General features: G+C 37.5%; 7 protein-coding genes across 13 annotated transcripts in view; 5 read left to right on the top strand and 2 right to left on the bottom strand.

The window, feature by feature from the left end:
• Positions 1-56, top strand: part of LOC112185483 (protein FAR1-RELATED SEQUENCE 5) — a 3,633-nt gene extending 3,577 nt beyond the window's left edge. Inside the window, exon 3 of the mRNA XM_024323736.2 lies at positions 1-56. This exon is cut by the window's left edge and continues 325 nt beyond it. The gene's annotated coding sequence lies outside the window, so the exon portion shown is untranslated.
• A 62-nt stretch (positions 57-118) lies between these two features.
• LOC112185484 lies at positions 119-3,541 on the bottom strand. The gene is made up of 7 exons (XM_024323737.2): positions 2,876-3,541; positions 2,604-2,746; positions 2,029-2,306; positions 1,588-1,742; positions 1,051-1,313; positions 740-802; positions 119-643 (listed from the first exon to the last, which is right to left on the bottom strand). Exons 1-7 carry the CDS (start codon positions 3,126-3,128, stop codon positions 386-388), a joined length of 1,413 nt encoding a protein of 470 aa, XP_024179505.1. The 5' UTR covers positions 3,129-3,541; the 3' UTR covers positions 119-385.
• A 20,136-nt stretch (positions 3,542-23,677) lies between these two features.
• On the top strand, positions 23,678-27,481 carry LOC112186953. The gene is made up of 10 exons (XM_024325531.2): positions 23,678-23,942; positions 24,210-25,309; positions 25,421-25,460; positions 25,604-25,665; positions 25,787-25,826; positions 25,941-25,999; positions 26,102-26,141; positions 26,266-26,318; positions 26,411-26,492; positions 26,603-27,481. Exons 2-10 carry the CDS (start codon positions 24,228-24,230, stop codon positions 26,792-26,794), a joined length of 1,650 nt encoding a protein of 549 aa, XP_024181299.2. The 5' UTR covers positions 23,678-23,942; positions 24,210-24,227; the 3' UTR covers positions 26,795-27,481.
• Positions 27,482-30,216: 2,735 nt separating this feature from the next.
• On the top strand, positions 30,217-48,093 carry LOC112186951. 4 transcript variants are annotated; one of them, XM_024325529.2, is made up of 11 exons: positions 30,217-30,757; positions 45,120-45,133; positions 45,323-46,423; positions 46,565-46,604; positions 46,748-46,809; positions 46,928-46,967; positions 47,082-47,146; positions 47,249-47,288; positions 47,395-47,447; positions 47,539-47,620; positions 47,716-48,093. In XM_024325529.2, the coding sequence occupies exons 3-11, from the start codon at positions 45,342-45,344 to the stop codon at positions 47,908-47,910; spliced, it is 1,659 nt and encodes a 552-aa protein (XP_024181297.1). In that variant the 5' UTR covers positions 30,217-30,757; positions 45,120-45,133; positions 45,323-45,341; the 3' UTR covers positions 47,911-48,093. The 4 variants fall into 4 exon arrangements, with proteins under 4 accessions (XP_024181297.1, XP_040370236.1, XP_040370233.1 ...); XM_040514300.1 differs by lacking the exon at positions 30,217-30,757 and adding an exon at positions 44,613-44,771 and having other exon boundaries at positions 44,861-45,133; XM_040514302.1 differs by lacking the exon at positions 30,217-30,757 and having other exon boundaries at positions 44,611-45,133; positions 45,323-46,195.
• On the top strand, positions 30,631-33,864 carry LOC112186952. 3 transcript variants are annotated; one of them, XM_040514304.1, is made up of 10 exons: positions 30,631-30,771; positions 31,133-32,236; positions 32,341-32,380; positions 32,523-32,584; positions 32,686-32,725; positions 32,837-32,901; positions 33,007-33,046; positions 33,153-33,205; positions 33,313-33,379; positions 33,474-33,864. In XM_040514304.1, exons 2-10 carry the CDS (start codon positions 31,152-31,154, stop codon positions 33,663-33,665), a joined length of 1,644 nt encoding a protein of 547 aa, XP_040370238.1. In that variant the 5' UTR covers positions 30,631-30,771; positions 31,133-31,151; the 3' UTR covers positions 33,666-33,864. The 3 variants fall into 3 exon arrangements, with proteins under 3 accessions (XP_040370238.1, XP_040370237.1, XP_024181298.1); XM_040514303.1 differs by having other exon boundaries at positions 33,298-33,379; XM_024325530.2 differs by having other exon boundaries at positions 33,331-33,379; positions 33,474-33,863.
• A 2,029-nt stretch (positions 48,094-50,122) lies between the features above and the next one.
• On the top strand, positions 50,123-55,344 carry LOC112190960. 2 transcript variants are annotated; one of them, XM_024330479.2, is made up of 17 exons: positions 50,123-50,268; positions 50,358-50,449; positions 50,553-50,591; positions 50,709-50,762; positions 51,040-51,114; positions 51,218-51,283; positions 51,438-51,480; positions 52,172-52,217; positions 52,855-52,948; positions 53,039-53,091; positions 53,188-53,272; positions 53,365-53,467; positions 53,545-53,637; positions 54,133-54,199; positions 54,384-54,450; positions 54,551-54,604; positions 54,959-55,344. In XM_024330479.2, exons 1-17 carry the CDS (start codon positions 50,193-50,195, stop codon positions 55,097-55,099), a joined length of 1,248 nt encoding a protein of 415 aa, XP_024186247.1. In that variant the 5' UTR covers positions 50,123-50,192; the 3' UTR covers positions 55,100-55,344. The 2 variants fall into 2 exon arrangements, with proteins under 2 accessions (XP_024186247.1, XP_024186248.1); XM_024330480.2 differs by lacking the exon at positions 54,551-54,604.
• Positions 55,345-56,113: 769 nt separating this feature from the next.
• Positions 56,114-57,861, bottom strand: LOC112183707 (exopolygalacturonase). Its single transcript, XM_040513259.1, has 4 exons — positions 57,724-57,861; positions 57,312-57,626; positions 56,165-56,474; positions 56,114-56,121 (listed from the first exon to the last, which is right to left on the bottom strand). The coding sequence occupies exons 1-4, from the start codon at positions 57,859-57,861 to the stop codon at positions 56,114-56,116; spliced, it is 771 nt and encodes a 256-aa protein (XP_040369193.1).
• Positions 57,862-70,071: the final 12,210 nt, after the last annotated feature.

Below are 70,071 nucleotides of genomic sequence, written 5' to 3'. Positions count from 1 at the left end.
TAGTTACCGCTATAGTGACTGCTAAGAATGGTGGTGTTCAATGAGATTTAATCCCATGGTTTAGATCGTTTGCTGGAAAAAAAAAAAAAACAATTAATAGAGAAAATTAACAACAAAATTGGAGCCAATCATTTCAATAAGATGTTTACCTTGATATATCAAAATCCATAATGTTAACCTTGACAACAAAAGCTATTAGCGATGATTTAACATGTACATAAAAATCAACAGCAGGAAAATTGTCCTAATAATCTAGTGTAATTCATCTTCTTTTTGATAAGCACTGAAATCCCTAGGAGAAGAGAGCATGTTACAGATGTATATTTCGCCCCAAATAGTTTGAATTATGTGGCATTCTAGTTGACACTAAAGTGCCTCTTAAGTATTAGGCATCTGAGTGGCTCTTTGATTTCTGCAACACTACCTTCAGAACCCCAGCAATTCTGTTTGCCATGTGATGTTCTAAAAACCTTTCTTTGACCCTTTCATAGCCTCTCTTTCCCATCGTAAGTCTCCTCTCAACATGAGTAGCAAGTTTGACAATGTTTTTCGCAAGAGGGGTAACCCCTTCTTTCCCAACAGGATGCAAGAGCCCTGTTGTTCCATTCACTACAATCTCTGTGGTTCCACCTGCAGCTGTTCCCTGGCAAATTTTTCATTTCAAAACAAGATTAGCAGCAGCAATACAAAAGAGTACTTGCAAGATCACTAGGCATATATCAAAAGAAAGATTCATTACCAGTACAGGAAGCTGAAATGCCATGGCTTCAATAGTTATCCTACCAAAGCATTCTCCCCGTGCCTATATGGAAGGGTTACGAAACAGGTTACAAGATGAAGAAAGATAATATAATTAAGATCTATGTAATTCCAACATTAGGGTCAGAAAGGCAATAATTTTGATGCCTTTTATGCATCTCGTGCTTTATCTGTTATGCTAACTGGGAACTGCTTTATATAACAAACTAGTTTAACATTCTACATGTACATGCAGATGCAGTTCTTGAAAACAAAATATGAACTCATTAATAAACGAATAATATGCCATACCTGAGAATTTTGCACAAGGACATCAATGGCAGCTAGATATGGAGCTACAGTCAGCGTTTTGTTTACGAAATGAACACGATCTTGAATTTTCTTCATCTTTACAAAGTTACGTAATTCAGACTCAAACTTGGTGTGAGAAGTCATGTCACTTCCCACAACAACTGCATGCATCTTTGGCAGTTGCAGCTTCTTCTCTTGGACCAATCGCAAGCTTTCATAGAATGAACGCAGAAATAGATCTTGGCCTTTTCCACGTGAAACACCTGTAATCATCAATTGTAATCTATTCAAAAGACCTATGGATAAACTAACCAAAGACTTTTCTTTTCCTAATGGAAATGACCACGAGTTTTAGATGCATACTAGAAATGCCAGAATAAAGACGAAAAAAGTAAGTAGAACAGGCTAATTCACAGTGTTGCAGTATAACCCAATAAGCAATAGTGAAGTTACTGCACTGGCCAATTGTAACTGGTCATTGGACAAGACTCAACCATTTAAAGAAGAGACATGATCAAATCAGTTCAGAGCACATACTGTTTATGATGGCAAATAGTAGATCTTCACTTCGTACTCCAAGAGACTCCCTAACATGCTCACGCAAAACCCTTTTGGCTACAGTGTCTTCAGCAACTTCCATAAGCTCTTTGCTGTTCCCAAGGTGAACAACAAAGGTCTCAGGCATTTTGATCCTGTAGGGAGCAAATGAATGCAAGTAAGAAACCACAATTTGATTCCAAGAAGAGATTGGAAACAAAAAATTCCAAAGTAACGAAATAAGAGTGTTATTTGGCCTATGGAGCACTAGTTCAGAGTTTCAGCTCTAGTTCTTCATAATGTTGTAGTCTTTCTTTCATGCTAATGTATTGGATAAAAAGTACAATCAAACTCTACTTGAAAAGATGTGTACAGAGCAATTATAAAATGCATTTAGAGTTACTAAGCACAGACAGTTCAATGGCAAAATTTGAAGCATACCCCAAACGTTCTCGAGTTCTATTCTTCCAATATTCTGCTGTTACGTGTGAATCAATCATAGAACCTGCAACAGCGGGGAGGTGCTTGACATAATCCAACTTAAAGTAATGACCACGCATTTCATGGATCCACCACAACACCTTTGGGAGAAGATGGGGAACATTTTCCTTGAGAGTGGCATCCAATTCCATCCATTTCCCAGCAACCGCCGTGTTCAAGACAATTAAATCAGCCTTGAGAGCTATATTTGTAGCTTCTTGGCCCTTTTCCGACAAGACCTAGCAGACATATAAAAGCAGACTTAGAATCTTGCAGATAAGTTACACAGAAACCAAAGGAACTGTATCAGAAACGGGAAATACCATGTAGCAGAAAAAGCCATAATTCCATAATGGTCATAATTTATATAAACTAGGAACACTGCTTTACATCTCATAATCTCCCTAATCAAGTGGCCAAATATACATACAATGTAGAACAATACTGCTTCCATATCACTAAAATTCAAGAGACAACAGACCGCAAAAGAAAACATCCAAAAGAATCACTGAAAACAAAAACGTCGATTTCGCTACCTGCACTCCCCGGTCCAACATCTTATTCTCCAAGCTGTAAGTCACTTCGTCAGTATGCACCGGCCTCTGAATGGTCACCCAACAAACTTCTGTACCAACACTTCTTAACAAAAAAGCTAGCTCCATCAACAGCAAAGGCCCACCTGGAAATAACCAGTCCGAAAACCATTCATTACTATTCACTGTGGTATTTGCATAATTACATCCATCCAAAGTTACCAACTTGAATCCAAAGCAGTAACTTAAAAACGAAAAGAACGCATTGAATTTACCAGAGAGAGAGAGCTCGTGCGAGACTAGGAGAACGAGTTTGGACTTCATGAAGCGCAACGGGCTAGGACTGGTGCCAATCGGCGAGCCCAAAGGCACCCTCTTTCCGACGACGTCGAGGTTCCGATCGCAGGAGTCGAACGCCGCTCTGATGAAGAAGGCGATCAAGGTCGAGACGGAGAGCATGACCAGGAAAGCCAACAGCCACCGCTTCTGGGACGCCACCCACCCCGCCGAGTGCTGCTGCTTCGCCATTAGGGTTTCCCGAGTAGCGGTGCTCTAATGGGAGCAGAGGAGGAGGAGGACGCATTTTAGGGTTTCGAATTGGGGCTTGTGATGGTTTTGGTACATTTGGCTGGGTGTGATTGCAGACACCTGTAGCGAAGGCGAAGCGTTTGGGTGTGTTGGTTCCAAAAGGTTGAAGCTTTGATTAGGATTGAGGTCAATGGCTCTTGGATTTGGTTTCAGAGAATCAAAAGCAGCTAGCACAGAGCTCGAGTATGGTCTTCTTCTTCTTCTCCTATTGGTGCTGTGTGTGTGTATTTTTGAGACTTTTGGGGACGAATGGCTCTTTTGCTTTTTAAGAGGAACAATGCGAAAGAAATGCCATTTTGGGACCGTTTTTGTGTGGCTTTTGCTTTTGGATTCTTCGTATTCCTTTTCCTTTTGCCTCCTTTCTTCGAAATTCTTGACATTTTTGAAGGGGCTTTATTTGCTGTAATGAAATTTCTTTGTTCTATTTTGGTGAATTATAAACATCTCTTGTGGTCATCAAGCTTTTTGGGGGAAATGGCCGAGCTGCCCTTTTTTTTTTTTTTTATGGGGGTAACATCTATTTTTCTTCTTTCATTCTATTTTGGTTGAACCATCTCTCACTCCCATCAATCATAAATTACTATGGGGCAATAATATGCATACTCCTCTTATTGTTTGGTCTCATCTTTGCCTTTCCAAAAATAAAGGAGCTCTTGGAATTTGATCAAGTTGTGTTTTTAATAAGGACACTCTTGAGTGTTAAACTGGGTTGGAAAGTATTAATTGAATCTCAAAACTAGTGGGGTAAAGTTGTTACAGTTAAGTATCTCCGAAAAACAATTTATTGTCATGCTAAAAAGACTCATTCTTCTTCTGTGGCTTGGAAATGAATTTTAGATTCACGGCAACTTTTATTGGATGGTATGAGATGGATTGTTGGAGATGACTTTTGTATAAATTTCTAGCTGTATAATTGGGCTTATCATCTTCCTTTGATTTTATTAATTGATGATAATGCTAAAAATACAAATAAACTAGCTCAAGACTATATTAAGATTAAGATTTCAGTTTGCAACTGATTGGAAATAATTTAAAAACTAAAGACTTTGTGTTGGACTTCTCATATTATTGATAGAAGATACTCTTATATTCTGTCATACTACCATTGAAACTACTGATCATCTATTTTATGTCTTGTTTTTTTTTTTTCTAGACAAATTTGGAGTTTATTTTCTAATTTCATGTTCATTTTCATAAGTGTCTTTCTAAATGTACCCAGCAAATTTCTAAGTATACCCAGCTATTCATTTATATTTAAAATGTTTATTAAACCCAGCAAATATTCCCAAAATACCCATCCAAATTAAATAAACTGATGCTCATACGATTTGTTCCCAAAATCAAGAAAACAAATCCCAACCTCTCCAATCAACGTTACATTCCACCAATTTGATGATCTTCTCCAAGCCATACCTAAGATTCGATCCACCAATTCTTCCTCAAATCGCTGTGAGAGGAAAGATGAGATTACGGCCATGTGCATATAACAAATTGCAATGAGAGTACATTTAGATATTCCCTGTTGTCTAGATGAGATTACAGCTGTGTTAATTTCCAAAATATTTCCTAAGATTTGTTCATCTTCTCCAATTTGATGTTCATATACCCAGCAAACTGAATATATATGTGAACAAATAGCAATGAGAGGAAAGATGAGATTATGGTTGTTAGAGAAGAAAAGGAAGAGTAGGGACTCGTGATGATGGGATAGGCACCCAGATCCAACCACTGCAGCAGCCAAAAGACTTCTGCTAGTTCTAGTTCATACCCATAATCATGATTATCCATGAGCTCCATTAAATTCTTATATATATATATATATATATATATATATATATATATATATATTCTGAAAAATCTTCTTCATTTCAAGAGATTAGAATTCAAAGTCTCTATCCTTGTTGAACAAGATCATACAATTTTAAAACAATACCAGTATCACCAATTGAGTAGAGGGAATAGGTAAACCTAAACAATTTTTCTTTTTTCCAGTCATGAAGAGTGCCATTGATGAAGAATACTGGAAATCATGAGATTGTTTTTGCTGGGTGCATGGTTTTGTTAAAGATGGAGGGTACTCTGGGAGATGAATGAAGAAAAGACAGATGAAGAAGTTTTCTTCATCCTACCTCCGGTGATCAAAAGACAGATGAAGAAAAGCAATGACCTTTTTCTCCCGTTGGTCTTAGCAAACTTATCCTAAGATATCCTTACAACTTATCGAAATTGTGATTTTGTAGGAAAATTCTAAAAGTGTTCATTCATGCTCACATCTTATTAGAATTTAGAAAGGGGTTCCCCTTGACTGCCTTAAGGTATCAGTACCTTAAAAATCCGTAATTGCATCTGGGCCGTCTATTTTACACGACTAAAATGGACAGACACGCATTTGCAGGTGCAAATGCGCGTCCACCGCATGTAATCGCATGGTGACCTGCTATAGCAAGTTTCAACAATGCGATTTCAAAATTTTGAAAACAAACCTTAAAACCATTCTAAGCTGGGTTTTTTGCGATGGTTCAGTTGTAAATTTACGTTCTTTGATGAGAAATAGTCTGATTTGATTGTGGGTTTCAGTATGTGAATTTGATGATGACATTTCTCAGTTCAACCCATTTACTGTGACCGATTCAAGTTCATCTATGGTTGGTTTCTATGCTAGCAGGCAAAATGGTTAGCTTAGCAACAACAATGCAATATTCAACAGCAATTCTGGTGGCTACAGGGGGAACAGATGTACTTACCCCCATACATTACGTAATTCTAGCTGTAGCAGTTGGAGATCAATTGGCTACTGTGGCCTTGGTAGAGGACATGATACCATTTTGACGTGCCATTTTCACACAAATCTTAAGAAGCAAAAATCAGATGATCTATTGAAGGATAAAAGCGTAATAATGACCTACCTGACACATGCTAGGTGGAACCGCAATAAAGAACGTCAACTCCAACTGACAATGGTCCACCTCCTCCATTTTCGTCAAGAGAATGTCAATCCCTAAGCCCCAAACCCCAAACCCTAAACCCCAAATCTCAAACCGTAGACTGTAGACATGATCTCTAAACTCCAAAGTGTAAACATATTGGAGGTACGATGTCTACATAAATGCCAAGGACATCAACCCCAACCTACAATGGTCCACCTCCTCCATTTTAGTCAAGAGAATGTCAATCCCTAAGCCCCAAACCCCAAACCCCAAACCCTAAACCCTAAAACCCAAACTCCAAAATCCTTCTTACTACTACTGCATCATGTCGGATCGTTAAGTATGCACCAACCAATTGCTAATTCAAACTCTTTTCATCCATGTGGAAAAATATACAGTAATTCATTGATCATTCCCAAAGCCATAGTAGTAAGCAGGTTTTCTTGAAATCGGACAATTCATTGATCATTCCCAAAGCCTCAGTCCATTTTCAATCACAAAATTTTGTCTAATGAGCCCATATTCATTATGAAATACTTTATCAAAAGTACTTGGAAATATTATCAACCTGTCATCTGCTTTTTCTTTATTTAACTTGCACAAAATTAAGTCTGTTGGAATTAAAGTTAACTTAGAATTATGGTGAGAATAATGGTGAGAGTTGGTGACTTCGTAGGTTGAGAGTTAGGAAGGTTTAAGGTTATTGTAACGGTCTAATACAAGTAGGCTAGTCTAGTTGAGTAATGTGTGTGGAGGGATATTTTGCATAAGTATCGTAAGAGTGAATTCCTTTATCAGGTATTTTGAGAGTCTCCCCGATCCATATCTCTCTCTAGGAGCCCTGTACATGCCCTTGGGCAATACATCTCCCATTTTCATCTCCCATATTGTGTGTCGTCTACATACAAGACCTTGCAATCGCAATGCCGAGAGGTAATTGATACGTACAGAGGACATGGCTATTGTGGAGATCAATTGGCTACTGTGGCCTTGGTAAAGGACATGATACCATTTTGACGTGCCATTTTCAAGTAAACATATTGGAGGTATGATAGCTAAATTTATAAGCTATTGATTTTCCTTATTCTCCTGCAAATATGTCAATTGTAATATAGGGAAATAAGGGTCTCCCGCAGAGAATTAAGTTAAACTAAAAGCTTCAACAAAAGTCACAAAACGTGACTGCAGTTCCTACTGAACAGCAGTCGAAAAACAAACTAAAAACCTAACCAAAACAACCCAGAAAAATATGAAAATTTACAGAGACGTACTAGACACACAAGGCGTCTAGCACACAAAATTTGGGAATTTTTGGAGTTCTTTTACTATGAGAATAAAATACGTAAAAACAGAGGACAGATAGAGAAACGAAACTGAGACAGATTTGAGATTGGTTGATATCAAGATGATGAAACTAGCTAGGAAGGAAGTATCCACCCCCAACAATCACACACAATACATTTTGTCCAATTTACTACCAATTAACTTAGTTGAAGACACTCAGATTGGCTCGGTACGCTTGAACACAACCTATTACTCTTTCTTACTTTGTACTCTAGGCAGGAAATGCTCTACACCTAGACTATTCCCAAGAAATGCAACCTAAAGGTACGCTTATTAGATTAAACATGCAGAGATCATTAAGTTTGAAAAGAGTTTGAGCAATCACTAGGCGTCGCAAATAACTTAGAGACTTGCTAAACCTAGGGTTTTGTTTACTTGCTAGTGAAAACTACCAATTACTTCTCTAGACAATTTGAGGAATCCAACTATTGATCCAGGCATCAAACAATCAAAGTATTAGAACCCTAGCATGCATACTAAGTAGGCCTCCAAAGCACACAAACATAGAATTCATCAATGAGAAATCGGTAAACAAAACCTCAACTTTATTAATTGGAAAACAAATTGAATATCAAAGCATGTTATGGATCATGTCTAGGGGCTTCAACTGCCCCCTAACTATTGGAAATTTAGTTACACATAATTGGAATCAAAAACACAAAATAATGAAAAAGGGAGGAAGAAGAAGGAGCGAGCGAGCTGCTGCAGATTGATCTCCTTTTATATGCTTAGAGATTAGGAAATCCAAAACCTAAAAGAATTTAGGGTTCACGTGCTTAGGTGGAGTTTTCCTCTTGGCTCTTGAACTTGATGACTTATTCTAACCATTCACATCGTGCCATTTGTCCATCATGAGTCGGAATATGAAGCACAAACTCGTCCTCGGGCTTCTTGGTGTGATTTGGGCCTCGAAACATAAATTCCTGTCCAACCTCAGATTCACGCGCAGCCTAACCTTCTTGTACTAAATCGGCCATAACTTCTTCTAGAAAAATGATATTGATGAGCCGTAAAAAGATTCGGAAACTAGATATCCGAGGCTATCCATCAATATAAAGATCATTCTCTGGATCGTTCTGAGCTGGTCTCAGTGCTCTGTCGAAGTTAACTGCTCTGCACAGGCAGATTTCCCGATTTTTCTTTTCAATCCCTCTTTTACTTCTTTTCTTCTTCTTTACTCCAAGATATCTATAAAACAAATAAACAAAGTAAATAACCAGAAAATACACTAAACTAACAAAGAAAGTATGGAGATTAACGCTATTAACATCGCATAAATATGCTCTTATCAAGGTACGATGTCTACATAAATCCAAGGACGTCAACCCCAACTGACAATGGTCCACCTCCTCCATTTTCGTCAAGAGAATGTTAATCCCTAAGCCCCAAACCCCAAACCCTAAAACCCAAACTCCAAAACCCTTCTTACTACTACTGCATCATGTCGGATCGTTAGGTATGCACCAACCAATTGCTAATTCAAACTCTTTTCATCCATGTGGAAAAATATACGATAATTCATTGATCGTTCCCAAAGGCATAGTAGTAAGAAGGTTTTCTTGAAATCGGACAATTCATTGATCATTCCCAAAGCCTCAGTCCATTTTCAATCACAAAATTTTGTCTAATGAGCCCATATTCATTATGAAATACTTTATCAAAAGTACTTGGAAATATTATCACCCAGTCATATGCTTTTTCTTTATTTAACTTGCACAAAATTAAGTCTGTTAGAATTAAAGTTAACTTAGAATTATGGTGAGAATAATGGTGAGAGTTGGTGACTTCATAGGTTGAGAGTTAGGAAGGTTTAAGGTTGCAAAGCCCACAATGGCCCAACGGGAAGACAGAGCCCAGAACCAACTTTGTTCTTTCTTGATCGAAGAAGAGTGAGAGTTGGGTTGCAAAGCTCCATCTTGAACCTCTGAGATGTTCTCTTGCATATTTCAACTGTAAAATAAAAATTCCTTTCTCGGTTGGCAATACCTCAACTGAGAAATCAAGGCCTCCCTGAATTTAGCTACCTCGTTTGAGTTGCTGCCGGTTATTATAAGATCATCCACGTACAGGCACACAATGACAACAACAGCTACCATTAAACTCGACCTCTCAACCAACCGGTCATGCAAGAGACCACACACATTTGACCTTATAACAATCTCAGTCACCAGTTCATCCCCTCTCTTCTGGTGCCACTAATCTAGAGCACTAGTCCATCCTCTCTCTTCTAGTGTCTCCAACAACATAAGTCATTCAATGAATTCACGAACAACAATCTCAACAAACGATCATCACATCGCACCAAAACAATTATTACAATCACAATATAATACTACTCGATCAATAATTAATACATCCACGATCATACAATAAACCCAAAAATCATAACAATTACTCAGATTCATAATATTCATCGGAAATTAAAGATCACTATTAACACATTAATTCAATTAATTACCAACAATCATAAATCACAAGTAATACAAACCGAATATTTATAAGAGATCGTAAACCACATGTGAAATTGCGTTTAGGAGGTCGCAAGTCATGATTAACACTCAAATTAACATCTGCTCCCTGCTGATCTAGCTTTCACTCCACATTAACATATCTACCTGCCTATTCCTAACCATACACTAGGCTTTATAGCGAAATCTCATGCCTGGGATAGGCTTCATAGCTAAATCTCTGGCAAACTCTACTTTCTAGCGTAACTAATGCTGGAATAAATGTTCCAATGCATTTCGCAAGAGAAAGAGATCAAATTCAAGTACCAGCTGACGTTACATCAAAGATGTTATTGCTTCGACTAGTACCAGACAATTCTTAAAACGACTACCTGGTGTTCCAAGGAGTATACATCCAATACGACCTGCTGTTGAAAGGCTTGGCATAGGGTTTAGGCCGTTGCTTCCGAGTTGGTAGAAAGTTCTATAACTTCCATATATTTCTTCCTCATATTTTTCCGATGGGCTACTCTATGCTTTACTCCTGGGGCTCTTTCAGCCCCTCGGTCTCTACAATCTGCCTCCAACGTCTCAGCCGCCAAGCAACCAAGATTGAATCCTGAGTCCACATGAAGCCCTTAGATCAAGAGATTGCAATTTATTCATTATGTAAAGCCACTATTGGCCTGTAAATCATTCGCAGCTTCTCAGCTTGGAACGGTTTCAAGGTTTGATTTCAAAATTTTGAAATCGCATTGTTGAAACTTGCTATAGCAGGTTACCATGAGATTACATGCGGGGGACGCGCATATGAAAAATGCTAGGTACAATTTCTTCTGAGTTTTATTTATGGATTAAATTCTGCTTACTACCTTGTACTTTTAAGGGTTCATCAGTTCAGTCCCTGCATTTTTAATTTAATCAGAAAAGTCCTTGCACTCTCCAATTTCATCAAATTAATCCAATCCGTCACTATTCCGTCAATTTTAGCTGTTAAAATACTGACGTGGGACCTTCTCACAGAGAAAATTCTCAAACTACCCATCGCTAGGCAGTCCGTTGATGCATTAGCGTTGTGAATGCATATGGGTAGTTTGGAAATTTTCTCCTAAAATTGACGAAGTGGTGACAGATTGGATCAATTTGATGAAATTGGAGAGTGTAAAGACTTTTCTGATTAAATTATAAGTGCAGGGACTGAACTGATGAACCCTTGAAAGTACAGGGTAGTAAGCAGAATTTAGTCCTTTATTTATTTTCTATAACTGTTCATGGGTGAACATGATTTTATTCTAAAGGCATTCAGTCATGCTCACACTGAAGGCATTGCCCACAGTGATTAGGTAATCTATCCAATTATGTGATCACATGGGACAAAGCTGATGCAAAGCTGAAGCTTCTAAACTTTAGCATTCTACGTAAGCCCCTGGGAGATGAAGATTGGAAAGCACTTGGGATAGCTGATTTCAGAGCATTTTTTACACAGCTAAAGTCAATGATCCCTAATTATCGTAAACTATTATAAATATTATATAAATGTGGTTGTCCACTGTAAATACTCATTAGTTATGTCTTTATGATGTAAACAATACTCCTATATAAAGGGGTATAATGAGAATGAAATACACACTTCTACCTCCTCCATACTCTGTTTCTCTCTTCTATCTCTATATTTTTCCTCTAGTTTATAACACGTTATCAGCACGAATTTGCTCTTATTTTTTTTCTTCTTCTTCTTTGAACTCCATGATGATCCGCAAGCCTTATGGTGCAACATAGTTGCTTATGACCAAGGCTAATGATCTATGATTTTTTCTCCTTTCTCTCCTAGATGAATATCAATTTTCTTTATGCGATCATTTACATATATTTGTATGTATCTTTTATATGATATAATTGTTGAACATTTATATTTCATATGCGACAATGATAACTACATGTTCCATTGCTCAAGACTCGAGTCCTCTGACCGAGTAGTCTTAGAACCTATGGTTCTATAGACATCACACGAATGTTTTTCTCGTGTGTTTCCTATGGGATCCATTGTTCATATTTATGAACTCTTCGAAACCTTTGTTTCGTATATGAATTTTTCATAGACCATACTGTTCTAATAATTATGGATCCTAATATATCTCATCTTTTCTCTTTGTAGAAAGATGACACATCTAACAAAATTGGATTTTGATCCTCTTAAAATTTATGGCAAGAACTATTTGATGCTGAAATTCACCTAGTGGCTAAAAACCTTGGAAATGCCATCAAAAGTTGACAATAAGTCATATATGCAAGATCCGCCAAGCCTATGATTTTCTTGCGTTATCATCTTGATAAGATCATAAAAAATGATTAGCTTACAGTGAATGATCCACTTGGGATTTGGCAAGCATTGGCTGACCGATTTGCTCACTAGAAAATCATTGTTCTATCTAGAGCACGATATGAATGGACGCATTTTGTGCCTTCAGAACTTTAAATCTGTCACTGATTTTCAATTCCGCTAAACATATGATTACCTCCCAACTAAAATTATGTGGAGAATCTGTCAGTGAAGATAATAAGTTCAAAGTCTCTGATTTTTTTGTGGACAATGGAAAACATATTGATTACATGATCAACGGCGGTTTTTCTTGACATTGATAAATTTTAAGCCTATGTTTAGGCGTTTTTTTTGTCTCTGTTTATTTTGTTTAGTCATTTTAAGCCTATGTTTTGGCACCGATTAAACGTAATTATGTTTCATTATCTTTATCTGTTTAATCACATTTATTACATTTAAATTAACTTTATTACAATGATTTCATAACTGAATTTGTCATGAGTATTTGTTGCAAGAGCTACAATTATCATGATAATGTTTTCAATTACCATGATCTGGTACTTATTGTTATTAATAACTCATTTTCTTACTATTCTCCAGTAATTATTGTTGTAAATAGCTCATTTTATTATCATTATTTGATACTTATCATAGTTATTTATTTTAATGTCTTATGATTATTTTTGTCATATCTACTTCATATGATTATGTCGTTTGTGAAAAAATAACAAAATTATTTTGCATCGCTGGGACTTGAACCCAGGTCTTTTTGGATGCGATCCAAATATCCTAACCAATTAGACTACAACAGTTTTATTGATTATTTTGTTATAATGTTATATTAATGCATGTTTCAATTATTGACTCTAAATGAATCTATCTCTATTTTGGAATATTCTGTTACTCACCAATTGATATCAACAATATTAATTATATTTTCAACAAAATTGAGGTATGTATTTTCATGAGTGTGACAACTTCAATTTAATTTCCTCTTATTATCTTATCTGATAATTTAATATAAAATTGTCACTTTATAATGAGATCGAAACTACATGTTTCTTGATCCAATTACATGTGGACTTAAAATTCCTCCACTGATTGTTATACAATCAAATAAATCGAAACATCTTGTTTCTTGATCTCCAATTATGTCAGGACCTTTGTCCCTTCTCTTTATGAGTACATGTGAACCTCTGTTCACTCCACTTTTAGAACATGCTTCTAATTGTGAAGACTCAAATCAAATGTTTTGAGTATGAGGGCTATGGTCCCTAAATCTATTATTTATTGGAGTATATGCTTATACCCATATGGACTAATGTCCTAGACTCAAATTGAGTATATAATTTTGACATTTGTTTTCAGTGTCAAACAATAAATGAACCACGTGTTCATTAATAAATTCAATTTGAACCATGAATGTTCATGATAAATATAATGACAAACATAGTTGTCTTGCATGCATATAATGCAACTATGGACATGATCCATTGCAATTGTTGATAGTTTTTCACAATTGATGCTTAAAAAAGCTAAGGTAACAATCATCTCAAGAGCTGCAGATCTTGATTGATGGCCGGCTCCAACTGAGCTCGTATTATGTTACCTATGTGGAATATCATTGCATATATTTTTTCACGTAAATTAAGTTGTATTAATCAACTATAAGTATACTACTGTATACTGTATCATGAACTAAAATTTCATTGAGCCAAATAAAAATTATTTTGGCGTGACCAATGTGTCTTTATTTTATCTACTATGTCATGTAGACTCATCTACATATATACTTTACATTGTTGTATAATACAACAACATTTGCATACCTTCCTAATAAGGGCATTATAATTTATCGCATAGTTGCGAGTTGTCACTATAATGAGACAATCCTCCCGCCATTAGGGGGAGAAATATCGTTCATAAAAAATGTGAATTGGTGTGAGATTTTATCTACCATATCTCATTTTAATTTTGAGAAAAAATCTTAATTCATTATCTTCTTGACCTAAAAATTGGTTTGGGCTCGCCACCCACCAATGGATTTCCAATCCAAATTTTTTGCACGCATATTTTGCGAATGGTCAAACTAGATGGTCTTCCTGCCGTTAGGAGGAGGAAACACTATTGTAACGGCGTGCATTATGTGAAATATAGCCACCAAGTCCAATGTTTCAAGCTCCCTATAAGGAAAGATTATACAAGTCCTATAACACTCGTTATGAGGTTATACAAAGATCCACATTCTTTAATTAATTTGTCCTTGAGAGACAACAAATGCCCTAAAAGAGGCATGGGTACCGGATATGAATTAGCTTATTATAGCTAATGCATGCATATATTTTGAATGTATGATAGATCTCTAATTGATGATCATTGATGATATCTCATCTGTAGTTGCAACTAAATATCATCAAGGGTTGCATACTACCACGTTTCATTGTGTTGACAAATTATACTATTGGCCAAACTGGAAAAAGGCAATTCCAATGAATTTAAATATTGTAAACGTGATGATATACTTGGACTTTATCTACCCTAAAAAATTACAAAGGGTGTACTAAAGTGAATTGAAATCACTATGACATAATTCTCTTTATAGAGACATGGGCTTATCATTCTTCTCCAAGCGACAACTTTTCTATAAGTACAGTGTTATATTGACGAGAGACTTATGACATGTTGTCTTGGCTAATATGAAGATCTTAAAGGAAAATTGCTAAAAGCAAATTCCCAAATCCTATGTGTCATTATAAGCATATTGCTTAATCAAATCCTTGACCGATTCATATTGCCAAAGGCAAGTCCATTAATGAATGAGCTTAAAGCTCACTCATGGAATCAAAAGTCTAAAGCTCATACATACTCATTCATACTCATTCAATTATGGTCAAAGTGACTTATTGCCTCAATGAGTACTATGACAAGACTAAGAAAATCGAATTCGAATCATACTCATAATGTTGCAACATATTCTAACTTTCGCGAAGTTATGAATTTATCTAGAGCTCATATTGAGCCTATATGAAATTATCAATTACACAAATTGATATTTATAGCTAAGTATGTCATACTTAAATTTCAATGCTCAGATAAAGGTAAATGTGTCAGTTGTTGTTCCTTTATATTGTTATTCTTTAACTAATATCTTTATCTATATTTTGAGCATATGAAATTGGTTCTACTCAGGTAAGATTCATTAAGAATATCATAGTTTTATTGGTAATGCCCTAACTTTTGCAGGAATTGCAATTCATGATGAGTCCCCTTTATGCAAAGCACACATGGTCTAATCTATATGATCGACACATCATATCCAATATACATGGTGCATGTATTTTATTGCATACATGATTGAAGCTTGCAAAAATCAGGGGGAGATTCTCATCAGGGGGAGCATTCAAAATTATGCTACCTAGGACATATGCGCGTTGCACTCTTTTTCTCCTTCGACCAGGGTTTTTTTTGTCCCACTGGGTTTTTGTTACCTGGCAAGGTTTTTGATGAGACAACATTAAGCGCGTCCAACACCATATCATTTAGTGGTGGACATCAAAGGGGGAGTGTTATAAATATTATATAAATGTGGTTGTCCACTGTAAATACTCATTAGTTATGTCTTTATGATGTAAACAATACTCCTATATAAAGGGGCATAATGAGAATGAAATACACACTTCTACCTCCTCCATACTCTGTTTCTCTCTTCTATCTTTATATTTTTCCTCTAGTTTATAACACATGATTGTCAATGCATTTTCGATTTTTTGGATGATCCGGCTATGCAGAGGAATATGAGGTAAGTTGCTTTAATGTAGTTTAAATGCAATTATTTATAATCGGTATTTATTCTAATCATGTCACTTTTTTTTCCTTTAGTTTTACGGATCTATGTAAGAGTCTCATTTTTTTTAGTAAAATGAGGTAAGCCCTTTATTGAAATTGAAAGATTACAACAATACCATGCCAATAGGCATAAAAAAGAAAATAAACAATGCGAAAGGAAAAAATGCAAAAATTGCATCTGAAATACAAAGAATTAAAAATGCAAGAGCAGCAGCGTCGAAACGCAGCGCTGATTTTACACTACGGATTGCAGCCGTGTAGTGAATTGAGTAGTCGGTGGTTTGACTACCCATCGAACTCCAACACACAATTTGACAAAAATCAACTTGGCACCGGAATGAAGGCACTCTCCCACCTAAAGATCGAAGCCGGCCAAGGGTGCAGAACATGGCCATGTTGGGAGACGATCTTTCACGAACAGGTACCATAAACTTGGGTCTCGAATCCAATACCAGTAAACAAGAGTCCCAAACCAATCTAGTAACTTATATGCAGCCCACCAAAAATAGTGGGCCATATACCAAGCCCAATCTCCACCCGGATCCCAGATCCAGACCCGTGTGCCAAAACCACCTGAATCCCAGATCCAGATCCGGAACCTTCTGTAGATCCGCCATCGTGATCCCTGATGGCCAGTCCACCACCACCGCCGACTCAATCCCTAATCCCCAGCCCACTATCGACTTGGAGAAGTCGAAGAGAGAGTATGAATCAACCTGCACAAACAAGACCAGAGGCCATAATCACCATGAACCCATAAACCCCCAACAATCGAACGTGAAGACCAGCCATTGTCACCATCAGCCAAAACACCACCGTGAGCGACCGTCGAAGACCATGATTGGCCTTGCACTCCTTCAAGGCCAGAACTCATAACCTTCGTCCCCGAGTCTCTGACCCTCAATTGGCCAAAATCCCGGCAAACCACTCCATAGCAGAAGGCAGGAAGAATGGCAAGAGATGGACCAAAGCCCGTGAATGACTCCATTGAAGTGGAGTAGATACAAGGAAGACCCATCTCAAAGGAGACGTCGCCACCCCAAACCCTAGCAGAGCTAGGTTGAGTATGTTTAAAGAAAAAAAACCCAAAGTTATGTAAGAGTCTCATTGCACAACCTTATCTAAAGACTTGTGTTAAAATATTCTTTTTTTTTTTTGAAAGGGTGTTCAAATATTCTTTGACGCCGCAAAAATGTTGGGATTGAAAACGTATTTTTTTCAACTCCAAACAATTATTCTACTACCATATAATGAAAGGCTGCGGCTATTGCCACCCTACTAAATGCTTAGTTCACCCTACCAAAAAAATTTAAACCAAATATTCCAATACTAACCCCAAAATTAAAATACTTTGAGAAACGATAAAATAAAATAAAGATCTATACAACCACAACTGCATGAATACTCTATATCTCTCAAATCAAATTTGAATTTCTTTCCACCTGATACTGAGAGAGCCTTGACTTAATCTCTTGTACATCTCAATTAAGTGTCCAACCAGTGTGTACAAGAAATAGAGAAAGAAAAGGACTAAGATAGTTGAGAATTGCTTCAATCTTCAATGAAGTGGTCATACAATGCAGTTGGATGGTTCTGCCTTTTTTTGTTTTGTTTTGTTTTTTTTTGTCTTTAGGATCTATAGCTTCTAACGTATAGTCTTGCATATATATATATATATATATTAATAAAGAAGGAATAGATCGAGGAAAGCATATGATCATTTGACAAGGATGGAGGTATGCGTGCAATATATCGATGATGGTTTGTTTTTATTTATTTTTGAATTTATCTCTTTAATTATTATTCTTTTTATATTTTTAGGTTAAAAGAAAGAAAGAAAAAGCAGTTTTTCTAACTTTTAAGGGCAGAATCGGAATTTTAAGTGTCAAAAGTAAAACGTATGGTGAACTGAGCATTTGGTAGGGTAGCAATAGCCGCACCCATAATGAAAATGCTATTAAAATGCCATGGAATTCAGACTTGACGAGAGATGTGGTGGGTGATAGTGAGGTCATGAAGGGATAGAAAAAGATTTACCATAGAAATTACCAAGGAGTACAATATAGAGGTGATAAGTATTTGGACTTCATTGAGTTTTTGTATGTTCGCACTATTAACAATGGGATATATGATGAGTATGATGAATATGTCACTAAGAGATACACTGTTGGTAGGTCTTGTTCATCTATATGGTCCAGCAGCTCTTGCATAAAAAGAGTGTACCCTTCACCCTATTTAAAGAAAACCAAATAAATATGAAATAGCATTACTTTTCTTTTTTTTGAACGCGTGGGGTGTCAGTCCATTAATAGTCAAGTAGGAAACATATGACTCACTCGGACTCCGGACAGCGACAGAAGAGAGCCATGAATGAGTAATCTAAAGATCCTAGACTACACAAACGTAATGTAATCATGAGATGAAGCTCAAATGCTGCAGAAAAATCCGACACTACTAAATAGTCTTGTACATTCATCCATATGCTCCACAACACGTTGCATAACCTCCTAAATAGTCTGATATACTAAACTGAAGTTTGCATCATATTGTACTATATTATATCAAAAGAAAATAGTGAACATTTTTATCTTTGTGGTATTTTTTTGATGTTGTTGGAATTCAACAAACAATTTATAATTAAGAAGAGATAGATGATTTTTTTTTTTATCTGAAGAAGAGATAGATGATGTGTACTTGTAAAATACAATCTTTTCTCTCTAGTTGAAAGTTTCTCTCTCATGATTGAGAACATTTGTGTCTCTATGACTATGACGTCGTTATTAGTCCAATCTCAACATTTTTCCTTTTGTTTTAGGGTTTAGAATATTATTGAAATTAATGTATACTTGACCATGGTTTATGGGTATAGTTTGTTACATGCAGTAGCTCCATATTGACATGTGATATTTTAATAAATGTATTATATTTTAAGAAATGCTTTGTTTAGAACTACAGTAGTAGATTTTTTTTTTTTCACCTAGCGATTTCAATAAGCATATCCCTAATTCCCTTGTAGTCATTTCAGTTTCAAGTATGTCAAATTGACCAACATTTTCCTAATCACTGAGGTAGCATTCAGTAACATTTTTATGCCTATATTTTCATTTTAGAAAATGAAAACATGATGAGAATCCGTTCGACGAACTATTTATCAAAAACGTTAAGAACAAAAATAGAAAATAGTTTCAGTTTTTACTCGAAGAAGCTGAAAACAATATTTTGATGTTTTTACTTTTACCTATTCTCAATTTAAAAAATATGGAGAATATTTTTTTTTCGCACTAACCTACTGAATGCACTTCTCATAGTGGGAACAATCTCGTATTCTTTTTTAAATCATTTTCATAAAATTATTTTAAGAAACGTTACCGTCCATGCCCTTCATTTGTTTTTTTCCACTCTAGGGTAAAGATTCAAGAAGCTGATTATTTCAATGATGATGCTCTAATGTGACCGTTACTCCTATGGCTCTCCCAACGAGATAAAACATTTAAGACATCGATCCTGTCATGTACGAATACACGTGCGTGGATGAAGGAAGCTAGTAACCAAATACACTATTTAACTGCCAAACCAAAACAAGCTGGCTGACCCCCTTCATAAGTCCGAGACCCCTCCAAGTGGTGGAGATGGGAAACAATGATCTAAAAGAGATGCGTGACAGTGTGGTAGTGACTGAAGTGAGACTGGTGGTTTACTCAAGCCTTTTTTTTAAAAAAAAAAATTTAATTAGACGGTATTAGTTACTTGGAGATAGGGGTCATCATGGGCTGGGTTAGGGCCGGCCCTACCCTAAATTTTAGGGCTTAGGGTCGGGCCGGGCCGGGCCTAGTCAAAGTCAACAAAATTTAGGGCCTGGTAGGGTCGGGCCGGGGCTTAAATATGCTAACCCTTACCCGCCCGAAAAGCCCGATCCGTTAGGGCCGAAAGGGCCGGGTCGGGCCGGCCCTCAAATAGGGCCAAATAGGGCCAAAAAGGGCCTTATTTTGTTTAACAAAAAAAAAATTTATTTTTTTCTTCTCAAAATATGGCTTAATGGTATATATTGGTGATAAAAGACTCATTGTTTTTTATTGAACATATTTTATATTCATATAATACTTGTAACTTATAACATTTATTAATATTACTTAAGGTGGTTATATTCAATTAACTATCTATATAAATCTCCCAATATTAATTGTTGTGTAACAAAGAAAATAGAAATTAAAGAAAACAAAACTTATGAAATCAATTACAAAGAAAGAGATAAATTGCATATTATAGAAAAAAGAGAAACGTAATTAAAAAATAGAAAAACTAAAAAAAAATTATGGCTTATTTAGGCGTGCCAAAAATTTCGAAATGGAAATTGATCAATCTGACAATGCTCATGGAGGGTAACAAGCCTAATACACTAGTTATACTACATTACAAGGCATATAAGGATTATGTGCGATCCAAAAATTTTGAAATGAAAATCGACCAATCTGAAAATTCTCATATGTTTATACAACATTGATAGGTATTGTGTAAAAAAATTAGGCCGATCTGCCGTGAATAAGGCGTCCAACGTAGCGGTCAACGCTTTGCACAAGCAAACTTCCCTAAGGGGAGCGGCACCATGCGCGGACAAACGTTGCGGAATTTTGACATCCATAAGTAGACCCTCTACCCATGAGAGTGTGGGAACTGAAAGATCGAAAAAAGTGAATTGCCAAGGACCGGTTAAGAGCATATTTGTTTTATGTTCTATTTAGGGTATTGAGTTGACCGGGTAGATCGAGGTCCAACCGAAGGCGGAAATTCCTGAAATTTCTACCACTAACATATATTCATATGAAACAACATCCAGCGGTTCATTTAAAAAAATTCCATTTCGTCCCCTATTTTGCTCATGGAGGGTAACAAGCCTAATAAACTAGTTATACTACATTATAAGGCATATAAGGATTATGTGCAATCCAAAAATTTTGAAATGAAAATCGACCAATCTGAAAATTCTCATATGTTTATACAACATTGATAAGTATTGTGTAAAAAAATTAGGCCGATCTGCCATGAATAAGGCGTCCAACGTAGCGGTCAACGCTTTGCACAAGCAAACTTCCCTAAGGGGAGCGGCACCATGCGCGGACAAACGTTGCGGAATTTTGACATCCGTAAGTAGACCCTCTACCCATGAGAGTGTGGGAGCTGAAAGATCGAAAAAAGTGAATTGCCAAGGACCGGTTAAGAGCATATTTGTTTTATGTTCTATTTAGAGTATTAAGTTGACCGGGTAGATCGAGGTCCAACCGAAGGCGGAAATTGCTGAAATTTCTACCACTAACATATATTCATATGAAAACAACATCCAGCGGTTCATTTAAAAAAATTCCATTTCGTCCCCCATTTTGCTCATGGAGGGTAACAAGCCTAATAAACTAGTTATACTACATTACAAGGCATATAAGGATTATGTGCGATCCAAAAATTTTGAAATGAAAATCGACCAATATGAAAATTCTCATATGTTTATACAACATTGATAGGTATTGTGTAAAGAAATTAGGCCGATCTGCCGTGAATAAGGCGTCCAACGTAGCGGTCAATGCTTTGCACAAGCAAACTTCCCTAAGGGGAGCGGCACCATGCGCGGACAAACGTTGCGGAATTTTGACATCCGTAAGTAGACCCCCTACCCATGAGAGTGTGGGAGCTGAAAGATCGAAAAAAGTGAATTGCCAAGGACCGGTTAAGAGCATATTTGTTTTATGTTCTATTTAGGGTATTAAGTTGACCGGGTAGATCGAGGTCCAACCGAAGGTGGAAATTGCTGAAATTTCTACCACTAACATATATTCATATGAAAACAACATCCAGCGGTTTATTTTAAAAAGTTCCATTTCGTCCCCCATTTTGCTTATGGAGGGTAACCTCAATCATTTAAATGCAATCTATAAGTTATACAACTTTAGGAGGCAAATTGGTATAAACCAACATATTTGTAATTAAATTTGAAATTTTTATCTTATATCTACACACATCCATTGATGAAATATTTAAAAATGTGATGTAAAAAAATTAGCACGTTTTGAGGTTGTCACGCCATCGGTCAACCAAGAAAACATACAAGTGAATATGGTTGACCAATCCGATCGGGTTCGAAACTATGGTGAAATTAACTAAATTTTTAACCACACGCATAATTTATTGTAATAATCACATCAAACGGTTGATTTTCTCATTTTCTTTGAATTGATAGAGGTTGTTCTTTGGAGTGTATGATATATAAATATAGATTTATAAAAAATTAGTGTCCATTCTCTTTGGAGTGTATGATATAAAAATTAGATTTACATAAATTAATTGGGTTCAAATGTTCAATCTAATACCCATTCTCTAAAATAACATATTTCTTATTTCTTTTTATGTAAATATGTAATATAGAAAAATAATAAAAATAAAATATAATTTTTAAGGCCGGGCCGGGCCGGGCTGGGCTTTTAGGGCCGGGCCGGGCTTGGCCATTTCGGGCTCAATCGGGCCGGGCCATAGGGTAGGGCCGGGTTTCATTTGCATGACCCTTACCCTACCCTATTTGAGAAAGGGTCGGGCCGGCCCGCCCTAATGGAAGGGCCGGGCCGGGCGGGCTTAGGGCCCAAGGGCCATATGATGAGGCCTACTTGGAGATTGACGATATAGGGAGCTAGTCCCTCCCTCAAGCCCGAGGGCAAGGAGTAGGCGTGGTTTAATCAAGTATTTGCTCTCCTCATAATTTTTTTTTTTTTGGACCAAATTTTGTTCAACAAATAGAATTGCATGTTACAGATATCTCAACGACATACTTATAATACTCTAATCACATTTTTTTTTGTGAAATTATCTAATGACACTTTTTTTTTTTTTAAGAAGCAAGTCGAGAGCTAACTTATTGAAATTATCTAATGGCACTCAAATAATAGGAAAAATGTCTATTTACCTAAATTTTAGCTACACTAATCCCATTTACCCAAACATCTTATAAGATTGCCTACTTACCCAACAAATTACATATTTTTTGCCCTAATACCCAATTAAGTTATTTATTTATTTATTTTTGGGACAATTTTGCTCGTTCTCCCTTTGTCACTTAGAGAGAGAGAGAGACTTTAAGGGACTTCAGTTGCCGAGCATAGGAATCCTATCTCAGGCGGCCGGAATTCGGAGACCGGTGTTCTGTTTTATTGACATTGCCTTCCAATAATAAACTTTTTATTGCCCCCCAATAAATTTTTATTGGGGGTTAATAAACGTCTCTGGAGACCTCTTTGCGAACTTCCGGCAACCTCTGGACCAATGACAGGAGTCCGGCATCCTATTTTATTGCCCTCCAATAAACTTTATTGCCCCCAATAATACCCAATAAATATTTTATTACCCCCCAATAAAAATTTATTGGGGGGTAATAAAAATCTCCGATGACCGGTGATAGGATTCCGGCACCCGGTCACCAGGTTCCGGTGACGGGAATCCGACGAGGTCTTCAATGACTTTTTAATTATTTAAAGGATAAATTTATCTTTTTACATTTAAATTAGATAAGTGGGCATTTGTTGGGTCCAAATTGGATAAATGGTCAAGAGCCCTAAATAATATAAGCTCTATTTCAGAGCTTTCGATTCTTCTCTTTTCAGTTCTTGTTAAACGTGCTTCCGACCGCCTTGAATTTGACGCCGATAGCCAATTGCTACGTCCTCGATAACTCTAGCCGTCTGGTCGATTTTGTATCCTTTCAGAAACGATTGGTTTAGCTTGCTCAATAATAATACTTAATAGTTAGTACAGCTTCAAGTTTGGGTTTTGATTCTGTTTCAAGTTGTTTTTCACTTGCGTATCAAATCAGACTAGCTGTGGTGACCGAATCAAGGTCAGTGACTTTTTAATTTATTTTTCCATGTAACTTCGATGCGAAAGTAATAAATCTCTCCTAGGGTTTCTGTTCATGTTGTCAGTTATTGCATTGAGTACCTCAAGATATGTATACTGATTTGTCTGGGTCAAAGAATTAGCATATTAATTTGCGAAGCATAGGAGATAAACTGTATTAATTCATTATTATTGTAAATTTCCTGTATCTGATGAACTAGATTGTATGGCTTTGACGTTTACTTGAAATTTTTTTTTTCCTGGCTAGGTACTGTTTTGAAGATCCATGGATGACCTGATTAAATCTGTATATTTGGTGCTGCATTATTCTGACACTAACGGCGTAGGAGGGTTATTACATAAAATACAAATCAGCAAAGATGGAAAAGTTATCACTAAATCCACAGAAGATAAGCCTGAACCCCCTGCAAGGAAGTTGTTTGATGAAACAGAAATATCATGGGTTCCTTTAGTGTTCTGTGAGAGAATTGCCTCCAAGTTATACATACTTGCAGGTGAACGATACAGAGCAGCAGAAGCTGGGGCAAAAGTAGCATATATTTTTGATCCAAAGGCATCTGGAGACTTAGTTAAATTCAATCGGCCTTATATATTCGCGACATTTCCAAATATTATTGCAGCGCATGGCAGGCTTTATCATCTGGCAACTTTGTTAGCCCACAAACCGTGTGTGCCCATGCCCTTTGAGCTATATGATCCCACCACCAACTCTTGGGATCCTTTAACTCCTGTACCTAATTTTGCATTCATCCCACAATCTTCACTAGCTCGCAGGGAGTTGATTGGTTATGCTGTTTGGGGCAACTGTATTTTGCTTTCATTATGGTACCCTTCCATGAAGTTCAAACCAGCACATTTCGTACCAGTAGTTTTCAATGCAGAATTGGAAACATGGCATGAAGTCAAATTCGATCAAGAACAATGGATACAACGTTTTCCTTTCTTTGGGAAGGCTGCTGTTGTAGGGGACACTATATATGCCTTTGGTGATAAAAAGGGAAAGTTTATATCATTCTCTATTAAGAAGTCTGGTTCAGAGGAGGGTGGTACTCTTATTTACTCTCTAACAACACCTTACGAGTTGGAAGGCTTGAAGATTACTCAAAGTGCAAAATATAGGTATTATTCTAGCATAACAGAGTGTTGGGCTCCTTTGGGTGACTTGGAGTTCTGTTTAGTCCAGACTATGAGCTATGGGGCTAATAGGTATCAACCTCTTTTTATCACCACGTTCAAAATCATCCATAAAGAAGGGCGGAAGAGCCATATTGAGACCATACATTCTACCCTCCAGTTTGTGAGCTCTAAAGGTTGTGGTCAATTCTGGATTAGATTTGGCTACTGTCCGTAAGTAGGTTTATTTTTATATTTTTCCCTGTATAATTGCAGTTCTATATGTTGGGATTATGATGTATGTTTTACGCACTTTAATCTGCTTCTGTCTGTGCAATGCCTCAGAGATTATGAACCCAAAGAAGCCATGTTAACTACGACAAAGGTAGAATTATTTGTCTGTCTATATGAAATAATTTTGTTTTTGTAGTGCCCCTGGTTCCGAAGAATCAGTTCTCCATGTATATGTCTGTTTACTCTTTTAAGTCTCAGTTATAGCATGTGTGCATATAAAGTTGGACTTCACAGGGCATCCAACAAGAGAGAAACAGGATAAAGGACAGCTCTCAGGAGGTTGACTGTGACATTCTGTAAGTTTATTCCCTATCATATGAATTTCAGTTTTTGTATGTTGGGGATCGATTATCATCTTCTTTGCAACTTTATTATGATTTCTGATTGTTTTATGATCATTAATGCTCCACATCTCAGACTTTTTGAACCAAAAGAAGAGAGTTTGACAAATGAGAAGGTAGAAATACGTACATGCGTATCAATGATCTTTCTATTTCGATTCTGTAGTGCCTTTTTATCAAACAATCAGTTGCCTGTGGCTGTTTTTATTTCTAAGTCTGAGGTTTCACAGGTTGACATCCAAAACGAGACGAGCACGGTAAAATGCAGCCCTTGCAAGGTCACTAAGCTGTAAGTTGTTTCTTTTGCTTTCCTAAAATCTCACGTTTTAGGTGTTGGGATTATTCTGTCTTTTACGCAGCTTGATATGATTTCTGATTTTTGTTGTCTCAGAGATTTTGAACTCGGAGGAGAGAGTGCGACTAAGATAAAGGTTCAATACTTGTGCCTTTGAGAAGTTTTATGTTCATAGTGCTTTCCAATCCACAGAATCGATTGGCTTTGTCGGTATTTTCTAATGACTGGGTATTTTCTAATTACTGAATTTGGGTTTTCAGGGGGAGACAAATGAGATAATAAACAGCCCCGGCAAGGTTGACTCAAACTTACGGTTAGTTGTTCTCTATAGTTTCAATTTCTACATGTTGGAATTTGCTATGTTCTGTATACTGATTTAAATGATTTCTGATTGTATGTTTTCAGGGATTTTGAACCCAAAGAGAGTGTGATTAACAGGAAAAAGGCGAGAAGCCTTAAGAGAAAGGTTAAACGGTCAGAGAAAAAGGTGAATCGCACATGTGTTTGATTTATTTGTTTCCTGCAATCAGTAGAATCTGTTTGTTTAATTTTGAGGTATATAGTTTCTGATGAATGATGATAAGATTGGTTTCACAGAGAACTAAAAGAGACTCCTACATTGTCTCTCTTGTCAAACATCAAGTCTCTACAGTTAAATTGTACGCAAGAGGAAGAGCATTTGTCCCCATTACTTGTCTCATCATCCTTTTCAGTGGTTTGCTCTATGGATTCTTCTCTCTTCCAGATACTGGTGATGCGCTATTCCTTGGGAAATGGATAGGAATATGAAGCAGACCTGCTAAAGTTTAGTTTGGAGTAGTGCTTGGGAGTTTTTGATCAGGAAGACTAATCTAAGCTTAATTATTTCAAGAACCTTGAAATTATTAATTTTGCATTCTTCAGTGTCTTAATTATGAATTAAACTCTACTGTGGAGAGTCTATATATATTTACATTAAAAGTCCCAATTTTAAGCCATTCTAGCACATTTATGTTTTCAACAAAGTTGCATTACTTCAGTTTCTTATTGTACCAGTAATTGTTAAGAGTCTGTTAAGACTAATATCATATGGAAGACAAGAATATGATCGTCCAGAATGACTCTTGACCCATGTCATCGCACATATATATTCTCACCTGTTTAGGGGTTGCATATAATAGAAAGTACATTTATAATAGCCTAATAATGCTTGCTGTGACAATTTTTTTTTCTTTTTCTTTTTTTGGTGACAATTCTAATGTATAGAAAACTGAGTCTGGAGGGAGGTTCAGCTACACATTTATGATGCATGTGTAAATAAACTATTACCGGACTAAAATTTTATACATACCAGTGGATAATATTTAACAATAAAATTGTTTTATGGGCTAATTACTGTTTAGTACCCTATGGTTTGGGTTGAACATCAATTCAGTCCCTCGACTTTCAATTTTATCAAAAACACCCCCACACTATCATTTTCTCGTCCAATAGCTCCATCCGTTATGATTCCGTTAATTTATGCCGTTAGTTGTTGACGTGGCGATCCAACTCAGCACAGGTGGGCCCCCACATGGAAGTGAAATTCCTAAAATGACCCTAGCCAATCTGAAATGAAAAAATTCAAGATAAATCAACACTTTGCTTTTGGGGAGACTCGAACCCATGCAAGTGGGGGTGAAAGTGAAAGCCCCAACCACCGGACCACATGCATGGTTCTAATATCTTCCCACAAAATTAATATATATTTCTATACCCAACCGGATATGGATTAAATCCAAAATAAATCAACACTTTGCGTTTGGGGAGACTCGAACCCACGCAAGTGGGTGTGAAAGTGAAAGCCCCAACTACCAAACCACATGCATGGTTCTAATATATTCCCACAAAATTAATATATATTTCTATACCCAACCGGATATGGATTAAATCCAAAATAAATCAACATTTTGCGTTTGAGGAGACTCGAACCCACGCAAGTGGGTGTGAAAGTGCAAGCTTCAACCACCGGACCACATGCATGGTTCTAATATATTTCCACAAAATTAATATATATTTCTATACCCAACCGGATATGGATTAAATCCAAAATAGAGATATATATATTAATTTTTGTTGGAGCATGTCAACAATATGCATGTGGTCCAGTGGTTGGGGCTTGCACTTTCACACCCACTTGCGTGGGTTCGAGTCTCCTCAAACACAAAATGTTGATTTATTTTGGATTTAATCCATATCTGGTTGGGTATCGAAATATATATTAATTTTGTGGGAATATATTAGAACTATGCATGTGGTCTGGTGGTTGGGGCTTTCACTTTCACACCCACTTGCATGGGTTCGAGTCTCCCCAAACGCAAAGTGTTGATTTATTTTGGATTTAATCCATATCCGGTTGGGTATAGAAATATATATTAATTTTGTGGGAATATATTAGAACCATGCATGTGGTCCGGTGGTTGGGGCTTTCACTCTCACCCCCACTTGCATGGGTTCGAGTCTCCCCAAAAGCAAAGTGTTGATTTATTTTGGATTTTTTCATTTCAGATTGGCCAGGGTCATTTTAGGAATTTCACTTCCATGTGGGGCCCACCTGTGCTGAGTTGGATCGCCACGTCAGCAACTAACGGCATAAATTAACGGAATCATAACGGATGGACCTATTGGACGAGAAAATGATAGTGTGGGGGTGTTTTTGATGAAATTGAAAGTTGAGGGACTGAATTGATGTTCGACCCAAACCATAGGGTACTAAACAGTAATTAGCCCTTGTTTTATTTTTGAAGTAATGGTAATTCCATTGATAATAGCGCATACCAAGAATGCCATTACATACCCATCCGCTGACACATAACAATGGCCAGACAAGATTTCGTGGAGGAGCCACAGTGGTACATAGGATAGACCTACTATATTAGAACTTATCGCTCGCAAAACAGCGAGCCTATAAACTATGGAAAAAACATAGCAAATAGACAAGCCGAAACAAAACACTCGTTAGGTTCCTAATACAAGGGAACATATGGTAATTAGACAAAAGCTAAAAACATAGATTTGGGCCAAAAGCCTAAACCCTAGCCCAAATAGAAGTTGATGGACTAAGGTAGAACCTCAACCCAAACAATTAAGCCCAATAGGGCATACCAAGGAGATCTCCAGGCCCAGCAGCCTGATTTGGGCCCAGTCCGCCGTCTTCTCCATCAATCCGTCGTACGGCCCCTGCCGGCAGAGTTCCGTCCGATCCATTCCGACGACAAACGTCGTCAAGATCCACGTCCCCATGGCAGCGAGCGAACCACTCGCTCCTAGCCACGCCACCGACCTGCATCGAACTGAACAAAACATCCCTGATCCCAGCCTTGCAAAAACCACACCGCCATCGATCGAGTTCCATGATGCCGGCAATCCAAGAACACCATCAAAGGGGACGAATGCCGGCCCAGACAGCACGACCCCCACCAGCTCTACCATCCCAGCCAAATCAAACTGACATAACACCAGAGAGAATCTCAAAGGTGTCCCATGGGCAGTAGTTCGCCCGTCCGGCAGCAAATCCCATGACAATCGGAGGCCCGAAGGCCAGCCCGACGTCCGGGCGCCGCCGGACTAGAAGAGATTTGCAACCGGGAGGCCTTAGGGTTTAGGTGAGAGAGAAAAACCCTCTTTGGTAGAAGAATGATCTCTCAATAAAATTGTTTTATTGATCATGCTATAGAAGATTATAGGATTTCTCATAGCTAAAGTATTTGCAATTTAAATTGGATTCTCAAATAAAAAATATCAAAAAAATTAATTTCGTATTGAAATTTTTTTTTTTAAAAAATAAAATTTAATGAAAATTGAAGGTGGGTCTAGATTCTACACTATCAAATAGTGTTTTTTATTTTTATTTTTTATGTCAATACAAAAAGTTTGAAGAGAGGAAGACTTTCCTACACCTCCGCATTAGGGCAGACATACAACCTTAATCCTAAAGGACAGCTGGCAGCGGATATCAAACTTGAATTGATACTCAACTACAAACACATCTATACCAACTGAACCAACCATGTTTGTACTATCAAATAGTATTTATCACCTTGAATTTGGAGGTTTTTATTTTTTTTTTCACCGGAGAAAAAGTATGAACTTTTCAACAAATAGAATTGTGGGCCGATGTGTTAACGACATAGGTCTAACTAACTAAACTAATAATCTTAATATGTGACGGGCGTGGGTCTCTTATTCTAATATGAAGCGGGTCACAGCCCCAGAAAATCTGAAGCGTCTTCTTCACCTCGTCGCCGGTCACTGAGTCACTACAATGCTGACCCTGCGACGTCGTTTCACCTCGCCTTCTTCGTCTTCCTCACATCGCATTCTATCCGCACTAGCTACAGGTTCCTTCTCGTTCCCTCATATTTCCGATAATCCATGGCGGCCTCGCCGTTCATTCCCTCACAGAGCCTTCCGATTCTTCTCTTTTCAGTTCTCGTGTTAAACGCTCTTCCGGCCGCCTCGGTTTTGGCGCCGAGATCCAATTGCTACGTGACTACGTCTTCGATAACTCTAGCCGCCTCGTCGAGTTTGTATCCTTTCGGAAACGAAAATGAAATTATCCCAAAACTGAGTTGATCCAATCAAAAATGAGTTGTTGACCCGAACTATATATAAGCCCTCCGAATCCGCTTCGATTATAAAAAACCTAATCTCATCTCCGCGTCTCCGTATCTCTCAGAGCAAATTTTCATCGGCAGCTACAGGGCCTCCACTCCAAAATCTACCCTATCGGTGGTGACCTAATCACGGTCAGTGACTTTTTTATTTATTTTTCTATGTAATTTTGATGCCTTCTCAAAAAAGAAGAAGGTAATTTTGATGCGAAAGTAATAAATCTCTCCTAGGGTTTGAGTCCATGTTGTTAGTTATTGCGTTGAGTACCTCAAGATTTATATACTGATTTGTCTGGGTTGAAGAATTAGTACGTCAATTTGCGAACCATAGGAGATAAAACTGTATTAATTCATTTTGGTCGTGAAGTAAGTTTCAGTAAATACTATTGTAAAGTTCCGGCCTGTATCTGATGAACTAGATTGTATGGCTTTTTTTTTTTTTGTTGAAATGGGATTGTATGGCTTTTATGTTTATTTGATTTTCTTTTCTGGCAAGGTACTGTTTTACAATATCCATGGATGACCAGATTAGATCTGTATATTTGACGCTGCATTATCATTACACTAAAGGCGTAGGTGGGTTATTACATGAAATAAAAATTCGCAAAGATGGAAAAGTTATCACTAAATCTACAGAAGATAAGCCTGAACCCCCTTCAAGGAAGTTGTTTGATGAAACAGAACTCCCACGGGTTCCTTTCATTCGCTGTGAGAGAATGGCCTCCATGTTATACATATATGCAGGTCAACACGTCAGAGTAACAGAAGCTGGGGCAAAAGTAGGATATATTTTTGATGCAAAGGCACCTGGAGACTTGGTTAAATTCGATCCGCCTTATATATACGCGTCAGATCCAAAGATTATGGCAGCGCATGGCAGGCTTTATCATCTGGCATCTTTGTTAGCCGAAAAACCGTGGATGCCCATGCCCTTTGAGCTATATGATCCCACCACCAACTCTTGGGATCCTTTAACTCCTGCACCTAATTTTGCATTCCTCCCACAATCTTCACTAGCTTGCAGCAGGGAGTTAACTGGTTATGCTGTTTGGGCCAGCTGTATTTTGCTTTCATTATGGTACCCTTCCATGAACTTCAAACAAAAACATTTCGTACCAGTAGTTTTCAATGCAGAATTGGGAACATGGCATGAAGTAAAATTCGATCAAGAACAATGGATACAACGTTTTCCTTTCTTTGGGAAGGCCGCTGTTGTAGGGGACACTATATATGCCTTTGGTGCTGATAAGGGAAAGTTTATATCATTCTCTATTAAGAAGTCTGGTTCAGAGGAGGATGGTACTCTTATTTACTCTCTAACAACACCTTACGAGTTGGAAGGCTTGAAGATTATTCAAAGTGCAAAATATAGGTATTATTCTAGCATAACAGAGTGTTGGGCTCCTTTGGGTGACTTGGAGTTTTGTTTAGTCCAGACTATGGACTACTGGACTAATAGGTATCAACCTCTTTTTATCACCACGTTCAAAATCATCCATAAAGAAGGGAAGAATAGCCGTATTGAGACCATACATTCTACTCTCCAGTTTGTGAGTACTAAAGGTTATGGTCAATTCTGGATTACATTTGGCTACTGTCCGTAAGTAGTTTTTTTTTTTTGCCGTATAATTGCAGTTTTGTATGTTGGGATTATGATGTATGTCTTACGCACTTTAATATGCTTCTGTCTGTGTAATGCCTCAGAGATTATGAACCCAAAGAAGCCATGTTAACTACGACAAAGGTAGAATTATTTGTCTCTGTCTATATGAAATCATTTTGTTTTTGTAGTGCCCCTGGTTCCGAAGAATCAGTTCTCCATGTATGTCTGTTTACTCTTTAAGTCTGAGTTATAGTATGTGATCATATAAAATTGGACTTCACAGGACATCAGAAAAGAGAGAAACAGGATAAAGGACAGCTCTCAGGAGGTTGACTCTGACATTCAGTAAGTTGTTTATTCCCTATCATATCAATTTAAGTTTTTGTATATTCTTTGCAACTTTATGTGATGTCTGATTGTTTTATGATCATTGCTCCACATCTCAGACTTTTTGAACCAAAAGAAGAGAGTTCGACAAATGAGAAGGTAGAAATACGTACATGCGTATCAATGACAACTTTCTATTTTTGTAGTGCCTTTTTATCATACAATCGGTTGCCTGTGGCTGTTTTTATTTCTAAGTCTGAGGTTTCACAGGTTGACATCCAAAACGAGACGAGCACGGTAAAATGCAGCCCTTGCAAGGTCGAGTGCTTGAAGCTGTAAGTTGTTTCTTGTGCTTCCCTATAATCTCACTTTTTACGTGCTGGGATTAATCTATATCTTTTACGCAGCTTGATATAATTTCTGATTGTTTGTTGTCTCAGAGATTTTGAACTCGGAGGAGAGAGTGCAACTAAGATAAAGGTTCAATACTTGTGCCTTTAAGTTGTTTTATGTTGATTGTGCTTTTCAATCCAAAGAATAGATTGGCTTTGTCGGTATTTTCTAATTACTCAATTTGGGTTTTCAGGGGGAGACAAATGAGATAAAAAACAGCTCCGGCAAGGTTGACTCAAGCTCACGGTCAGTTATTCTCTATAGTTTCAATTTCTACAAGTTGGGATTTGCTATGTTTTGTAGGCTGGTTTAAGTGATTTCTGATTGTATGTTTTGAGGGATTTTGAACCCAGAGTTTGTGTGATTGACAGGAAAAAAGCGAGAAGCCTTAAAAGAAAGGTTAAACGCTCAGAGAAAAAGGTGAAGCACGTGTTTGATTTATTTGTTTCCTGGAATCAGTAGAATCTGTTTGTTTTTGAGGTATAGTTTCTGATGATAAGAATGGTTTTGACAGAGAACTAAAAGAGACTCCTACATTGTCTCTCTTGTCAAGCGTCAAGTGTCTACAGTTAAATCGTACGGAAGAAGAGCATACGTCCCCATTGTCTGTCTCATCATCCTTTTCATTGGTTTGCTCTATGGATTATTTTCTCTTCCAGAAAACCGGGAAGCCCTATTCTTTCTTGGGAAAGGGACAGGAATTTGAAGGCAGGCCTGCTAAAGTTTAGGTTGTGTTGCTTGAGAGTTTTTTTATCGGGAAGACTAATCAAAGCTAGTTTCAAGAACCTTGAAATTATTTTGCGTTCTTCAGTGTCTCATGAATTAAACTTACTCAGTTGTGGAGTCTATATATATATATATACCTTAAAAGTCCCACTTTTAAGCCATTCTTGCACATTTACTTCAGTTTCTACAGTTAAGAGTCTATTAAGACTCATATCATATGGAGGACAAGAATATGATCGTCCTGAATGTCCCTTGACCCAAGTCTCCCGTTTAGGGGTTGGGGTTTAGCGATATAATAGCCCAATAATGCTTGCTGTGACAATTCCACTATATAGAAAACTGAGACTGGGGGGAGTGTCAGCTACACCTTTATGATGCATGTGTAAATAAACTATTAATTAACGGACTAAAATTTTGTACATACCAGTGGATAATTTTTATTGTTAAATTGTTTTATGATCATGCTATAGAAGATTATGGGATTTCTCATAACTAACGTATTTGCAATTTAAATTGGATTCTCAAACAAAAAATATCAAAACCGAAAAATTAATTTCGTATTGAAAATTTAAAAAAAAAAATTAAAAAATTAAAATTTAGAGAAAATTGAAGGTGGTCTAGATTCTTCACTATCAAATAGTGTTTTATTATTATTTTTTTATTACAAAAAGTTTGAAGAGAGGAAGATTTTCCTACACCTCCGCGTTAGCGCAGATATAAAACCTCAATCCTGAAAAACAGTTGGCAGCGGATATCAAACTTAGATTGGTGCTCAACTACAAACACGCCCATACCAACTAAACCAACCATGTTGGTACTATCAAATAGTATTTATCATCTTGATTGAATTTGGAGGTTTTTATTTTTATTTTTATTTTTTCACCGGAGAAAACGTATGTACTTTTCAACAACAAATAGAATTGTGGACTGATGCTTTAACGACATAGGTCTAACTATCACACTTAATTAAACTAAACTAATAATATATTATACTAATATGAACCGGGTCACAGCCCCAGAAAATCTGAAGAGCCTTCTTCACCTCGTCAACTGAGTCACTAAAATGTTGACCCTGCGACGTTGTTTCACCTCGCCTCCTTCATCTTACTCGCATCGCATTCTGTCTGCACTAGCTACAGGTTTGTTCTCATTCCCTCATATTTCCGATAATCCACGACGACCTCGCCGTTCCTTCACTCACAGAGCCTTCCGATTCTTCTCTTTTCAGTTCTTGTGTTAAACGCTCTTCCGACTGCCTCGGTTTTGGCGCCGAGATCCAATTGCTACGTCTTCGATAACTCTAGCCGCCTCGTCAATTTTGTATCCTTTCAGAAATGATTGGTTTAGCTTAATAGTTAGTAATGCTTCTAAGTTTGGGATTTGATTTTGTTTCAAGTTGTTTTTCTCTTAAGTTGATGATCAGAGTAGCTAGATTGGACATCATTTTGAGCATGAGGGGAATATGTAGTGTAATAATTTTCCTCTGGAAGTTTGAATGTAATTATTAATGTAATCTAGAAGCAAAGAGGTGTGAATTGTACGTAGTTCGTTTCGATGCAGGATGCCGACTCGGTGGTTTGATTTTGCAAAGATGTGGAGACCAGATCACAAACGGTAGTCCATTACACTCGAAGTACTTTTTTTTATTTTCTTTCAATTTTATTTCATTGTTTTAGTGATTGTATTTACTAAGTACACATGAATATGAGACGTTGCGAAATGCTTCATGTACCAAAAGATCGCCCTTGTAGCTGGCCATAAAGATCAATTGAGTAGACATCTTTTGACAACGTCCTCCACCTACCATATTTTTCCTCAGTTACCCTCCCATCTATTCTAGCCTGGCAATTAGTCCCCACATGATCAAGCAAACCACAGAAGAGACAAAAGTGAGGCAAGTGTTCATACTCAAAGGTAATCTTGCTAACTGTGTATCAGTAGGATCCAACTGCAATCTGATCCCCTTCCTTAAGGGTTCCGAGAGTCGAAGCCTCACCCTCAAGCGTAGGAAACTCCCACTGCCATCTCCAGTAACATTTGGGTCCGTAAACACAAAACTCCCTATATTGCCACCAATTTTTCTTCCCATATTGTCAGTTAATAACGCAGGTGGCAAACCCTTTGCCCTAATCCAAAATTCCTGACTAGAAAGATCTGCTGAAAGTTAAGATCTGGAGGTTTTGTATTCTGAAGAAGGAGAGAGAAATGAAGCAGAAGACTAGAGAAAGCTAGAGGAAGAAGATAACGACTTTTTTCATTAAGGAAAACGTGCTTGAATGAATTACACAATGGCTAACATACTTGCTTTATATAATACCAGCAGTAACAGATTTAGTTTAAGGCCTAAGCTATGCTTAACCACTTTCAATTAGACACTTAGACTTAACCAACTTCTATAATCGACCTTTCTTGATTACCAATCACAATTGCACACTTGTCAGATGAGAGGGCTGCTGAGTCTGTTGACTTTGTTGACTTTGACTAGTCGTATTATATATCCTACATCCCCCCTCAACCTGATGTTGGGGACCAAGCATCAGGTTGCCACACAAATATTTGAACTGAGGAGAGTCAAGACCTTTAGTGAGAATATCAGCTAGCCGTTGCTTGGAGGGAACAAACTGCAGGGCCAGCTCTCCTCTAGACACCTTCTCCCAAGTGAAATGGATGTCAACTTCAACATGTTTAACCTTGGAGTTGTGAATGGGATTAGAGGCAAGGGCAAGTGCTGACACATTGTCACAATGAATGGTAGGAGTTGAAGGGAGTTGAAGATGATGATCATTGAGTAAGTGTCTCAACCATAGTACCTCAGAAGCAGTGTCAGCCATGGCCTTGTACTCAGCCTCAGTAGAAGACCTAGACACTGAGGTTTGCTTTCTGGAACACCAGGAAACTGGACAACTGCCAAGGAAGATAACAAATCCAGTTGTGCTTCTTCTGTCATTAGGGTCACCAGCCCAATCTGAGTCGGTGTATGCCTTGAGTTCAAGAGGAGCTGCCCTGAAGGTGATACCATAATCCAAAGTGCCCTTGATGTATCTTAAAATCCTCTTCACCGCAAGAAAATGGGCACCTGTGGGAGATTGCATAAACTGGCAAACTGAATTGACACTATATGCAATATCAGGTCTTGTGAAAGTCAAGTATTGTAAGCATCCAACAATACTTCTGTACGTTTTGACATCAGTGAAAGGAGCACCTTCATCTTTTAGCAGCTTGGAGTAAGGTAAGCATGGAGTGATGCTGGCATTGCAGTCAGCCATACCTGCCTTGTGCAGAATATCAGTTGCATACTTTGTTTGGGAAATGAAGAGACCATGAGGAAGATATGTGATCTGTAATCCCAAAAAATAGTGTAGCAATCCTAAATCCTTCATGTCAAACTCTTCCTGGAGTGCATCTTTGACATTTTGAACAGCTGAAGGACTAGTACCAGTGAGAATAATGTTATCAACATATAGAAGAAGATAAACCTGAGTGGTGCCAAGGTCTTGTATGAATAGTGAAGGATCAACAATGGATGATTTAAATCCAATCTTTGGTAGAAAAGATGTAAATCTCTCATTCCAGGCCATTGGGGCTTGTTTGAGACCATATAATGACTTTTGAAGTTTGCAGACATGACTTGGGAATTGTGGATCCTCGAAGCCAGGAGGTTGAGACATGTAAACTTCCTCCTTCAATATGTCATGCAAAAATGCATTTTTCACATCAAGTTGATGAAGTTTCCAATTGAACTGAGCTGCCATGGCCAAAACTAGTCGCACAGTGGTATGTCTAACAACAGGACTAAATGTCTCTCATAATCAATGCCCTCTTCTTGGCTAAAGCCCCTAGCCACCAACCTTGCCTTTTGTCTTGCAATAGAGCCATCAGAGTGTCTTTTGACCTTAAAAATCCACTTGCAACTGACCAAGTTTTTGTCAGGTTGAGGTGGCACCAAAATCCATGTTCCTTGCTTGGCTAGGGCGTCAAACTCCTCCTGCATAGCATTTTTCCAAACTGGAATTTGTAGTGCCTTCTTGTATGAGCTAGGTTCAGTATCATCAGGATCAGCAGAGATGGTAGCAGTAAAAGCCTTCTTTTTAAAAATCCCATTCTTGGTCCTAGTAGTCATGTTATGAACATTAGAGAACACAGAAGTGGTAGTAGACTGAGGTTGAAAATTAGAAACTAGTACATCAGTTGCAGCAGAGGGAGGATCCAGAATGATCTGAATATATGAGATGGGAATATAGGTCTCCCCTGGCTGAAGATTAAAGCCTGCAGATGAGCTAGGAATATCCAGTAAGGCAGCAGGAGCTGATTGAGCAACAATTGATGTGTCCGGAGGCAATTGTGCAGATGGAGGTGATGAGGAAACCGTGTTGAATGCAGGAATAGGAGAAGGCTGCTGATGAGTTGAACTTTTTGTTCCAGAGGCATGTTGGAGGACAAGTGAGGCTAGGTGTTGTTGAGATGATGTTGTGAGATCCTGAATTTTGAAGTTGGTCAAATTTTATTTTTTAGTTTAGAAGTAGAAAGTAGAGGTCGCCACAAGTTCGCAGCATTTTTCGGTGAATTTTTCGGGTTCCCGAGCTATTTTTAAGGAATTTTTGAAGTTTGGATGTAAAGCAAATTAGGTGGTGATGTGGCGACTCACTATTGGTCGATAGGCTGACTTGGAGACCAAGTAGCAGCAGCCAAACGTGTCTTGCATGTGCAAGATCAGTTTGACACATGTCAAGTGGTGGCACTATGTTTGTTATATGCCTGACAAATGACATAAGCATGATGATGGATGATTTTGGTTTGGACAAGTGGCATATTCCTATTGGTGTTCTTTCCCTATATATAGGATTCAGCCATTTCTTCTTCCGTACCCATTTCTTCGGAGAGAGCTTGTCTCTCTTACTTCTCTCTCCTCATTTTCTCTCTCTAAAACTTTGGCGGATCATAACTTTTGATCCGTAACTCTGATTCAAGATCCGCGAAAGGCTACGGATTCGTCTTGTTGTCCTCTTCCTATCCATAGAGGTTTGAGTTAGATCCAATGGTGATTCCTAGAAGGCAAGTTTTAGGAGGCTCGGTTAACGATTGTTATTCTACGAGGCGATTCGTATTATCGAGGTGAGTGGGTTTGTGTAATATGTTTCAAATATTCTTATTTTCTACAAAAATGGTGGAAAAGCATGATTTTACCTATTTATGAAATTTCTCTCTATTTTCAAGTGAAGCATGTCTATTTGCGAAATATGCGGAGTTTATATATATTATGTGCTAGAGGTGGCAAACGGGCCACTAAGCACGAGCACGGCACGGGCCCGGCACGCTTAAAAGAGGCCCGGCACTGTCCAAGCCCGTTAGTGGCCCGGCACGACCCGAGCACGTTAGAATAACGGGTCGGGCTGGGCCTAAGAATATTGGCCCGGCCCTGCCCTAGCCCGTAATGGGCCCGGCATGGCCCGAGCACGACATATTGTGGGCCGGCCCGTTACAAACACAAAATTTCATTTTGTTTTTAAAAATATTAAAAAACTACAATGATGAGATTTGAATATGAGACATTTTTATTTAAAATCTCATGACAATTCCACCAATCTTTCTTTTATATTGTCAAAATAATGAAACAAAACATTATATCCTCGTTTTGACATAAGCATTTTTTCTAAATATTAAATATATGTTTATTAATAAAGACTAATCTCATAATAATACAACTATAGAATGAAGGAAAGAATAATAGATACTAAATCTTCATTATATTAATAAAGATTAATCTCACAATAATATACTAAAAAAATATTTTTTGATTTTTTTTTTCTTTCTTTCTTATAGTGGAATATAAAAAATTACTAGAAATCTAATCTTAAAAAGCTAAGATTAAGAAAAACGTTGTATAACTTAATTTATTTTAATTTTCTAAATAGTTAAATAAAATTAATTTTTATTTGTTCAAATTAAGATTTTAAAATCGTGCTTTATAGTGGGTAGGCACGAGCACGGCTCGTTATTGACCCGGCATGATATGGGCTCGGGCCGGGCTTAATGTTTAAGTAAATGGGCCGGCACGAGTCCGGCACGATAATAAATGGGTCGGCCCAAGCACAGCACGAAGCACGACTATGCCCGCTTAAAATGGGCCGGGCCGGCCCGTTTGCCACCTCTAATGTGCTGGATCCATTGTTTGACTAGTCATGGAACATGAGAACTTCTTGATTGATTATGTCAAAGTAAGGATGTGTCACACGGTGGTATAGGGCTAGAGAAGGCCATTAGGGTGCCCGTGGTGGTCACTAAATTGAAGGATAATCAATAAGAAGGGATGATGCGATGTGATGAATTGTTATGCATTGATGTGTATACGATATACTACTTTCTAGCGTGTGTAAAATGACATGGCTTTACTGGCATATTACATGATCTACTCACTGAGCGCGTGGTTTTGCTCACCCACCCATCTTTAATGCCTTTTGCAGAGAAGTACTTAGGTTTTGACGAGCCGAAGTGGGTTGGACGATCCTAGAAGGAAGAACCTAGAAGGAAGAGCTTATTTACATTCTGCTTTGTAACACTCACACCTCAGATTCGGGGTCAGGTGCTTAAAATTCATCGACGCTCGAGTCCGGGGTGTGACAGATGTACTACTGATTGATTGGGATCTCAAAGGATGTTTGAGTAAAAATGGAATTGAGGGAATAGGACTTGAGGGTATAGGGCTAGAAGGATGAGATGATGAAGATGTACTGCTAAGAGAAGGATAGGGAAAAGAATGTTCATGAAAAATAACATGTCTAGAAATGATAAACTTAGAAGTGGACACATTGAAGCAGATAAAGCCCTTGTACCCTGGTGCATACCCCAAAAATATACACTTAACAGTTTTGACTTGAAACTTGTTAGAGTTATAAGGCTTTATGAGTGGAAAACAAGCACATCCAAAGACTCTAAGAGAATCAAGACAGGGAGGTTTTGAATGAAGAAGTTCAAATGGAGAAGACATGTTCAAATTGAGTGATGGCATTCTGTTGATAAGAAACACTGAAGCAGCACATGCATGAAACCAGAATTTTGGAGGCAGCAGAGATTGATGAAGTAGGGTGAGAGCAGTTTCAATTATATGCCTATTTTTCCTTTCTACAAGGCCATTTTGTTGAGGTGTGTAAGGACATGACTTTTGGTGGACAATGCCATTTTTGACAAGATCAGATTGAAACTTATGACCTATGTATTCACCACCACCATCTGTTTGCAGAATCTTAATAGATGCAGAGAACTGATTTGACACAAAGGAATGAAAAGCAGTGAACAAAGAAGAAACTTCTATTTTATTATGTAAAGGTAAAGGGAAGATCCAGCAAAATCTGGTACAATCATCAATGAAGGTAAGATAGTATTTGAACCCTTCTATTGAAATATGTGGGGATGGACCCCATACATCAGAATGAATAGTATGAAAGGGAACAGTAGATCTAGTGCTAGAGTGAGGGAAAGGTAGTTTTGTAAATTTTCCAGCTAAGCATGATTCACACAAAGCTGAAGAGATATCAGGTACAGAGCTAATATTTGATTTATCTAACATAGAAGAAGTAATCTTGTTGGAAGGATGGCCTAATCTCCTGTGCTAAAGGGAATGTGAGATCTTGTAGCCAAGATAAGTTGTAGGTGAAGCTGAGGAAGGAGTGAAAAGAGATCTAGAAAGGGTGACTGGAATGGGATATAAGCCATTGTCATTGAGACCTTGAAACAGCACCCTGCCTGTCACCTTGTCCTGTATAAAGAAAGAAAACTCATCAAAAATCATCCTGCAATTATTGTCTTTACATAATTGATACACAGATAGCAAGTGAGCTGCAAGTTTGGGAACATGGAGAATTTTCTTCAAAGCTAGAACAACATTTTTATTGAGGAAAATGGAACCATTGCCAATGTGTTTGATGGTTAAACTTGAACCATTGCTAATCTGGACTTGATCTCCATCAGTATAAGATGTCACATTGTTGAGGGTGTGAATATCTTAAGTCATGTGAGAGGAAGCTCCAGAATCGGTTATCCAGACTTCATGGTTAGGAGATGCAGAAGTGTGCTGAATGGATGCAGTCATGGATGGTTGTCTGTTGGCCTTGAAGTGAAGCAAAGGACTATCTCTGATTACAATCTGCTGCAAAGTGGCTAGTCAAACCACATAGTTGACACTCAAGAATAGAAGAAGAGGTGTCAGAGCCATTGATCTTGCCAAGATGCCAAAAAGTTTGAGCAGAATGTCCTTGTTTTCGACAGATTTGGCAAACTATTCTAGGCCGGAAGCCATTGTAACCATTGTTGTAGCCCTGCATTGGCTTGAAGCCAAATTGCTTGTTGCCAAAACCACCAGTGTTGTAGCTAGTCTGTGACCCTTTGTGAAAACTAGAACCAACATTGTTGTTATTCCAATTAGGCCTAAAACCACCAGAGTTGCCATTTCTGTTGTTGTAACCATTGCGACCTCCATAGTTGGTGCCAAAACGTCTGTGTGAACCATTTCTTGGACCATTGTGAAAAGCAGCAAATCCATTGTGACCAACAGGAGTTGGCAAAAGTCCCTTAGACTCAGCAAAAGATGAGTTCTGGGCAACCATAGCACTCATAGATGTCAAAGAGAGAGATTGCATCTTGGTTTCACACTCAATTTCAGATTCAGCAGCAAGTAAAAGAGATCTAAGCTCAGTCATAGAGATAGGAGCATGCTTAGCCTTAATCATCATTCTCACAGTACTAAACTCAGAGGGTAATCCTTTCAAGATTAGAATCATAACATCTTCATCAGCAATTTTGACACCAATGGCAGACAATTGATCCCTTGCAGTTTTCACTCTAAGCAGGTACTTATCAACGCTATAAGAACCGTTTTCAATTGATTGCAGGTTGGACTTCAATTGCACAACATTAGACCTAGAGACAGTAGCATATCGATACTTGAGAGTAAACCATACCTCGAGGGCAGTAGAGCAACCAACCACATGGGAGAGAGCTTCAGAACAAAGCGTAGCAGTGATGAGGGAAATGAGACTGCAATCTTGCTCAAGCCAGTCTTCATATTCTTCAGAGGAAGTCTGAGAGAGTTGGCCATCATCAGAAATAGAGTATTGAGAAGGACAAGGGTGAGTGCCATCCACAAATTTGAACAAGCCATGACCCGAAGCAGAGAGTACGTCTGGAAGTGCCATGTAGGGTAATTGCTATCATCGAGCCTCACAGAAATGATACTAGACAGATTAGCAAGAAGAGAAATCGTAGTAGCCACCATTGTTGTAGAAAGAAGAAAGCTTGAATCTTGAAGAAGAAGAAAGCTTGAATCTTGGAATAAAAATTGAAGAGATCGAAGAAGAAGAAGATCAGAGACTCAGAAAGGAACATCCATGGCTCTTGATACCATGCTGAAAGTTAAGATCTGGAGGTTTTGTATTCTGAAGAAGGAGAGAGAAATGAAGCAGAAGACTAGAGAAAGCTAAAGGAAGAAGATAATGACTTTTTTCATTAAGGAAAACGTGCTTGAATGAATTACACAATGGCTAACATACTTGCTTTATATAATACCAGCAGTAACAGATTTAGTTTAAGGCTTAAGCTATGCTTAACCACTTTCAGTTAGACTTAACCAACTTCTATAATCGACCTTTCTTGATTACTAATCACAATTGCACACTTGTTAGATGAGAGGGTTGTTGAGTCTGTTGACTTTGACTAGTCGTATTATATATCCTACAAGATCAACTATTCCCGGATCAATCAAGCCATTTGTAGGTACCAACGCCAGCAGTGAATTATTGAAAGACCAAGGACTTCCTTATAGAACTCGGAGTTGATCTCCCTCCCACTAGAATGAAAACACAAACCTCTCCGAACTCTCCCACTCCAGTATGGAAAAATCCTCCTTTGTCAACCAAATCTTCCTGATAATACGCCTGAAAGAATCCACGTTTATCTTCTTATTGGTAAGAACTTTCCCCATGAGCCAGAATCTCTCAGCAATCAAAGACTTTGGATCATCCAACGTTATCACTTCCAATTCTTCATCCTCCTGAATGGCAAGACGACGGGAGAAATCCCCAACAACCTCCTCCATTCTCAACAAAACTGTCTCAATCACTAACCACATCCTCTGCTAAACGTAAAGAAATCCCCACATGCACCGTGACTGATCGGAAAATCTATGTTAAAATAGAGCGGTGGCACTCAAAGTCATACCGCGACAAACCCAATTCACTCCCACCCTAACTCCGAAAGAGAAGGGACTTATTTTACTTGTATTGAAAATTTGACAAAAAAAATTAGAAAATTAAAATTTAGTGAAAATTGAAGGTTGTCTAGATTCTACACCTCCGCGTTTTAGTATTTTTTATTTTTGAAGAGAGGAAGACTTTCCTACACCTCCGCGTTAGGGCAGACATACAACCTCAATCCTGAAGAACGGCTGGCAGAGGAGATCAAATTTGGATTGGTGCTCAACTACAAACACGCCCATACCAACTGAACCAATCATGTTGGTACTATCAAATAGTATTTATCATCTTGAATTTGGAGATTTTTATTTTTTAATTTTTTTTCTTCACCAGAGAAAAAGTAAATAGAATTGTGGACTGATGTGTTAACGACATAGGTCTAACGTTCTAATACTGTAATCACACTCAATTAAACTAATAACTAGACTCCAAACGATAATTACGTGGGCAGTTATTCCACAGAATGTGGAGAAAATTGCTGCACATATTTTGTTTTTTATTTTTGATTTTTTTTTGTTAAATTTCTTTTGTTTTTCTTTTATTTATAAATTGACCATTTTGTCTTTCTCAAATATTTCAGTTCAAATGTTTTTAGATATTTGATGGATATTTTGGTAAAATTATTCTGTTTTGGCTGACAAACTCTCTTTCTCGTAATAATAGTATAGATATATTACTGTTCTAATATGTGACGGGCGTGGGTACTGCACCCCAAGAAAATCTGAAGCGCCTTCTTCACCTCGTCGCGGGTCACCGAGTCACTACAATGCTGACCCTGCGACGTCGTTTCACCTCGCCTTCTTCGTCTTCCTCACATCGCATTTTGTCCGCACTAGCTACAGGTTCCTTCTCGTTCCCTCATGTTTCCGATAATCCATGGCGGCCTCGCCGTTCCTTCACTCACAGAGCCTTCCGATTCTTCTCTTTTTAGTTCTCGTGTTAAACGCTCTTCCGACCGTCTCGGTTTTGGCGCCGAGATCCAATTGCTACGTCTTCAATAACTCTAGCCGCCTCATCGATTTTGTATCCTTTTGGAAACGAAAATGAAATGATCCCAAAACTGAGTTGATCCAATCAAAAATGAGTTGTTGACCCGAACTATATATAAGCCTCCGAATCCGCTTCGATTATAAAAATCTAATCTCATCTCCGCATCTCTCGGAGCTAATTTTCATCGGCAGCTATCGGTGGTGACCCAATCAAGGTCAGTGACTTTTTTATTTATTTTTCTGTGTAATTTTGATGCCTTCTCAAAAAAAAAGAAGGTAATTTTGATGCGAAAGTAATAAATCTCTCCTAGGGTTTGCGTTCATGTTTTTTTTGTTTTGTTTTTGAAATGCGATTGTATGGCTTTTATGTGTACTTGATTTTTTTTCTTTTCCTTTCTGGCTAGGTACTGTTTTACAATATCCATGGATGACCAGATTAGATCTGTATATTTGACGCTGCATTATTCTGACACTAACGGCGTAGGTGGGTTATTACATGAAATACAAATTCGCAAAGATGGAAAAGTTATCACTAAATCTACAGAAGATAAGCCTGAACCCCCTTCAAGGAAGTTGTTTGATGAAACAGAAATATCATGGGTTCCTTTAGTGTTCTGTGAGAGAATTGCCTCCAAGTTATACATACTTGCAGGTGAACGATACAGAGCAGCAGAAGCTGGGGCAAAAGTAGCATATATTTTCGATCCAAAGGCATCTGGAGACTTAGTTAAATTCAATCGGCCTTATATATTCGCGACATTTCCAAATATTATTGCAGCGCATGGCAGGCTTTATCATCTGGCAACTTTGTTAGCCCACAAACCGTGTGTGCCCATGCCCTTTGAGCTATATGATCCCACCACCAACTCTTGGGATCCTTTAACTCCTGTACCTCATTTTGCATTCATCCCACAATCTTCACTAGCTCGCAGGGAGTTGACTGGTTATGCTGTTTGGGGCAGCTGTATTTTGCTTTCATTATGGTACCCTTCCATGAAGTTCAAACCAGCACATTTCGTACCAGTAGTTTTCAATGCAGAATTGGGAACATGGCATCAAGTCAATTTCAATCAAAAACAACGGATACAACGTTTTCCTTTCCGTGGGAAGGCCGCTGTTGTAGGGGACACTATATATGCCTTTGGTGTTAATCAGGGAAAGTTTATATCATTCTCTATTAAGAAGTCTGGTTCAGAGGAGGATGGTACTCTGATTTACTCTCTAACAACACCTTACGAGTTGGAAGGCTTGAAGATTATTCAAAGTGCAAAATATAGGTATTATTCTAGCATAACAGAGTGTTGGGCTCCTTTGGGTTACTTGGATTTTTGTTTAGTCCAGACTATGAGCTATGGGGCTAATAGGTATCAACCTCTTTTTATCACCACGTTCAAAATCATCCATAAAGAAGGGTGGAAGAGCCATATTGAGACTATACATTCTACTCTCCAGTTTGTGAGCTCTAAAGGTTATGGTCAATTCTGGATTATATTTGGCTACCGTCCATAAGTAGTTTCTTTTTTTTTGGTCAATGACATCTTTCTATTTCTGTAGTGCCTTTTCCTGTATAATTGCTGTTCTATATGTTGGGATTATGATGTATGTCTTACGCACTTTAATCTGCTTCTGTCTGTGCAATGCCTCAGAGATTATGAACCCAAAGAAGCCATGTTAACTACGACAAAGGTAGAATTATTTGTCTGTCTATATGAAATCATTTTGTTTTTGTAGTGCCCCTGGTTCCGAAGAATCAGTTCTCCATGTATATGTCTGTTTACTCTTTTAAGTCTCAGTTATAGCATGTGTGCATATAAAGTTGGACTTCACAGGGCATCCAACAAGAGAGAAACAGGATAAAGGACAGCTCTCAGGAGGTTGACTGTGACATTCTGTAAGTTTATTCCCTATCATATGAATTTCAGTTTTTGTATGTTGGAGATCGATTATCATCTTCTTTGCAACTTTATTATGATTTCCGATTGTTTTATGATCATTGCTCCACATCTCAGACTTTTTGAACCAAAAGAAGAGAGTTTGACAAATGAGAAGGTAGAAATACGTACATGCGTATCAATGATCTTTCTATTTCGATTCTGTAGTGCCTTTTTATCAAACAATCAGTTGCCTGTGGCTGTTTTTATTTCTAAGTCTGAGGTTGCACAGGTTGACATCCAAAACGAGACGAGCACGGTAAAATGCAGCCCTTGCAAGGTTAAGTGCTCGAAGCTGTAAGTTGTTTCTTGTGCTTCCCTAAAATCTCACGTTTTAGGTGTTGGGATTATTCTGTTTTTTACGCAGCTTGATATGATTTCTGATTTTTGTTGTCTCAGAGATTTTGAACTCGGAGGAGAGAGTGCGACTAAGATAAAGGTTCAATACTTGTGCCTTTGAGAAGTTTTATGTTCGTAGAGCTTTTCAATCCAAAGAATCGATTGGCTTTGTCGGTATTTTCTAATGACTGAATTTGGGTTTTCAGGGGGAGACAAATGAGACAATAAACAGCCCCGGCAAGGTTGACTCAAACTCACGGTTAGTTGTTCTCTATAGTTTCAATTTCTACATGTTGGGATTTGCTATGTTCTGTAGACTGGTTTAAGTGATTTCTGGTTGTATGTTTTAGGGATTTTGAACCCAAAGAGAGTGTGATTAACAGTAAAAAAGCGAGAAGCCTTAAGAGAAAGGTTAAACGCTTAGAGAAAAAGGTGAAGCACATGTGTTTGATTTATTTGTTTCCTAGAATCAGTAGAATCTGTTTGTTTTTGAGGTATAGTTTCTGATGATAAGAATGGTTTCACAGAGAACTAAAGGAGCCTCCTACATTTTCTCCCTTGTCAAACATCAGGTATCTACATCGAAATTGTACGGAAGAGGCAGAACATACGTCCCCATTGCTAGTCTCATCATCCTTTTCATTGGTTTGCTCTATGGATTCTTTTTTCTTCCAGAAACTCGTGAAGCGCGTTTCCTTCTTGGAAAAGGATTAGGAATTTGAAGGCAGGCCTGCTAAAGTTTAGCTTGGAGTGGTTGGGAGTTTTTGATCAGGAAGACTAATCGAAGCTAGTTTCAAGAACCTTGAAATAATTTTGCGTTCTTCAGTGTCTTATTAATTAAACTTACTCAACTGCGGAGGGTTGAGTCTATATAATTAAAAGTCCCACTAAGCCATTTTAGCACATTTATGTTTTCAACGAAGTTGCATTACTTCAGTTTCTTCTTATACCAATAATTGTTAAAAGAGTCTGTTTAGACTATTCCATATTTCCATATATGATCGTCCCTGAATGACCCTTGACCCAAGTCATCGCACATGTTTAGGGATTGGGGTTTAGCATAATATAATAAAAGGTACAGATACTATCTAATAGCCTAATAAAGCACTCTGTGACAATTCTAATATATAGAGAACCGAGTCTGTCCCTCCAGCTACACCTTTATGATGCTTATGTAAATAAACTATTAACGGACTAAAATTTTAAACATACCAGTGGATAATATTTAACAATAAAATTGTTTTATTGATCATGCTATAGAAGATTATGGGATTTCTCATAACTAACGTATTTGCAATTTGAATTGGATTCTCAAACAAAAAATATCAAAACCAAATAATTAATTTCGTATTAAAAATTAAAAAAAATAATTAGAAAATTAGAATTTAGTGAAAATTGGACTCTACACTATGAAATAGTTTTATTATTATTATTTTCGTATTACAAAAAGTTTGAAGAGAGACACTATCTTATTGGGCAGACATCTATAGCTCAATCTTGAAGAATAGCCGGCAGCGAAGATCAAACTTGGTTTGATGCTCAACTACAAATACACTCGTGCCAACTAAATCAACCGTGTTGATACTATCAAATAGTATTTATCATCTTGAATTCGGAGGTTTTTATTTTTTATAATTTTTTTCACTTGAGAAAAAGTATGTATTTTTCAACAAATAGAATTATGGACTGATGTCTTAACGATGAAAAATTCTTACATACTGCAGTCGCACCACATGACTTTTAAAGTGAAATACCCAAAATACCCCATGCTAAAAACCTAATTGGGCAGCCCTACCACGTGTCCTTTACGCATGCCCCACGCAAGACTTCCTCCTTAACGACATAGGTCTAAGTGTCTAACTATCAATCTATCATACTCAGAGGGGGGTGTATTCAATTTAGATTTAAAAAAATTTTGTTTGAGTTTTTATAATTCATGAATTTACTTAATCCGCGGATTGTTTAAATTTTATATGGACTCTGATTGATTCTAATTGATTGATTTATTGGTATTTGTTTAGATTTTACAAGTCCTTATGATGTTTTTGATAGGTTAATTTTTTTCTTCTTCTTCTTCTTTAAAAGCAATGGATGTATGGATCCAACTATAATGCTATATCAGTGACAAATATATATATATATATATATATATATATATATATATATATATATATATATATGGCAATCTACCATTCTTTATGTTGTGTATAATGAATTAATGATATATGAATAATAAGATAAAACTATCAACCAAAATGTTACACAAAAAATAAAATAGTAAATTAATGACATAATTTATTTCATATCAAATTTACAAAAGAAACATGTGTGTATGTAACAGCTTATTTTGGCTTTAGATGAATATTATATATCGTCATCCGGCTTCGGGTTTAATTAAAAAAAAAAACACGTGTGTGTATGTATCATCTTAACAATACCATTGAAAATGAGCTTAATTAGCTAGAATGATTAAAGATTCTAGAGCTATATTGATAAAAAAAAAAAAAAAAAAAGCAGAGGCAGAGGATGATAGTGGGAAGATAGGTCTAAAACAAAATGGATTAGTGTTACCTATTGAGAGTTTTTTTTTTTTTTTGTGAAGATCTTCTTCATTTTTTGAGTGAGAAAGAATCCATTAAATCTCTTGGGGAGTGGTTGGATTATTTTTTAGTTTTGATATGTATAAAAAGCACTATAAAATCTTCTAAAATCTAGCATTTAATGAAATCTTCAAAAATCCGTATACTTTTGAATATCTGCAAATTTGAATAGATAATTTTAAATCTTAATTAAATACATCAAGATTTAAAAGGATTGTTTAAAATCTCAATTGAATATCTATAGACTTTTAAAATACAAAAAAATCTTGTATACTCTTAAATGAACACCCCCTTAATTAAACTAAACTAATAATATTATTAGAATATTCACGTCTCTTATTCTAATATGAACCGGGTCTTTCTGGGGCCTTCTTCACCTCGTCGCCGGTCACTGAGTCACTACAATGCTGACCCTGCGACGTCGTTTCACCCCGCCTTCTTCGTGTTCCTCACATCGCATTCTCTCCGCACTAGCTACAGGTTCGTTCTCATTCGCTCATATTTCCGATAATCCACGGCGGCCTCGCCGTTCCTTCACTCACAGAGCCTTCCGATTCTTCTCTTTTCAGTTCTCGTGTTAAACGCTCTTCCGGCCGCCTCGGTTTTGGCGCCGAGATCCAATTGCTATGCCTTCGATAACTCTAGCCGCCTCGTCGATTTTGTATCCTTTCGGAAACGATTGGTTTAGCTTAATAGTTAGTAATGCTTCAAAGTTTGGGATTTGATTTTGCTTCAAGTTGTTTTTCTCTTAAGTTGATGATCAGAGTAGCTGGATTGGACATCATTTTGAGTATGAGGGGAAGGTAATTTCAGTGTTTTTCATTATATTTAGTGTATTAATTTTCCTCTGCAAGTTTGAATGTACTTATTAATGTAATCCAGAAGCAAAAAGGTGTGAATTGTAGTTGGTTTCGATGCAGGATGCCGACTTGGTTGTTCGATTTTGCAAAGATGTGGAGAGCAGATCACAAACGGTAGTCCATTACATGTTCTCAAGTACTTTTTTTTTTTTTAATTTTCTTTCAATTTTATTTCGTTGTTTCAGTGATTGTATTACTTAGTACACATGAATATGAGACGTTGCGAAATGCTTCATGTAATTGTCCAGTTAATCATAGTTTTAATAAGCTTTAAAGCTGCGTCTGCATTTGGTATAAAGTTGCCACATGCACCAAAAATGATTCTTTTTTGAGTTGGTAAGTGGACATTTGGATGTTTTTATTTGTGTACTGAATGCTCCTTGTGATCCAGGGGTATGTTGATTTTGGTCGATTTGACAAGTTCAACCACTTTGTTTCTGGTTCAGGGCATGTAGACTTTGTTCAAGTGAGTTTTCTGGTTTCAAACTCTTCAACATGTCTATGTATGTAGACTTTCAAGTGAATAGGAAATTGTATTGTCATAGCTATATCAGTTACTTGATGTGTAGGGGTTTTACAATGGTGACCTGGTGAATTGTGAACGAAGTTATGATAAAATGGGGCGAACAGCTCAGGTTGGTTTATGCTGGAAAAACTATTCCCCCTTCAACACCCTGATTTTATTTCCTAAGAGGTGAACATTTGAAAGGGGATTATTTGTTTAGCAATCCCGGCTATTGTACTTCTCTCATTATCTTTTTTTATTTCTTCTTCCTTCTATAAACTCAGGTAAACGTTATATGTGGAAATTGTTTAAATGGACAATGCACAGGTTTGTGAATCTTTCATTTCAAAGTTAATGTGCGGTTGTTCTATATACTAGGAATTGATATAGTCCCTTGTTATTTACACTAGGAATTGATATGGGCCTTTCAAATACATGGAGAAATGTACTCTTGCCAATGGTTGAACTCTGTTTTTGGTTAAAAGCTCAATAGATAATACTAGAGAAGTCTACGGATACCATTAACAAATTGGAGCCCTTGTGTTCAAATGGATGCTTACAAGAAAGGTGGAGAGAACTAGAAGTTTAGGTGAATTGGGAGAGGGGAAAGAAGCTAAGTGTTCAGGAATGAAATATAACTATATAAGACATGACAGGAAGAGTTTCTTACTATTTCAGCAGAATGAGGACAGAATCTGAGTGTTTAGGAATAACATATAAGATGTGACTGGAAATAGTTTCAGACACTTTCAACAGAACGGGGGACAGTTTCTTCAAAGTTTCATTAAGAAAGAAGACTAGAGAGGCACAGGAAGCTGGCAATAGGGAAGAGGAAACTCCTCATAAATTTTACAAACCTCTGTTTTTTATACATTAAACCATTAACAGGAGTTTAGGTTTCACTGCCACGCCCTTTCTCCAAAAGCTCTCTCCTACAATTTTGCTGCTCCTTAAATTGCATCTATGAGTACCATCAATTCTGTATTGCAGTAAGTCAGACTGGTTATTACTTTTTCAGGTGGACTTGGGTGCATCTGCAACATCACATATGAGTCTACTTGCAGGTCTTTAAATAGAACCTTGAAATTCTACTTTGTGTTGCATTACAATTTCTCAAATCAGCGAAAGAAAAATAAACAAAGCTCTCTGCCATTCCGTCTACGGTCTGATCTTTGGAGTTACTTTCTGAAGACAGAGAGGGTGGAATATGAAGTCCCTCTTAAATTGAATCATGAGAGCTTTGAGTGCAGAAAGCCGTAAAGTTACTGGAACATAGTATGGTTAATGCAAAGTGAAATATAGCACCAAGTTATTCAATACATGTTGCATGCTATCAGCATAGGAGCTTTCCAGGGTGAAAACACCCGTGTGTCTTAACAACCAAGATATTCTTTTGTCCTTTTCTATAGAATTTTAAGGATGGCTTATTGTGTGTTGTATACAGTCTAATACACATTGTTGTCCAATTTCATTTTAGTTTAATCATTTTGGGATTAAATTATCAGAGCTAGGTTGCCCATCAAGTCTTTTGTTTAGGCCTTTGTTTAGTACCACTAGAAACTCTTGCATTTAATTCAATAATTACTGGGTTTATGATGCGTCTTACACACGGAGAGGGTTATAAGTTAAATATTTCCAACATTAACTTATTATGAGAGAATCATATTTCCACAATTCTAATGCTATTTCTACATGTTTCAGAGTCTTCCTTGAACTTGCGATTCCATGCGAGAAACCAGGTCCACGAGTATTTAAGGGATTCACTGTTGGTTTCCACCCCCGGTCATGGGAACTTGTAAGAATCTTTTTGGTTCTTACTGATGCAAATTAGCTTGCATGTAAGCCTAAATTGTTTACTGAAGAATCAGTTTTCTTGAACTTGCAGGTTTATGATGGCATGACTCAATTGGGCTTTGAAAAGCCTCACCATGAATTTAGGCATGCAATTTACCATGAGTTGTTTTGCTTCATTTATTCTGCCCCAACCGAAAATATACTGTCCATCAGATAACCAATGAAGTTTGCATTTTGCAGCTTCGGGACTCAACAAATACATGTAACCCTTTATATGACTGCAATTGCTTCCCAGTCCACTTTGGTGCAAAAACCTATTGTCAAGGTACTTAACTTACACTTTGATGCATGAGAGGCCTTTCAGTATTGAATAAATTGGTCTAAGTTCATCGCCTTCGTTTGATGTAACAATTGCAGGTCTTACCAGAAAATGGCCTGGAGGTTAGGTTATCAGGGTCAGGAGTAACAGGGAGCCCTCCTACAACTTTGTCACCCACAATGTTGAATATTGATTGGAGATGTAGGGTTATTCTTTACTGCAGTACGTACTGATATCCTTTACGATAAATGTTCTAAATATCTAATCTCAATTTTCAGGTAAAAGAACTCGCGATACTCCATATGAAGTTAATGTGACTATCCCAATAGAGGGTTATGAGCCTGTCCAGTTTATTCTTGCCAAAATGTGTGGTAAGCTTATATTGCTGTCACTGAGGATCTTCCCTCTGTTTCAAATCATGAAGGGGCACCCTAAACCCTAAAATGGATAATACCATGTTACATTAATGCAGATACTGTTATCTTTTGAATTCGTGATTCCATCCTCAGGGCCTTTTAAGCTCCATGGCTCTGCCTGGGCAGTACTTATCTGGGTCTGCCTTTTTGTTTCAACCAATCTTAGTAGAATAAGTTTTGGAGATGTAATGTAGTATGTCATGTTAAAGCAATTCTTCTTACTGCATCTTGCTGGTGAAATGTGATATTGACAGACTAGGAATGAGTCCCTATAATGACATCTACTCTTTCAGGAATCATTAGGGTACTAAATGGTCAATAAGGGAAGGTGGAAACATGGTCTTTATCTGTTGGAGTATGGTTTGAAATAATATTAACTGAAAGACTGCTCTACTTCAATTTAGCTCCATTTTCAATTAAAACCATAGCTTGTTTCTTTCAATTTTGCAGAATATAGGCAGGATCAAGATGGCGACAGGACAAAAGGATGGGCTATATTTGGAGTGTTGTCCTGCATGTAAGGCAGTTCCTACACTGAATATATACGTGTCAATGTACATGTCCTGGATGTGTGGTACCTGATACTGATAGCATTGATTTGACTCCATTCAATATTATAAATGAAGTACCCGATTAATGCAAATGTTATATCATTGTACCTTTTATCTGAAGCTTAATGTTTGAATGAATCATTGGATCAGATTCATTGTGTCTTCAACTCTGTTTTGTTGTGGAGGGTTTATTTACAAAACTCAAGTTATGGGAAAGGTAGGCAGTTTTCTGTTACCTTCAAAGTTTTTTTCAGCTTTTTAAAATACTCTCACTTTTTCAATGGCTCTATAATATCTCTCTATTTGATCATGTGCAGCGTGGTATTGATGCATTGCCTGGCATGACAATTGTATCTGCTTGCTTAGAAACTGTGAGTATACATTACCAACATTATTTACATAGCAAGTACTAGTGATTATTGCCTTATGGCTTGTATATTACCTAATTGCTTATGGATGCGAGATTAATGAGCTTAAGTTGGCTCATCATAGACATGTTGGGCATCCTTACCTGTAGTTGTACCTAAGAGATCAGCATATAAATTCTATATCATATTTCTTGTAATTGCAAGATGGAAATTCTTTCGACGAGGCTCCAAGACAAATTAACCTTGCCAGGCAAGGGGAACTGAGCTCCAGTCAGGACCCAATTTTGTAGCAATCTGCAATAGGGTTTGGCACATCATATCTAGATTTTCTAATGGTGTTTTGGGATACAAATATAGGTGAGTGGAGCAGGGCAAAGCTACAGCCGAGCAGAAGATCTTAATAGTTCCTTTGCCAGTGAAGCTTCTTGGGAACACCCTCCTGCTTCTTATCAAGGAACGCAGAGGCCAGCAACTGAAAGAAAATATGGTGCAATTTGAACGTTATGTACCTGTGACAGTGAATTTCAGCCAACTTGTACTAGTATGACATGCGAGGGTTTTCAAGTTTTAGAATCTGTTTGTCTTTCCGAAACGAAATCTCATAGCATGATTATTTAAGGTATGTTGTAATATCAAGTTACCAACTGAAATCAATGTAACGTTGCCAGTTTGTAAATCAGATCGAGTTGTATACGAGATTTCATAACATCATATGACATATAACTCAAATTATTCCTCCATAATCAAATTATTTGATGTAATTTACACTGAGAAACGGCATGGTTCGATACTATTCTATTGCAGAGAACATGGTAGTGGTTCGTATCTGCAGTGTTGCTAAAAAGGTGAAGCTATCCAAGGATCCTCTATTTCGCGGTCAGGGGATTCCTGCACCGTGTTTAGATTCCAGGAGGGGTTCTGTAGACCATAAGCTCTGCCTTCTAAGTTATCATACTCTATATCATTGTAAGCAGCTACTCGCGGTGTATCTAATTTGGATGTGGGCTTTTGTAGGCCGTAAGCTTTGCCTTCTACATTCTTGCACAATGAAACCGCCGGCCCTCCACGTCCTCGGAAGGTTAGGTCAATGTCCTTCAGCTCGATATTTTGGCAAGGTTTACTTGGGCTGCATTTGAGAATAATTGCTTCCTTTGTAGCGGAAGTGCCTCTAATGTCATTAAACTTTATATCACTAATCTGAACTTGGGAGGATGCCTGCACACAATGAAAGAGTTTATCCAAAAGTTGTAATCAAAGTTTTAACAGTCAAGTAAAACTGATTTTGCGATTTAACGCATATTCACTTTGTAATGACTCTACACATCGAAGGAGTCGAACAACATGTATAGTTACGAACCTGTGCATTACAACCACCACCAGGGCAATATTCTTGATCAATAATGATGGGATTTTCCACATTATCCATTTCAATGTACCCAAAGGCAATACGTGATACAGTTCCAGGTTTAGAATCCACAGCCCATGTTTTGATTCTCACACCATTTTGAGTACTCACAAATCTGCTGTTTGTTACATACATGTCATTAACGGCGTCACCAGCACCTCTGCCGAGACTTCCAATGCTAATTCCATGGCCTGGACCGCACTGGACACCGGTGACATTGATGTATTGTGATCCGGGGAGGACGGAGACACAATCGTCACCGGTGGATATCTGCGAGTCTACGATATAGATGTTCTGTGAGTTGCCAATGTGGATTCCATCGGTGTTGGGACTCTCTCCGGGAGCTGATATCTTAATGTTGCGAATAAGTACTTCCTTGCATGCAAAAAGATTGATGTGGGTGTTTTTGCTGTTGATCGATGTTATGTTGGTTATGTAACCTTTGGTGACAAAATCCAACCGCAGTGTCTAAACAAGATGAACAAACAATCATTAAAAACATCATAAATGTTAAAATCACATAAGTAAACAAACATATAGCAATGACATTGTCAACAAGTACTGCTGATATCAGCGTTTTTATGATCCATAATTTGAAGTAATGATCGAGGTACCTTATTAATGTATACCAAGACATTTGCGCAAATGGATCTCATAAGCAGCTAGTTGAACCAAGGCCCGCCCCTGAGTGTAGGCAGAGCAGGGGCAGGCATGTGACCTCCAAATATATGCGCCTCAATATTTGCTCAAGTTTTCTTATTCTAAGGGATCATTTGTGGGACTTACTTTTTGATCACTTATCAGCATTTTGATAAGTTCGATTCTTAGGACTCTATGAATATATCACTTATGCAAATTTTCATCCAAATTGATGACCGTTAAGTTATCGAACTAAATTAAATCAATGAACGAACCAAATACTAAACCATTCATGTTTATATATAATTGTAAATTACAATTATGAATGACTTAACAATTATCAATTTAGTTGAAAATGTGCATAAGTAATCTTCTCAAATAGACCTAAAAACTAAACAGTTGAGATACCGATGTGATCGGAAAGTTATCTCTTAAATTGTCAAAAAAGAATAAGAGCTCTACAGCACCGTCACCGAAAATCTCAACGCATTTCCCAATTAAACTCAACAAAAACCGAAAGAGTGTTTGTATTAAAGCATTTATATGTATTTGATAAAAATTAAAACTATGATTTCATTCAAATCCAACTAATATAGGAACAATCGAGCCCCCAATATGCAAAAAGAATAAGGAAACATTGAAGCCAGCAGTGTAAGAAGCACTTACAGCAGGGAGTTGCTTGCAACGGCCTGGGTTTTTTAGGCAGTCATTATATCCCCAACCATCGGCTCCGAGGCCATCTAGGGTTCCACCACCACTAATGTTCAAGCCGTCAACGTATTGTATGGTGATCCAATGGTCAATACCAATGAAATCTTTGACCTCCTTAGAAGCCTGTAGGGTACCTTGAATTTCCAACTCCATTGGTCCCTTGCATCGACCTGGAAGAACAACCGGAGCCACCACAAATGTGCCTTTTGGGAACAGCACCATACCTCCTCCAATGTTCTGACAAGCTCCATTCCATGCATTAATGAAGGCCTAGAAATTAAACAAGAAAAAAAAAATCCCATAAACAATCGAATTACCTCATCATCTTTATCTCTTGGATTAAAAGTAAGATTGTCGTTAATATTACCTTGCTGTTATCTATTTTTCCATCTGCACGAGCACCATAATTTGTCACGTCAAAAACCTTTCTCTGAGCATGAACTAGGGTAAGGGATACAAGCAACAACACTAAGCAAGTGCATTGGATGAAAAAGCTTAAGCCCATTTTTAGTGATCAATTTCCTTTGATTCAAGTTTATTATGTACATTGTTGTTAGGGTTTATATACAAAATGAATGATGAGAATTTTTTTAATCCATAATCAAAGGAAGGTAAATTTTTATGACCAATGATGAAGATTTAAATACATTCCAATCTTGTTAATATATTCTTCCGTATTAGATTGGTTTTGTAATTTATTTATTAATTAATAAAAAATTTTTTTGCATGACTCTGGAGTCCGCACATTAGTCCCTGATTATACACAATACTGTAGAGTAATAATGTGTTTTTGTAGGTGTCAATCTCAAATTAATTATCTAAAAATAATAGGAAAAAGCTAAAATTACGCTTTTTTTTTTGTTAGAAGAAGAAAAAGAACAAAAATTACACACTTGTATCTTGACAAAAAAGGGAAAATCGGAATATTAGATTGATTAATTGGTCAATGCGGCCATATTTTGATGGTAATTACTTAATATATGTGCATATGGTGCACCATATGCAAATTAGATTTATTAATTGGTCAGTACTGCCGTACTTTAATGGTAATTGGTTAATATATACTAGACTCCAAACACACTCTATGAGTGTGGATAATTTTATGGGAAGTTACTCCACAGAATATAGAGAAAATTGCTGCACATATTTTGTTTTTAATTTTTGATTTTTTTTTGTTACTTTTTTTTGTTTTTCTTTTATTTGTGAATTGACTATTTTGTCTTTCTCAAATGTTTCAGTTCAAATGTTTTTTAATATTTCAAAGATATTTTGATAAGATTTTTCTGTTTTGACTGATAAATTATTTTCTCTTAATAATAATATAGATTATATGGTGCACCATAGTAGTCAAATCACGAACACGTAGCATTCGAGACCACATGATAATAATCCCAACCCGCATCAAACTCCACCATCAATCTTTTGATTCTCTTGATTCTTTTCCAACAATGTGGTAAATAGGTAGCTCCAAGCCTTAACCACAATATTAGAGGAAAAGTCGGTTTTATTGACAGAATAATCAATATTTCGAATTTACAATCATCAATGACAACAGAAAGGAACTAGGAACTTGTTCTTGGGGGCCAAGCAAATATACAAATTTAGATCCTAATTCATAGTTTGTTTGTTTGATATTTATTGAAGAAAGAATTGAAGTCTAAGATAATAGATTATAAAGGAAGGGATGCAAACATAATCATTATATAGAAGAAAATAAAGGAAATTAATTAACTCAAAAATTGAAGACTGCTGGCAAATTTCGCTCTTAATTATCATATAAATTATTAAATGACAATTGATTTTTAAAAATTTTATATTGGGATGAACCTATTCTCATTACTAAATTTACTCTTGTATTACATTAGGAGGGGCCATTATAAAATTAATGATTTTGTTTAATTGTTTATACATTTGGGTGGTTCTAGTTAGACCTCAAATTTGCTATTTGGACCTCTAATATTTAGTACACCTCTAATTTGCTTTTTAGAATACTTGAAAAACTAAGTAGACCTCCTTATTTTTACCAAAACGCCCTTAAACATAAGATACAACAATCTGTTTACTACTTTTTATCTATATCTTCAACCACGAGAAGAAAAATAAATCAAAATCATATGATATTGCTCTCGTATGAGTATGTCTCATCCACCAAAATTAATCAGATGGTTAGTTCTCGATCTTGATATGTTGTTGAAACCCCTTTGAATTTGCTAAAAGAAGGATTTCAAGGGTTTTGGGTTGGAAGATCGAGCAATAACTATATCATAATATTCAATTAATTTAATTTAAGAAAATTCCAAATCAGATTGTTTTGAATTTACCTTTGTAATAAATGATGGGCCATGTATAGAAATTATTATTTTTACTTAATTGTTTTAAGTAAATTATAAAATTATATAGGTAATATAAGAAAATATTGGGAAAAAAAAATTAATTGAATGTTATATTTGGTTGGAGGAGGTAAGAAGAGTATTTATTTATTTACTTACTATTCAAGTAAGACCCTAATTTGTGTTTGGTCCAAACTCTAGGTTACTTGACCTAGTGGTAATAGGTATGGCTGTCACTCGGTCGGTTCGAATCGGTTATAGGTATTACCAATTTCAAAACCAAAGTTTTCGGTTTCAAAATTGAGCTACCAATTACCAACTAAAATTTTCGATTTTTAATCATAACTACCAAATTTGGTATTTCGGTTTTTGGTATTACCAACTTTAGAACAACTAATTCTTTGTAATTAAAATTAAAACGAACAAAACTAGATTCTTTAATTTTATAATCGTAAACTTTGTACTCATCTCCTAATAATAGCTTTATTTTGTATATATGACATCAAGTTTGAGTCATTTTCAATAAAACTAGGTTACTTAAAATACATGTACTATTAATGTAGTATATGTAGTAATGTTCATACTATTATGAAATTTTTTATGTTTGTTTCTTAATATACATGTATGTGTATTGAAAATCTTAGTATATAAAGTTAATATTTAGATAATCGGTAGATTCGGTATTTACCAAAACCAAACCAACTTTTTAGGAAATTTTTGATTTCGATTTTATCGGTCTTGGTTATCAAAAAGTCAGTTTACCAAACTTAAAACATCAGTTGGTATTCGGTCGGTTTGGTAATTACCAAACCAAGTGGCAGCCCTAGTAATAGAGTTTAATTAGAAGAATCTAGAGATTATCTTTCATTGTATGATTCAGACTCTATGCATTGTAATCCTCTATATAAAGAGACCCCTATTATCAATGAGAATACACAACGATTTTCTCACAAATTCTGATTCTCTAAAACATGTTATCAGCACGACGTCCTAACCCTGAAACAAAACCCTGATTCAAGAAGTAAAAACCCTAAATTCGAATACAAAACCTTGAAAACCTTTCCCCCACCGCGCACCTTGAAGACCTCCACCCAAGGATTCCAGAACCGGCGGTAGAACCACCAGAACCGGCTGGAAACTTACCGAATTGGCCACCGGAATCTCCAAACCACCCGCAGCAAATATCCCACCGGTTCACCCACTTCCAAACCTCCAATTGCTACCAAAATTTTCCAGCAGCAGTCCTTCCACCCCAAGATCGTGGAACTGGAAGAAAAATTACAAAAACCTGTGTAAAACCTGCTGAACCGGCCGACTCAACGTACGGCAGAAAAACCGGCAGAAGGAAAAGAAAGAAAAAAAAAGGAGAGGAATGATAGGCCCAAGCCACAGCCCAAAAGCCCAAGCCCAAGCCGCAGCCACGTCAGCAAGCCAGTTAGTAGAGGCACTGCCACGTCAGCAACCGAACTACTGCCACGTTAGCACGGACCCAGCGCCACATTAGCACCAATCAACGCCCGTTGACCGTTTCCGGTCAACTTTCTGGCTACTATTCCGGCCGCCGCTGGCTACTTTTTCCTGTCAAATTTTCCGGAGACCTATTTCGAGGTATTTTTTACTAAACATTTTTAGAGTTTTTTAATTCAATTTCTCTTCTTTTTCGGAGACTTGCAAACTTTCTTCTTCTACCCCCTTTTCTTTTTCATAGGGGAGACCAAAAGCCGAACTGTGGGGGTTCGTGCTCACTCCAAGCTTGGAGCTTGTAGAGTCCTCCAAACTTAGAGTTTGTTGAGAAGAAAACAATCGACCACACACATCATTTGACAGGACCCGCCCCGGATTTCACCCCGAAATCCGGAGTGGCCCTGCGGGGCCCACCTTAGTGATAACTCTACCGAGAACTGGTCGAGTCACCCCCTAAAGTGGACTACCCAAAACAGTAACCCACAATAGATCAGAGCCAAACAAAGAAGTGCGGAACCTATTCGTCAACTATGCCTCGAACCACATACGCCCGACCCCAACTAATAACGCCTGCAAACTGGGCATTAGAAACCGAAGGGCCCAGGGGAAAGTAAACGAAAAACGTTAGCGTGAGTGGACAAAAATAAACAAATAAAAAAGAAAAAGATTTCATACTTTCCCACATTTATTTCTTTAAAAAAAAATTCCCGATGCATGCAACATTTATAAAACGTAAGTCTTTAAAACTCGGAGTCTCGTGAAAACATACCAGTCCCCGCTGGCTAAAAGAATCGGACTAGCCCCGCTAGTCAAGTAACAAATAGTAGGATATGGGGAAAGGATGTCACCATACGGGTAAAGGAGCCCCTTAGGCTCAACCTACCCTCGACTACCACTCACACATAGATTGTGTGAGGAGGAGAACTAATAACCTCGACTGCCACCCACGTGAGGAGGAGAATAAATCACCTCGACTGCCACTCACAAACACAAAGTAAGTGAGGAGGAGAATAAGCTACCTCAACTGCCACTCACAAACGCAAAGTAAGTGAGGAGGAGACCTAATCGAATGACCCGAGTATGGTGAGGAAAACATTCAAAATCCATAAAATCCGAAAGGCTTTCCCAATATCTCACGAGAAAACAAATAAGTATATTCCAATGACGTGACCCCGCACGCCAAATACTCTCAAATTCAGAACCAAACCCGGAAATTAGTACGAGCACAAATTCCTTCGGAAAAATCTCATTTCCAATAATATTCCAGAATATCTCAAAATTGACTACTAAATATAATATGTAATCCAAAAATCATCTCGGTAAAGTAAGTCGTCGGAAAAATCACGTAAATCATATTTTCAAATAATAATCATATATTCCGAAAGTCATACCGAGATAAATCATAATTAAATTCCAAAATCAATTCATATGCTCGGAAAGTGATAGTTAATTAAATAGAACGTACTTTATTAAATAAATGCATGCATCACTTATTTAAAAACAAACAAAAGTCCACTCACAGTACTATTGGGCGACCACGCAAACGAGTTCCTTCATCTAGCCGTAGCTCGCAACATTGCCCTATACACAATTATATTTCCGTAAACGGCAATCCGATAAAATAAATACGAACCTAAACGAAACCCGAAAATCCCTATCTCCATTACTTCTCAATTTCCACCTAAAACTCTTCCACAACACTACTTCCTCCATTTACATATTCCACAATGAAAACGAGGGAAATCCGACGGCCGGATTTCCCACAATTCCATCACAAAACTCCAAACTTCGGAAATTCACAAACAATTCCAAACTCCTCCAAAATTCACCAAACTTCACCAAACTTCACATACAAGCTCTACAACAATATACAATTTAATGGGCTAAAAACTGAAATTAAAACACTGCCATATATGCCTCCACGCGCCACCAACAGTGGCGGCGCGTGGGGCCCACGCGCCGGCGGCAACCACCACCAATGGCCACCAAAATTTGGCAGCACCATCTACTCAACAAACCCAACCTCTTTCTCAACTACAACAAGTTCCAATTTTACCTGGAAGAGCTCCAATTTGGCCGGTGAAAAAAATTTCCAGAAAACTCCAAGAACCCTAGAAATTGCAAATCGTTAATTCGACCTCTACACTGCAAATTGAAATGAAAGACCTTAGGGGAAATGATCTATGTCAAAAACCGAACCTTCGACGCCGGTTTGGTGGCCGGAGACGGCCGGAATCGCCGGAAATCGACAAAACTCCCAAACTGCTACAGTAACCGTAAGCTTCTCGGCTTTGAAACTGCATTTTCCGGTCGATTTACGGTGACCCACCACCACTAGCGAGTCCGAAAGGAGGAGACGAAGCTAGGGGTGGTCGCGGTTCATCCCCAGGTGGCCGGAAACGGAGGCTAGCCGGAGCTGCAGCGGAAGGAGAGAACCGGGGAAGAAGAGAGAGAAAATCGCGCGGAGAGAGAGTGAGAAAAATTTAACCCCAACAGTAACTTTTTCAAATTTATACTACTTACCATGAACAGTAACTTTAGTATTTCGCTTATAACTTTCGCATACGAGCTCCGATTTTTACGTACCACATATCCACGCGCTCGGTTTAACGTCCCCTACAACTTTCATGAAGAACATTTTCTCAAATTTTGACCCGAACAAAAAGTCAACTTTTAGGGCCACTAAAAGTACGGAAACGAAAGTAAAAGTGAAAGTAGTTGTCGTTTACCGTCCAAATGACTAGTAAACCGGTGGATTCAGGTTCGGGACGTTACATCATTATTTTGATCTCATCCAATACCTCTTGGAATTGGATTTCTTGGAATGACTACGCTCAGAAATCCTAATTTCTTGGAAGCAATTACGCTTGGAAATTCATAATTTCTTGGGAGCGACTATGCTCAAAAATTTTATATGTTTTCATGGTAGCCTTTTAAGCTCCAAAACTAACCCTAATTTCTTGTTCTCTTTCAGGATGACTAACCTGAACAAATTAGACTTTGCTCCATTGGAAACAACTAGTTCTGGATATCACAGGTAGGTTCGTGATGTCTGCCAGCATCTCAAGGCTGATGGAATCCTGGATAAGATTCTCGAGCCTAGCCAGGACGTGCTAACTGTTGAGCAAGCTCAAACTTTGGTAGCAAATAGAGCAGTCTTAATAAGGCGAAAGCCTTCATCCTAATGACTCATTATATGGATGATTCGCTCCAATATGAGTGTATGAATGAAAAAGACCCCAGAAGGATGTGGGTCTCACTCAAAGAAAGATTTGACAACATCCGTGACTCCCTGCTTCCTGACCTAGAAGTGAGATGACATAGGGTGCGTTTGGGGGGGCTTTTTTGCTCCCCTGCTTATAAGCACCTGACCTGTGTGCGTTTGGTAAACCAACTTTTGCCCCACTTCTGCCAGAAGCCAGTGCTTCTTTTGGTCGAAAAGTTGAAGCCAGCAACCCCTTGCTTTTTAAAACAGGCAAGGGCTTTTGTTACTGTAGCGGGAGTACTGTAGTTTAATGAAAATTTTGAAATACCGAGATATGCCCTCTCTTCCTCTCAGCAATTACACCATCAAACCCTTCTCTTCCGTGTTCTCCAGAGACACCCTCCAAACCCTGTAGACCCTTTTGCTTGGTTCAGAGAGCCGAATATGTTGAGGATGAGAAATACGAGGTTAGAGAAGGAGTACTTGTTCAGGAAGAGTAAAGAAACCCTAGAATGCACGCAGTACAAGAAGAAGCGCAAGATAAGACAAGCTCTACAAGTATATAGAGGGTTCTTCGTTTTTCAGCTCAAGCTTTTGTTTTCGGGGGGTCAGTCAATTTCTAATTGTTCTGGGACCTTTTGTTTATTTTTGCAGAGGGAAAACCAATTCCTACTGAGCTTCGAAATGAAGAGGCCAAGCTTCGTCAAGAAATCGATCTCGAAGATGAAAACACTGCTGGTATGACTCTATGGGATTGCAATTTCTGTTAAAGCCTGAAAATTTTATTTATCAAATGGCATTGACTTGAAATTGCAGTATTTTTTTTGGGTTTTGTTGGTAAATAGAAGTTGTGGATTGCAATAGTTTGTCATTTTTTGTTGGTAAATATATTTGGGAAATTGACCATTTGAGGTGATGGAGGTACTTTTGCTCATGTTTGTTGATCTAGTTTAAGTTCAAGTAATGAGGAAGGAAGATGTTATCTTTGATGCTTCTGTTGATTTAGAGAAGGAAATTAAAAGGAATGTCAGAAGAATGAGTAGTTAAGTTTTGGTGTTTTTGGATGAGTGTTGGAATAATTAAGCGGCTGGCCCTAGGGTATTGAATATTCATTGTAGATTCAGAAGTTAGGATTGGATTTGAGACAAACAACTATCAAGTTGTCGTACAGATAATGTGGAATAGATGTTTCAAGTTGTAGTTGTTTATATGAGTTGATTGTCGGTTGCTGTTTAAAATCTGAAATCTGGAAAGTTCTGATGCCAACTGTAGTGCTACTTCATATAAGAAGTTAAGTTAACAGGTGAGGTATTGTTAGCTAAAAATAGGTCTTTTTGACAATATTAGAGAAATTGACACATGTAGGTGCACCTTGCAGTTACTAAGTCATTTTTGAAGAAGTTGAGTTACACATGTAGGTGCACAGATTAATGAAAAGCATTCCACTTTACTTTTAAGGCCATACTGATATAATATACACAGAATAATGTTTCATTAATAACAATATGGAAGTTGTGTTTAACTTATACTAGTGTCAAAAGTCACCACAAGTAGGAATGCAGCCACTTTAGCTTGGAATCTAATCTCATTCTCAAAAGTCACCACGAGTAGCACTGCAACATGTTGTACTTCTAATGCTGAAGTAAAACTATTTCAGGTCTTTTGGGCATGTTCAATATACTTGGAGGTAGTTGCAATTATTCCACAATTAGTTTTGCAACAGTGAAGTGGAAATGTGGACAATTTGACAAGGCAATATGTTTTCTTTCCAGGGTAAGTATATACACTTTTCCTCATTGTCATGTGCTATAAAATTGAATAACTATTTGGTGTCTATGTTTTGAAACTTTGTACACGACATCTCATGACAATATATGTCTTTTAGGGTATTTTAAATTTGTTCTTATTGATTGATTATTATATGAGTCTAGTTATACTTAATTTCCCACTGCTCTTTCTTTAACTATTGATAGTCTGATGCATTGGATTATTATGTGAAATTTTACTTTCCCACTGCTCTGCAATTTCTTTAACTAAGGGGTCTGGTTTTTTTTAATTTACGTTCTGATTATTCTGTGTTAGTTTTAGAGTGTTGGTGGTCTGAAAACATATAAAGACGAGCCCCAAGGAAATTTTTTATTTTCAAAAGAAGCTGCAATTCCACATGCTACAGAGATCTAAATGGTCATTTCATTTTGTAGCCTTATAGCTGATTGTTGGGATAGGCGATAGTCACCATGTGTGAACAATACATTTCTTGGTTATATCCAGTCCATTGAGAAGGATGGCACAGTGTACTTCCATTCTATGTTGATTTATTTGGTTCCTTCTGAAGGTTTGGAGGTTTGTGTAGGTTGAGTTACTTGATGACATTGCTTGTTTGTGCTGTCATATGGCCTTTATTTTCTGCACAGTAAGAATTGAGCTATGACTTATGGATATATGGCTATTTTTATGCAAGACTGCAAGATATTTACATAACATCTACTTCTTTGGTTATAGCTTTGTATTTGGAGTGCGTGATTGCTAACTTTTCACTCATCAAAACTTGTTAGTATGTAAATTGTGTGGGTGTTGCAATTTTCTACTATGAGGTTATGTCAGTTTTGGCTGTTAGCTGGCTTAAACTTATTTTCCTATATAAAGAGATTCAGATAGGCTGCGGTCCATTTAATTATGCAGTGGACTATCTAGTAGCATTTTAGAATGTTTGGTAATGTGTTAACCGGGGGCTTTTTGTTCAATCTTCTGCATTCAGTTTGTCACAGCAAACAAGTGTCAACATATTCCATATTCTCATAGTTTACTAGTTTCATGATACGTTTGCATTTATTCTTCTTCCATAGGTACTAAAGCTTGGGCTACTGAAACCAAGAAGCTTCTCCCATAACTGAAATATGCGTCATTCTAACCATGACACTTCATAATTATATACGGAGACATGCACATCGTGATACTCATTTTGTTCACGGTGAAGAAAGAGAAGGTGATGGGTCAAGTCGTGGGATAGAGATGGATGATGATGTAGAAGAAGAATATCATGGTCATGGTGCACAAGAAATGGAAATAATAATAAATAACATTACTCAAAGTTTGATGAGTGCACGTCATGATATGAACATTTGAATATCTTATGATATTTTTTGTGGTTACTTGATGCAAACCAGAAACCAATTGTTATTAATGTTACTAATATATTTGTATAATTTATTTTTAAAATGATCCATTATTTATCATATGCTCACCATAATTTATAAAATTTGAAAGTTGACAAAAATGAATAAGGACATAATAAAGATTAAAAATAATAACAAAAGCATTTGATCAATATTGTATTACCAAACAATTAAGGTAAAATAATCTCTCATGTCCAATTTGGTCATTCCACAAACAAAAAGCACAAGTCAGTTTGAGTTTACCAAACACTTTGACATTTTTTTTGCCATTGACAGCACTTAAAAAAGCCAGTTTACCAAACACTCAGCTGCTTTGCTTTTGAGCTGCTTTTTCTCAGAAATAAGCAGAAGCCAGCTTTTCTGAAAAGCACAGCCATACCAAACATAGCCATAGCCTCTGCTTCTGTGATTTCAAGTTAGTTCTTGACTACAACTCGGAAGCACTTCGCATTAAATCCTTAACCTTAATAGAATTCTGTGGTAAAGAGATCACAAATGTGATGTTGATTGAGAAGACTCTCTATATCAAATCGATGTTACTACAAGACGGATCACAAGGTTTCATGAGCTCATTGGAGATATGAATGTAGCTGAAAAGCATGACAACATCCTTATGAAGAATTATAATTCGAGATCCGTGGAAATAGAGCATATTCCAGAATCCAATTACAATCGCGCCCCTAAGAGAAGGCGCCAAGAGCGAAATCCTAATCTTAGGGATACTTTTGGACGTCCTAGTTCATATAATCGCTCTATTTGGGAAGGTAACCGCCAAAATAGGCTAACACGGAACCGAAGAGGTCAACGTGGAAAGAGAGAGGGAGGCAACGCCTCTGGCCATGTTGGTGGCTCCACCAACACTAAGAGCCATCTAAATGACGCTTTCAAAGTGCCTCAATCAATGGTGTCTGAGCAGAGAGATGTATGTTCTCGATATGGAGTATCCGATCATTGGGCACACATTTGTAGAGCTCGTGAAGAAATTGTCACCGCCTACAAAGCATATTGTGAAGCAAGAGAAGCTCACTATGTGGAACAAGAAGATCAAGAAGATGATTCAGAGTGAAGGGTTGAAGACTACAAATCTGGCTAGGATCAATAGATCGCCAATTCTGTTTAAGTTTTTATTTTTTTCAAGAGATGTAATAGGCAATTGCCATATATTTTTGTTGTAAATGCCAATGGTTTAGTTTTTCTTCAAAGTAGGCTCACAAAAAATAAGTGTGTTGTCTAAGAAGGTTATGAGATTAGTGGTACTTAAACGAGCCTTGCTCCACCGATATCTCTTTACTCACCTGGTCACATTCATTTTGGAATTACTGAAAGAAGTTAGACGACTACTATTGTTTTGCATTAGCTAGCATTTTGGATTAGATTTTCTCTGGTCAAAGAGACAATGATGTAACTTTGTTGGCTTATGAATAAAATTTCGAGTTCTTTATGACTCAATTTTGATTCTAAGCATATTACTTTGTGACTACGATGGCTGGGTCATCAGTATTAATTCAAGGACATGGAATAGCCCAAGTTCCCCTTTGCCAAAAGGCACCTTAATTACTGTCGCAAAAACTCCCTACGCTCCTAGGGCAAATAACACCTATGAATAGCCAATGGATTCCATGCGAAAACGCATGTAGAGAACGAAAATGAGTTCCTTTGCAATGCCTCTGATGATTGCGAATAAAGACACATCTTAGAGAAGTTTATGTGTCTCTCTAGTTGACTCTATGTCATTATTCGAGCTATTAAATCCAATGAAGTTATGAGAGAAGATCTCTTGGATTTAGACACATATTGGATTTGTCACGACAGGATAGGTCATCCTGGTCATGATATGATGATCCGTTTACTAAAGACTTCACATGGACATCTTTTCTCTCGAGCGAAATGAAGCATGAATCAAAAGTTGATTCCTGAACTAAGTGTGACCGACGCTGCTACCTAGGGCACCGCCTCCATCCACCACCAGCCTAGGGCTGGCACAGTCCCTATCCATGAAGCCATGGATGGCGCCCCAGTTGATGCTGCAGTCATCAACTTGCTTCAAATAGCATTTCAAACGCTTAAGCCTAACCAAAATTCTCATTGGTTGCTTTTAAAGCCTCTCGCTTGTTTTACAAAGCCCGTTCCTTAGGGAAATTAAGACTGAGACCGTCCTATGCAAAGGATATGAAAATACTCATTATGTTCTTACATAGAATCCATGGGGATTCTGTGGACTAGTTTAACCTACGTGCAGACCTTTAAATATCTCATGATATTGGCTAACACGCTGGTCACGTGTTGTGCCATTGTCCACTTGTAAATGCTGCTTATACTTTACTCCTAGCACATATCATATAACAACTGGCTAACTCCCCGGATCATCATATTCAGTCAATTGGATTTGACATTGCTAGAGAGTTTACATTGAAGACTTTCGATGGTTATTGCATTGGGATTGATGTTGGACATCATATTCCCATGAACACACCTAAATGGTCTTGCGGAAATGACTACGAAGGTAGTCCGGACATTGGTAACGCGCTCCAATCTCCTTA

The sequence above is a fragment of the Rosa chinensis genome, chromosome 2 (genome assembly GCF_002994745.2).
Source record: "Rosa chinensis cultivar Old Blush chromosome 2, RchiOBHm-V2, whole genome shotgun sequence".
Lineage (NCBI taxonomy): Eukaryota > Viridiplantae > Streptophyta > Magnoliopsida > Rosales > Rosaceae > Rosa > Rosa chinensis.
The sequence above is the reverse complement of the archived record's forward strand: the minus strand, read 5'-3'. Positions and strand labels throughout refer to the sequence as shown.

Coding starts and splice junctions, on each gene's coding strand:
- LOC112185484 (XM_024323737.2), bottom strand. CDS start 3,128: ATGGCGAAGCAGCAGCACTCGGCGGGGTGGGTGGCGTCCCAGAAGCGG. Junction 2,747..2,875: donor GCACGAGCTCTCTCTCTCTG/GTAAATTCAATG, acceptor GGTTATTTCCAG/GTGGGCCTTTGCTGTTGATG. Junction 803..1,050: donor TCCTTGTGCAAAATTCTCAG/GTATGGCATATT, acceptor CCTTCCATATAG/GCACGGGGAGAATGCTTTGG.
- LOC112186953 (XM_024325531.2), top strand. CDS start 24,228: ATGGATGACCTGATTAAATCTGTATATTTGGTGCTGCATTATTCTGAC. Junction 25,666..25,786: donor GAGGTTGACTGTGACATTCT/GTAAGTTTATTC, acceptor TCCACATCTCAG/ACTTTTTGAACCAAAAGAAG. Junction 26,142..26,265: donor AGAGTGCGACTAAGATAAAG/GTTCAATACTTG, acceptor TTGGGTTTTCAG/GGGGAGACAAATGAGATAAT.
- LOC112186952 (XM_040514303.1), top strand. CDS start 31,152: ATGGATGACCAGATTAGATCTGTATATTTGACGCTGCATTATCATTAC. Junction 33,047..33,152: donor AGAGTGCAACTAAGATAAAG/GTTCAATACTTG, acceptor TTGGGTTTTCAG/GGGGAGACAAATGAGATAAA. Junction 33,380..33,473: donor TTAAACGCTCAGAGAAAAAG/GTGAAGCACGTG, acceptor TGGTTTTGACAG/AGAACTAAAAGAGACTCCTA.
- LOC112186951 (XM_024325529.2), top strand. CDS start 45,342: ATGGATGACCAGATTAGATCTGTATATTTGACGCTGCATTATTCTGAC. Junction 46,968..47,081: donor AGAGTTTGACAAATGAGAAG/GTAGAAATACGT, acceptor GAGGTTGCACAG/GTTGACATCCAAAACGAGAC. Junction 47,448..47,538: donor AAGGTTGACTCAAACTCACG/GTTAGTTGTTCT, acceptor TGTATGTTTTAG/GGATTTTGAACCCAAAGAGA.
- LOC112190960 (XM_024330479.2), top strand. CDS start 50,193: ATGCTGACCCTGCGACGTCGTTTCACCCCGCCTTCTTCGTGTTCCTCA. Junction 50,763..51,039: donor TGGAGAGCAGATCACAAACG/GTAGTCCATTAC, acceptor CTTGTGATCCAG/GGGTATGTTGATTTTGGTCG. Junction 52,949..53,038: donor ACCCCCGGTCATGGGAACTT/GTAAGAATCTTT, acceptor TTGAACTTGCAG/GTTTATGATGGCATGACTCA.
- LOC112183707 (XM_040513259.1), bottom strand. CDS start 57,861: ATGGGCTTAAGCTTTTTCATCCAATGCACTTGCTTAGTGTTGTTGCTT. Junction 57,627..57,723: donor GAAAAATAGATAACAGCAAG/GTAATATTAACG, acceptor TTTAATTTCTAG/GCCTTCATTAATGCATGGAA. Junction 56,475..57,311: donor GTTGCAAGCAACTCCCTGCT/GTAAGTGCTTCT, acceptor CATCTTGTTTAG/ACACTGCGGTTGGATTTTGT.